Consider the following 60,872-nt stretch of genomic DNA (forward strand, 5'->3'; position numbering starts at 1 on the left):
TCCCTCAGCCACTAGGGGCCCTACCTCTTCTCTAGAGTGCCCCAGCCACCACCACCACCCGCCCCCCCCCCCACCAAAATTCTCTGTACCCAGTACAGGGAATTAGACTGACACAGCTTGGACACGACAGCCATGGAGTTGGGTTCGCAGCAAACCTAAGGAAGCAAAACTTCCCTCTGTGCCTAGGGCAATGTTTCTCCATTTCGGTTCTCCACTAGCTCCTCTGACCTTCCGCAGATCTGCCTCCTCTCCTGGGTTAGGCATCTATGGTCTTCTGTCGCATCCCCTTAGTCCCTCAGCTTCATCTCTATCCACTTGTCCTCACTCTCTTGGGGACTCAATCTTGCCTTGTCTCTGCTCACCAAGGATGTTTATCTCTTTAGGCGGTGGCTTCCCTCCCTCCCAGAGTTCAGGTGCTATCTCCATCCTAAAAGACCAGGAGCTTTCCTCTGAGTACCTGAAGTTTCTACCACTAGGGAGACACCCCCCCCCCCAACGGTTGATGCCACTCTAGCTGGTGGTGACAGGGAGACTGGCCCTTGCTGAGGAATGTCCTGCACCACCTGTCCTTCGGCACTCCTGGGGCACGCGGGGGCGGAGCAGGGACTGCAGCCACAGCCAGTACGCTAGGCTTGATGAATGGAGCTGTCCCTCCTCCCCACGGAGCCTTTGATCCCTCCCCCCCACCTGGGGGGTGGCAGGGGCATCAAAGACATTTTTGTGGCATTAGAGAATCAGATAAACGCCATCTCACCTGCAGCTGGCTCTTCCACCCCTTCTGGCCCGGGCCAAGTTGGGGAAGCCACGAGAGGCAGGCACCCGCGGACACGCGAGGCCCGGCTGCCCTGAGTTCTGCCTCCACTAATCTCTCGCAAGACTGCAACCTCAGCTCTATCGCTCGCTTACACGTGCGAGCGCTTGAGCGCAGGCCATCAAGAGGTTCCTCTTGCTGTCTAATCTCCCCTTCGCAGCCCTCCACCCCCCTCCCCGAACGCGGGCTCGAAGAGGCGGGGTGGCTGGGGGAGCGAGAGCGGAGGCCTGGGGCTTCCTCCTTTCCTGGGGAAAGGCTGAGAAAGGGGCGTACGGCGCGGAGGCGGGGCCGGTAAGGGGTGACCCCTCCAGAGTCCGCCCGGCAGACAGTAGAGTTCGACACCCCTTCCCGGAGCACCCAGCGCCCCAGGCAGACTTCCTCTCCCGGCCCCCTCTCCAGCATCTCCCTCCGAACCACCGCCCCCACCCCCCCAACTCCCTCATTCCTGGGAAGTTTTCTCTCTTTACAGTCAACAAACCTGTCAAACGTCTCCCTTCCAGCCCGTCCCCCATTCCCCAGCTCCTCTTCACCCCCCCCTTACCCCTCTCCACCCTACTCCCCCGCCCCTCGTTGCCCCCGACTCTGGGAGGCGGCGGGGTCTCCCAGTCCGAGAGAGGCAAAGCGAAGGGGCGAGGCAGGCGGGTCCCGCAGCCACCGGCGCGCTCGGGCCCCGCCCCGGGACCTCGCACCCGCCCTCCGCGGAGCTCCGCGCCTCCAGCCCCGGGGCGCACGGCTCCCTCCCGAGAGTCCCGCCGCCTGACTGTCGCAACTGCCACCCCACGGCCCCCCTGGCCCCCGCCCCCGCCCGGGCCCAGCTCCCCTCCCACCCCCGCCCCCGGCTCTGATTTCTTCTCCCGAGCGAGCTCGGCGGGAGACACAGGCGCTGGCTGCCCCGTCCGCTCTCCGCCTCCGCCGCGCCCTCCTCGCCCGCGATGGGCCCCCCCGCCGCCGCCGGAGCCATCGCCTCCCGGCCGCCGCCGCCGCCGTAGCCGCGCTCGCCCCGAAGCCCGCGCCGCCGCGCGCACCGGCTGGCCCCGCAGCCTCGCCCCCTGACCGCACCGGCCCGCGGTAGAGCGCTCACGATGCTGCCGCCCGCGCCCTCCCTCCTCGGGCTGCTGCTGCTGCTGCTCCTGTGTCCCGCGCACGTCGGCGGACTGTGGTGGTGAGTGCTGTGTCGGGCTGGCTGTCCCCGTGTGGCTACTGAAGCTCAAGGGTGGGGACTTCGGGACTGACTGGCGGGGAGGGGTGGCGGGTGGCTCAGAAACGCGGTCCCGCTGCTTCTGGGCAGTACCTGCGAGCGAGCGGGAACCCAGCCCTAGGGCAGCTGGGGAGGTGCCGGGAGGTGCGTGCCGCTGTCCTGCCAGACACCGCCTGGGCCACTTCTAAACTGCCACTCAGATGTTCCTAAACCCACACCCCGCACATTCTATTGTATTTCCTCCTACCTTGTGCTACACACCCTCCCCACTCTCTTTCAACCCCCTCCGGTTATGCGCTCAATCCAGGTCCTCAAGGAACTGGCACGCGGGTAGGAAAGAGCTACCGGGTAGACAGCGGGAGGATCTGCAGTGAGAGATCCAAAGAAAAGAGTGTGTGAGGAGGGCCCTGGATTTAGGGGAGGAGGACTGGATTTGTGGGAAAGAGAAGAACAAGGTGGTAAGCCACAAAGCAGGGAAGGTCCAACAGCTGTCTCTTCCCCGCCTTACTTTGCTTAACAACCCACCAGCTTCTCGCTGAGAAGCTGAGTGCTACTTCAAAGTGGTAGTGGCGGGGAAAAAACGTAAAGGGAAACTGAGTCAGGACCGCGGTTTTCTCTACATCCTTCCCCCAGAGCAAAGAAGAGGAGGAAAGACAGGAAAGGGACCTAGGCTCCGACCCTTCCAGATGTGGGGGGTCAGAAATGAAAAAAATGCAGCTCGGGAGGTACTGAGAATCGTGAAGGGTCGTGGTGGAAGAGAGGGAGGCCTGGCCAGCCAGGAGATGGGGACGTCTTCCCAGACCTGGCCTCCAGACCGGGCCCTAGCTAGAGCAGACACCTACGCAGCTAAGGTCGCGGGAACTTTGAGCCTTGGGGATGGACAGCAACTAGAAAGGTGGGTGCCGGGTCGAGACCTCTCAGAGATCCGGATCCCAGAGACTTTCTTTTCCTTCCTAGTCTCTCTGGAGCTGCAAAGACCCGCCTGGAATAGATCAGAGTTTAAAGAGGAGGGACTTGGACAATACCGCTGATGCGTCAGCCAATCCTAAGAAAGCAGGGTCTAGTCTATTTGCATAGGGCCATGTCATTGGTTGGATTCCCTATCCTCCGCTCCTCTTCCACCCTCCCCCCCCCCCGTTTGGATGGAGGGGTGGGGCAGGCAGATCCTTTCCCCCCCCCCCCCCCCCCCCCCCCCGGGAGATAGAGAGCTGGATGCCCACACAGGGAGCTGCTGGCTGCTATCCCTCTTTCGTGATGCGGGAGAGATGTCCCCTGGGGGTGTCAGTGAGGGAGCAAATCGAGGATGACCCAGGTCCCGGCCAGGGAACATGCGTCCTTCGATCCTGGCTTGCTATAATGCTGTGTCAGTTTTGAAATAGACAGACCTGAGATCTAATCTCGGCCGGCCGACAATAAGTCTGTGACCTTGGGCAACTCACTTCTCCCTGCGCCTCAACGTCTCAACTTTAAAACTGGGAAACAGTCTCCCTACCTGGTAAGCTAGATAGGAGGATTAGATGGGAGGATCTACAAAATGATCTGACACTGGGAGGTGCTCCATCCATAAGTGTAAGTCTCCTCCTCCACGCTGCGGGTTTTCCAGGCTAGAGTTTGTAGGGGTGAAAAGGATTAATTTAAATTTAAAATTCCAAGAGTCCCAAGCAAAACTTTGTAAAAGAATCTCTGTCTTGTTTCCCAGACACACATTTCTAATTTTGCCCTTTCTCAAGGTATGGGGTCAGAGGTCTCTCCCAGATGGTAGCCGCCCTCCCTCCTCTCCTTTTCCATTTATCCAGCTCATTGTCATCTTTCCAGTTAGAACAGCACATCTTCCACGACACTGTCTTTTTGTCTTTCCTCCCTTGCCTTCTGTGTGTTCCTACTGCACCCCATGCATGGGACAACCATGCCAGTTACTGCGTTTTACTGACAACCGTCCCCTCTGTGGTCTCTCTTCCCTGCTCCGGGAAGTCAGAGCCTTTGTCTTTGGGCCCTGGAGGCTAAAGGTGCTGGGGAAGTATTGTGGAATGTTGCTGAATTGGTTGCTTCACCTTCCTGGGGCTTGTATTGTGGGGGTTCTTTTGTTCAAGAGGGGCTGGTGGGTGGGTGACAAGCCAGAGGGAGAGAGGTCTGGTCCCTTGGAGACTGACCCTGAAGCTGGGAAGCAGGGAGTGGGGGAGGAGGTGAGGAGGACAGGTGTAGGAGAACACAGGGGCCTTCATGGCTGCAGCTGCAGAGCAAGCTGGGTGAAGAGTGAGAGGCTGGGGTGATAAGGTGTCCAGCAACTGCCTCGCTCAGATGCTTCCCACAGAGAACCTGCCTCTCCCACCTGCACTGGCCCCCTCACTCTCCTCTGTTTCTGACACTTCATTCCTTTGGTCTGAGCCCAGATTCCTTTCTTGGGATCTTTGACTCTACTTGCTGACACTCTTGTCCCCACCCCATCCTACCATTGCTCTCTGAGATCAGGCTTGGGCTGGTGGGCTGGACCCAGCATCCCTGGTGGCCTAAGGCTCCCGTCACTCTTTGCCCACCCCCCACCCCCACACTGCCCTTTACCCCAGCTTCACTTAGGCTAGTAACTTTATCAGGCTAGGGGCTTCCAGTTCGTTCTTTGACCTGCTTGCTGGCCCTCTTTTCCCTGCTTCTCAGAGAATGCTAGCCGGGCTGGGGCTCTAGCAGTAGGCAGGGAAGCAGCAGCCCTGCACACCATCCTGACATGCTAATAGCCTCCAGGGTGGGAACAGAGAGGACCCCAGGAACGCTGAGTGACTGGATTGTCCTGATTAGGAAAGGAGGCTCCTGTAGGGGAATGATCCAGGGCCTGGAATAGGCTCGGGTACCTGGCTCCAGGTTCCAGAAAAGTCTCCCTTCCGCTTCCTTTCCCCCTCCCCCTCATTCCCCCTCCATGCAATGCATGCTTTCTAAACTCTGCCTCCGGCCTCTCTGTCTGTCTCTCTCCCATCTGTAACCATATCTTTGTAAATCACAGAATCCCAGATTCCAGGACATTGGCCAGGCTCTCTTGAGGTCATCTTGTCCAGCCCACTGCCTGCAGGCCATCCAGCATGTGCCCTGGCCCCGACAGATCCCATTTTGAGACCGAGGCAGAGAGAGAAAGTCTGTGGCTTCCTGGTCACCAGCGCCCACCCCACCAGCCTGGTCTCTGAGCCCCTCCCCCCCTCCCCCAGGAAGTCCTCCTCAATGTCTGACCCATCTTTATTTATGCTCTCAATCAGTGCATGTGGAAAATAGCTCACTCTCACAGAATAGATCAAATCAATCTCCCTTCTCTCTTCCTCTTTCCTCTTTCTGTTTTATATTTTCTATGAAAGAAACCAACCCTCCCCCTTGTTCCACTAGCAAAAATACCACCCAGTCTCACTCCCTTCCCCCATCTCATCTTGCCTTTCTCCGCTCCCCCCCCTCCCCCTCACCCATTATGGAAAGGAAACAGGAACCAGAGGCCTAGGACAACCTCATCTCTGGCCCCACAGGGAGTCAGGGAAAGGACCCAGGCTTCTTCATGACACCCAGGTTTTCCAGCTGGGATCCCCCTCCACCCCAGGCTGGGCTTGGTCATCCTCCTCCATCCTGTCTTTATCTGACCCTTTGTGGACAGTCCTATTCCTGGCCCCCACCAAGCTCCCGGCGGGGTGGGAACTGGGGTGGGGTGGCCACCCAGTACCCCCCTCCAGGCCTCCCGCCTTGGCAGCTTCCCCTGGAGGGAGACAATGGGGCTGTGAGCAGAAAAGGGCAGGGGCAAAAGGAGGCTGGCTCTATCTGGGCCAGAGCATGCCCCAAGCCCACCAGAGCCCTGGCACTGTGACATTTCCTGGGGTGGGGGGGGGCAGCCCGCTCCTGCCCTGTTCTCATCGGAAGCCAGGAGTTGGTGGGGGGAGGTCAGTGGGAAGTTTGATCACCAGGGCCCAGCGAGGGGGATTCCAGAATGTGTACTTTGATGGAGAAATGCAGCTGTGGAGGGGATGAGGCGAGGGTGGGGTGGGGAAGCCGGGCCGGGGTCAGGCTGGCAGCAGCAGGGCGCCTGGCCAGCGGGAGCCGGAGGCGCTAGGGAACACAGAAGCCTGTCCCTAGGGACTGGGCAGAGCGCCCTCTAGCCTATGTCCTCCTTCCTGCCGGAGGCGGGGTCGGGCGAGACCTTGGGTGCTTCCCCTGATCCACCTGAGGAGGAGCTGAGGGAGGGAAAAGGTCGCTGGGAGGGAGCTCCGGTTTTCCACCTGGCTTCCAAAGCTGGTTCCTCCAGCTCCAAGCCCTCCATTTAAGCCAGAAATTAGAAATTAGATCTAGAGAGGACTTGGAGATCATCTAGGCCAATCATTTCACTTATGGTTAGAGGTCCAGCAAAGTCCAGGAACTGGAGGGGACTTGCCTCAGGCCATCCAGAATGCAGGCAGTGAGCACTAGGGCTGGGAGTCTACCTCCTGCCGAGTACCTCATCCCTGCGTGCAGTGAGGGGTGGGGGGGGTGCGGTCAGGAAAGGGGTACAGGGCCTTCCACAGGCCCTTTCTGCTCCCCACCCCCACCTTCACATGGGTGCTCCCCACCTCACTATGGGAGACCAGAAGACACATGACAGATTCTCCTCAGAGAATCCAGTGTGTGTTTGGCGGGGGGGGGGGGGGGGGGTGGGGGGGGTGGTCAATGTGTCCACTCCTTTGCCTCCCACAGCCCTGACCAGTAGGAAGCCCTCTTGACTGGTGACGTTCATCAGGGAAGGGAAAGCCCCTGCCTCTTCCAAGAGCCATGAGAAGGAGAGCAGCGTGAGGAGGTGGGAAGGACAGTGTCCAGGACGGGGCAGAGGGAACCAAATTGGGCCAGCGTGGGAGAGGGGTGGAATGGGGTATCTGGTGGGCGGTGGGGAGGCAGGGGTTAATGGAGCTGGGGCATCACTGGCTTTGATGTGGTGTTTGGGGTGGGGGTAGTGGCTGGGGGATGGGGAGCAGTAATTATCGAGTTAGACAGAGCAGGACAGGACAGGCGGGCGGGCACAGGCCCGGGCCCAGCCGCCTCAGCAGCCGTCAGGCAACATTTTTCTGCCCCTTCTCCACCACCCACCTCCCCACCCCCATACAGCCCCCACCCACAGCCCCAGGGCTCAGGGCTCCCTCTGCTGGCTCCTAGGAGGTGGGGGTCAGACTAAGGACCCTGGGGGTGGGGAGTGTGAGGAAATAGAGGGTGGCTGGCCAGGAGGCCCTTCAGAGGAAGTCGGGCACCAAAAGGGTCTGTGATCTCCTTGGCCTCGATAATCCACTCAGGAGTGCTCTCTGGGGAAGGGGAGGGTCCCGGAGGGTGCTTCTGGTTCACAGGCAGGGCCGGTGAGGGAGGAAGGAACACAGGGATCCCAGCTGAGAAGTCAGGGCAGACAGCTGGAGAAAAGGGTGTCCTCGTGAATCCACAAACAGCTGCCTGCACTCCTACCATTTGCCCTGCTCTGTGCAGGCCCAAGACATGAATGGGGGTGTGAATGGGAGGACAAAAAGCACTTTGCTAGAGCTCACCGTCTGGGCAGGCTCTTCTCATGTGTACCAGGGAAGTTGTCAGGTATCATGACTCCCATTTGACGGTCATGGACACTGAGGTTGCGAAGGTCAGGTCTCATTCATTCAACAAATATTAAGTGCCCGCTTCACATGCAAGGGACTTGCTGACGTCTTAGGAGAAGCAAATGGCGGAGCCCAGATCGAAACCCAAGTCACAGACTCCCCAGACTCTGCACGTGTGCCACGAATGACATCGTGACACATCGTGACATCGTGACAGCGTGAGATCTTTGTCTTTAGTGTGTCTTTCACCTAAGTGGAGAGAGAAGACAGGGCGACACGACAAAATAGTTATGCCACTGGCAGGATAATGAGCACCCCCAGATGAGCGACACCTGAGGTGATGGGGGGGAGGGGTGGTCAGTGAGGGCTGGGCTCAGGGGCGACAGGGATCTGAGGTGAGCTCGGAAAGATGCTGGATGTGATTTTGATGACTGAGGGATTGGGAGGGGGTAGCTCTGAGTCCAGAAAGCTGGAGGTGTTATCTGGGATGGATGCAGTGAGCCAACCCTGCTTGGCAGAAGGGCTGTGTGGAGGATGGTGTGCGAGGGCATCTCAGCTCTTCCGAAACCCCACGTGGTCATTCCCTCCAGTCCCTTTGGTTTTAAAGAGATTCACCCAGAGGCGCCTGGGTGGCTCAGTTGGTTGAGCGTCTGATTCTCGATTTCGGCTCTGGTCATGATCACAAGGTTTGGTTCATGAGTTTGAGCCCTCTGTGGGGCCCTGAGCTGACAGCCCCTCCCCCGCACACACACATGCTCCCTCTCTTTCTCAAACAAATAAACTTAAAAAATAACATTCACCTAAACTCCTTGAAGTACGGATTCCTCCATTGAGTGGCCAAGGTCGGCCACCTCTTTCCTCAGATGTTCGTCTGTATAACGGGGGTGAAGTGGGTAGAGGAGGAGTAGATGGTTTCTGGCATTCCCTTTGGCCCTCTGAATCTGGAGACGGAAAGGTAGGTTAGGCCAGAACCTGGGGCCCCCAGGGCTTAGAGCTACAGATGTTGCCAGTAGGAGCTGGCTGTCCCTAACGCCACCTCACTTGGCTGTCGATTCTACCAACCAAGGTCCTGGGAGGGAGATTTTGGCATCTGCCAAGCCAGTTAGAATGGCCAACCTTAGGCCTGTCCCTTCTTGTCTGCAAGATTTCCTTTAGGACTAGCCTCATTTTTTCTATGCCCAGGAATGGCTATTTGATTAGGATCTCAGATCCTACCTGCTATATATTATATAACTCCTACACCACTGTGCTTAGCTCCCCAAACAAGCAGATGTTCCCAAAAGGGTACATCTTCTCTGGGCTGACCCCAGGCCAATGCTGACTCAGAGGCCAAAAAAGCAGAGTTGATTCCCTAAGGAAGCAGAAGGGAAGAAAGGAGGGTAAAGAAAGAGGGGAGATGGGGGAGTTATTTCTTGATGTTATGTCCAGTGTTAACTTGGAGGGGACAAGGGAGCTTCTCGGGCAACTTCTCCTGTTTCTGAAGCACGGAGAGAGAGCTGACTTGCCCACAGTGGCTCAGCTCACCCAGAGTTGACAGAGACCAGGATGCAGAAGTGACGCTTGATGTTTTGCCCGATGCCCTACCCCCCCACCCCCACTCCTCTTCTGGACTTTCCTTTCCTGTGACTTGGGGATGGGAGCGAGGACGGGAGGGCAGGGAGCAAGCTGGTCCCTTGGGATTCTAGCTGCTACTACTGCCCATCCCTCCTCCTGACCAGCTTGTAAACAAGCCTTGTTCCCAGGCAGCAAGCCAGCCTGGGGAGCCAGACCCGGACCAGCAACTGACTCTGGGGCAGCCCCTCAACCCTGCAAAGGGCTGGCCCCACCTCCGGGAGGGCCCTACCCTTCCTGCTCCTCCCGATTTCTCTCCTATCTCTAGCCCCTGGCAAGCAGACAAGGTCAGGAGGTTTTTGCTTTTCTCCCTGCATACCCCCACCCTCTCTTGCTTCCCTAGGGCAGGAGGAGGGAGAGGAGAGGGATGGGGTCAGAGTAACCTTGAGAGGATAAAACCAGTCAACCTTGGGAAATTAGGGAGTTAGCAGAGGGCAGGGCTGGGAAGAGAGACTGGGGAGCTTAGTGGCATGGGGGGTGGGGTGATTTGGGGAAGAAGAGTTTGCAGAGCCCCAGATTCCCAGGTGGAGGCCTGGACAATCAGGTGGCAGGAAAGGAACTGGACAGTCATGGGGAGGCCTGCTTCCCTGCCTCTGCATCCAGTGGGGGGTGGGCAGAGGAGGGGTGGAGAGAGAGGAAGCTGATTAGCAGCCATGGAATCTCATGTGGACAAGGGCCTGGACTCAAATGAGGACATTCTCCTTAGAAGGCTCATTCATTCATTCATTCATTCATTCAAAAACATGGATTAAATGGTGTTCGTTGCAGTATTAGAACAATCATTTGTAATATTGTAGTATTATAGTAATCATTTGCACATTTTCATAACAAAAGTTGGGGGAAATACGAATTAAGCACCTAAAAATCTGCCACAGGAAACAAAAGAAAATGTCAGTTCTAACTCCCAAAGTGCTCATAGTCTTATCTACTGACCATGCTGGAAGCCTTCTCAAATCCTTTTTGTAATGAGGTGGATAAATGGATGGGGGTAGGGGAGGATCGATGATACACGGAGAGAGAGAAAGAGACTGATAAACTCTTGTGGTCACTGGGCCACTGGGAACCACCTTGTGCTGCCCTATCCATGGCACACACTATCCACTGCTCCATCCACCACTTTTCTAGGGTTGGGAATGGGCTGGGGCTGGACCTTTCCAGGCTGCAGTTGGAATGCAGTGATGGTCAGGTCCTAAGCATGGAGGAAGGAGTCTGGACTATAACTCTTCACTGAGAAAAGAATTTTGGCTCCAGGACTACTTGGGTGGGGAGGCTGACAATGATCTGATGGGGTGGGGGGTGTGTGTTGGGGGGGGGGGAGTAGGAGACCTTAGAAAGAACTGAACTTACACATCTTCTTGCAACGGCCTCTTTAAGCATCTCGCTCCCCAGAGTTGAGAAGTTCTACCTTAAGACCTAAATTCTTCTTGCTGCTGTTCAAGCCCATTACATCTCATTGTTGTGGGGCCAGAACATGCCTGGGCAGCCTGTTCTTGTGGAGCAAATGGGGACAGGGGGGCCGATGGGCATGAAGGCTAAAATGAAAAGTAGGCCACCTTGACCTTTGGCACCGATCTCCTACCATTTTCCTCGACATTTTCTATCTCCTGGTGCTACTTCTCCCCACCCGGAGTCTTTTTCTGTCCTCTGCTGAAGGGTTTTTGTGTGATCTCAAATTACTCTCAGGTCCAAGTGCTCCGCCCACTCATTCCTGCAGCACAGGGACCACAGCTAAGCGTTCATCAAATAAGAGCGATCTGATTCAAGGAGTTCCACTCAGCTGCGAGTAACCTTAACCTTCAGGGGTCTGGCCTATGGAAACCAAATAACAGCTCTCTCCTTAGGTGGAATGAAGGCTGGGAACGGAAGGATTTCTGGAAGTGTGTGGAACTTCCCATTTCGGTCTTTACCCACACCAAGCCAAACAGGCATTCCCCTTCCCCAAACCAGTTAGGTCACAACCAGTGACGTCAGGGCCTGGCCTGCCTTGCCGGCCATCCTGCTCTGAAAAAGTCACAGACCCTGGAACGAAAGGGTAGTGTCACTTACTTCACCATAATGCTTCAGAGACTCAGTCCCCCAGCTACTTCCTCCTGCTCTCCAGCTCAGAGAGATAGAGGATATCCTCCTGCAAGGGCCCACCTTAGGGATCAAAGCCCAACCTTCCCATTTTACAGAAGGAGAAACTGAGCTAGAGAGGGGGTGTGAGCTTCATCACCCTTTGGGGTCAGGCCTGTTCTTTGTCCCCCTTTTGGCTCACCTGGTGCCAGGGGGCCCTCACCTTGAGTCAAATTCCTAGAAGGACTTATTAATGAAGATGTGCACGGAAGGATAAGGCTGAATCCTTGCTCTATAGCAATTTCGGTCTCAACTCTAGTGAAAGGGGACATGGGACAGAAAGAGAACCAGACGGGACAATCTCACACTCAGTTGGGGTGGGGGGAGAGAAGAGGCGCGTCCCAGCGCCTAGCTGTGGGCTGAGCGGGACTGGCCTCCCTCCCCGCCCCCGCCCCAGCCCTTTGAGTCATATCTTGGACGTGCTGTTCTTTGCTTTCCAGGGCGGTGGGCAGCCCCTTGGTCATGGATCCTACCAGCATCTGCAGGAAAGCGCGGCGGCTGGCAGGGCGGCAGGCTGAGTTGTGCCAGGCCGAGCCAGAGGTGGTGGCAGAGCTAGCCCGGGGCGCCCGGCTCGGGGTGCGGGAGTGCCAGTTCCAGTTCCGATTCCGCCGCTGGAACTGCTCCAGCCACAGCAAGGCCTTCGGGCGCATCCTGCAGCAGGGTCAGTGTGGGGAGAGCACCTGGGGGGGGGGGCTGCTTTTTCTTTTCGGGGATCAGAGGAGGGGGGGGTTGGGGGGGGGCGGCTGCGGGAGCCCCACCTCTCCCGCCGGTCTGTGGGTACCCTGTCCCGACCCTGCCTCCCAGCCATGCTGCCTCGCCCACCGCAGCGCCTCCCCCCTCCCCACCACCCCCGGGGACCCAGCCTCGGTCCTGCCGGCTGACTTCCCCCATCCTGCGCCCGGCCCGCAGACATCCGGGAGACGGCCTTCGTGTTCGCTATAACGGCCGCGGGCGCCAGCCACGCCGTCACGCAGGCCTGCTCCATGGGCGAGCTGCTGCAGTGCGGCTGCCAGGCGCCCCGAGGGCGGGCCCCGCCGCGTCCCCCGGGGCTGCCCGGCACCCCTGGGCCCCCCGGCCCCGCCGGCTCCCCCGACGGCAGCGCCGCCTGGGAGTGGGGGGGCTGCGGCGACGACGTGGACTTCGGGGACGAGAAGTCGAGGCTCTTTATGGACGCGCGGCACAAGCGGGGCCGCGGAGACATCCGTGCGTTGGTGCAACTGCACAACAACGAAGCCGGCCGGCTGGTGAGTATGGGCAGGGGTGTGTAAGAGAGTGTGTGGGTATGAATGTGTGGGTATGGGTAGGTGTGAGTGGACGTGGGTGACGGTGGGGTGTGCGCGAGCGTGTTTGTAGACGTGTGAGGAAATGGGGGTGCGAATGAGGGCGTGTATGTGCAGGAGTATGTTAACGTGTGTGGGAGCCAGCGGGGCAGAAAGGGCGCACTTGGGAAGACTGGCTGGGGGCATGTGGATGGGCATGTGGGAGGCAAGGTGGCCAGCCTAGAAGAGGGAGTCCCTTGGGAGGCCGAGGAAGGCCTAGAGCTGGTGATCTAGTGGGCAGGATGGGGAGGGGACACCCAGAGAAGAGGACTCAGGACCTCAGGTAGGGAAGACAAACCTCTGAGACCCGACAGGTGAGGCAAAGGCTGGGATAGGTAGAGATCTGGCTACCAGCACAGGGACAGAGGAGGGTGACAAAAGCTGGGGGATGAAAGAGAAGACAGAAGCTGGGGCAAAGGTCTGGAGGTGGAGGAGTTGGGAGAAGTGAGGGAGGCCAGGGAAAAGGGCCAGAACGTGGCCAAGGAAGGCTTGGAAAGGTGTGAAAGACAAGGCTGGTGAAGGTAGGAGGGAGTCAGCTAAAGGCCAGGAAAGCTGTGACTGAATCTGGGCATTTGCCAACTGGCTGCCCACCAACTCCAGACTGGGCCCTGCCTCTCCCCTTCCCTCTGCAAGGACGAGTCCCCATACCCCCACCCCCAGCTCTCGGTCAGATGTTTCCAGGAGGGAGAGTGAGAAAGGAAAGAAACCTGGGAAGGGGAGGGGGGCGCACAAGTCTGCATTTCAGGTTGGCCTCTGGACTCTGAGCTTCCACAGATGATATTGCTGAGTCATCTGACACCATAAATCTTAGTGGGGTTGTGACTCTTAGACCCCAGCTTCAGGCACAAATTGCAAATAAGGGGCAGGGGTTCTGGATTCTGGTTCTCAGTAATGCATTCACCGTTGGCCATCCTGAAACCTATGCCTTAGTTCTAAGATGCTCTAGGGACCCCACCCCCTCACATCCTGTGTCCTCTAGGGTTCAGCCCTGAGGCATCAGGCAGGGAGTAAGAGGGGGCCCAGAGAGGAATGTCCAGACAGGCCCACATACCTGTCAGACGCCCAGGAGGCTGGCTCTGCTCAGCCCTGTCTGGGGCCGAGAGGGGCAGCAACGAGGGGGCCCTGCTGGCAGACGGAGGTTGGCAGGAGGAATAGAGCAGGACAGCTGCAACCCCTCCCTGCCTCTAGGGAGACTCTCACCCCAGCCGTCAGTTCTGCTTTCTCTCTCTCCCATTCCCTGACTTTGCGTCCTGCGATCTCTGCTGCACACTGCACCCCACTCCCCCCAACTCCTCTCACTCTTCCAACTTTGTAATTTTTCCTTCTCTCCGAGCTGTTGCTCCCTGGGTTTCCTCGTCTCCACCTTGCGCTCTCTTGGTTTTGGTCTGCTCTTTTCTCTCTTCCGTCCACCTCACCCTCCCCATCTAATTTTTTGTCGGTCCTCTGGACCTTTCCCCCACCCCGTACCCCCAATCTGTCCGCATCCGCCGGCTCCTTTGCTCCCTGCAGGCCGTACGGAGCCACACGCGCACCGAGTGCAAGTGCCATGGGCTGTCGGGCTCGTGCGCGCTGCGAACCTGCTGGCAGAAGCTGCCCCCGTTCCGGGAGGTGGGCGCGCGGCTGCTCGAGCGCTTCCACGGCGCCTCGCGTGTCATGGGAACCAACGACGGCAAGGCTCTGCTGCCCGCGGTCCGCACTCTTAAGCCGCCGGGCCGCGCCGACCTGCTCTACGCCGCCGACTCGCCCGACTTCTGCGCTCCCAACCGGCGCACCGGCTCGCCGGGCACGCGCGGCCGCGCCTGCAACAGCAGTGCCCTGGACCTCAGCGGCTGTGACCTGCTGTGCTGCGGCCGCGGGCACCGCCAGGAGAGCGTGCAGCTCGAGGAGAACTGCCTGTGTCGCTTCCACTGGTGCTGTGTGGTGCAGTGCCACCGCTGCCGCGTGCGCAAGGAGCTCAGCCTCTGCCTCTGACGCGCCGTCTGGCTCTCCAAACCGCGCGCCCCTCGGCATCTGCGGGACCTCTGGACTCCGGAGGGGGCGCTGCCCCGCTGCTCGCAGCGAAGGTCCATCTTCCAGGCCTCCGCCAACTGTGAGGCGGCCGGGCGTGAGATACACGCCCGCCCACGAAAGCGAGGGGCGCTGAAGGCCATCCACCCCGGGGGGAGCGCTCTGGAGGGCCCCCGGGGGAGGCTATGTAGTCCCTCTCGCTCTTTGGCCCCCATATGGAAAGCAAAGAGCCAAACTCGAGGCCTCTGGACGCAGGACGCCTTAGAACTGCTGGCTATGGGGTGGGTGGGTGAGTTTAGTATCAATAAAAATATTTAAACCAATAGGACTGGGCCCACAGTTTGGGAGGGAGCTGGCCTCCTGGGGGGCCACCATGGGGCCAGGCTTCCGAAGGAGTGTGTAAAGGAAGATGGTTTTGATAGAACTAGCATCTCAGGGGTTATCACCTTAGGTCCCTATCTCCCCTACTGAATTAGGTTCTCCTGGCAACCGTGGAGAAGAGTGCGGATTCTTCTGGTTCACCCTTGTCAAACATCTCTGGCCTGGATCTGCAAGCTGGGAAAAACCTAACTGTCCTTCTTTAAAGGGACAGACTGAAAAGGTCTAGGAAAAGAAGACCAAAAGCCTCTGGTAGTGTACTCAGCTCTCAGTCCAGCCCTCATCTTCTCTGGGGAGGGTGACACCTTTATCTGCCCTTCTGTTTCTGTGATTCTTGGGGACTTTGAGGGTAGACTTCTAGGGCCACCCAAGCCCATAGGATTAAAGCACTTTATAAACTGTAGAATGTGATGAGATTATGTTATTAGTAACATCAGGCTTTTTAACCACCAAAACTAACTTCGTCGAAAAGACTGCCCCATCAGCATTTCTAATCACACTCAGTGGGGGAGGATGCAAAGTTGTCCCAAGTTTCTCCGGGCACCCAAGCACATTTCCTCCCTTCTGATTCTTTCTCAGAAAGCTGATGTCGAGGCTGCAGGGACAGGGAGGAAAGGTTGGAGGTTCTGGGTTCTCCAGAGCTGGATCTCATGCCTCCATCTTCCTGCAGAGAGAATGGGGCGGGGCCATAGGCAAATGGCTAGGATTCAGAGCCCCAATTTTCCCACAGTCCAAATACTGCAGGAGAGAATGACTGCCTAGGTGTGTAGGCAAAGCATGAGCTTTGGATTCAGGCACTCTGTGTTTGAAGCTGCTGCTGCTGCTAAGAAGTTTACAATATAGGCATGTTAGCCTCAGTTTCTTTGTCTATATAATGGAATACCATCATGTTTCAGTTATCCATTGCTGCATAACAAAGGACCCCCGAATAATTACTTCTCCTGATCCTTTAGGTTAGGATTTTTTTCAGAGTTCAGCTTGGTGGCTCTGCTCCTTATGGCAGGGACCAATGGTTGTGGTCATTCACCTGGCTGCCTTCTGCAGTGGCTGGGCCAGGCTGAACAGTCTAAGAGGCTTGACTCATATGTCTAAGTAGTGCCCCGGAGCTCCTCCAGGGTCTCCTCCTCTCCATGTGGCTAGCTTGGGCTTCCTTACAGCATGGGGGCCTTGGTTTAGTTACACTTCTTACCTAGGCTGGCTTTCAAAATGGACATGCTGAGTGTGAAGGCAGAAGCTCCTTACAGTCCAGCCTTGGAAGTGATGCAGCATTGCTGTCACTCCCTGTTGGTCGACACAAGTCACAGAACCAGTGAAAATTCAAGGGAAGGGGAAAGGGACACCATCTCTCACTGGGAGAGTGGCACCATTACCAGGACCATTCACATCCTCATAGAACCATGGGGAGGATTCTTCTGAGACATGAAAAGCACTTAGCATAGCATGTAGCACGATAGTTTATGTCAGGCTTATATTTAATAAATGGTAGTTTCTGTGAGAGTGGGAATAGAGAACTGATGCCTTGCAGGTATTGGGCAGACCTTGATTGCAAATGAAGATACTCAACTCAAACTAGCTTAGGTCAAGGGAATTAACTATGAAAAACAATTAAAAGGGAATTAATTACCTGGGAAGTGCAGGGGTGAGACTGAATTCAAGCACAACTGAACCCAGAGGGCCAGACGATGTCATAGGTCTTTCTCCCTTGTCTTCTTCCCTCACTACCCGCCCCCCCAACATCTATGGTTTCTAGCTTATCTCTGCCCTTCTTTTCACGCTGCCTTCATTATCTCCTGCTGCAGATAGACCTTCTCTATATGTCAGCCCTATGCCCACATTCTTAGAGCTGGTGATCTAAAAAAGAATGGCTTTCCCAGACAAAGTCCTAAGGAAGACCCTGATTTGGTCAGCTGGGGTCACTTGCCCACCCCCAAACCAATAACTGTCCAGGAAGATGTACTACCGTGACTGGGACTGGCAGCCTGAGCTAAGACCACAGGTATTGGGGGCACAGGGAGGAGAGTAGAGTTTTTCAGTGAAACAGAAGGAAAGGGAACTCACCCTGGATGTAACAGACCTTAACCATGGCTTTCAGTGTATCTGTCCTCCCTCCCCACAATGCCTCTGCATCTGCCTCTTGACCTAGCCTGGTTCAGCCCTCAAGAATCACGTTTGGGATCCCAGAGTGAGGCATATATGGAGAGGGGTATCAGGCTGCAGTGGGAAGGGAAGGGCATCTGAATTTTCCTTCCTGCCTCATCCTGACTCCTTTAAGTCAAACGCCCGAGCTTCAGAGAAGTTGGACTCAGAACCTTCAAATGCCCGAACTTCAGAGAATCTGGACTCAGAACCTCTTCTACTCAAGGGGGTTTGACAACTTACCAAGGGTGGGAGTGGAACTGGCATCATGGGCAGCATGGAGGAGAAATGAAGCTTCCTAAATTAAATTACAGTTATCTTCAGGGCTCTGCCTTCCCCAGGGCTGGGTTCAATACTTAAAAAAAAAAAAAAAAAAAAAAAAAAAAAAAAAAAAAAAAAAAAAATCTCCTGCACTTCTCTCAGGGACCACAAGAGGGTGCACAGAGCCCAGCTTCCCTATTAACAGGGACCAACAGACAGGACCTGCAAGCATCTGGCGAACTCAGAGAGCCGTGGACAGGAGAGGGTAGGATGAAAGGAAGCAAGGAGACCCACGGACCAGCTTGGGCCAAGCTGCTAGGATTCCAGACTGTCTCGGACCTCTGGGCTGACCCAGACCTAGGGGCAGACGCCTGCGTCCCAGTGTCTATTGCCAGGTCTTGGTGCGTGGTGTGGAGTAGGTGATGCTAGACTCCCCCATGAGCCAGAGAAGGAAACTAAGACAGTGGCATGAACTGACACCACCCCAAGCAGGTGAAAAGGAATTCAGAGGAAGTAACATGATAACAGTGAGGAAAGGCCTAGTTTGCCAGCTTGACCTTGATCAAGTCAATTAATTTCTCCGAGCCTCAGTTCTCCCGTCATGGAATGGGGGTGCCTGATAGCTTTTTAGTACACTGGAAGAGAGCACTGCAATCTTCGAACCGATGGTCTCATGTTGGTGGTCCATTTTCCCTGACCAAGCTCAGCAGGAGTCTGGGAACTGCTTTCTGTGAAGGGTGAGAGCCTTGGCCTGAGAGGCACCATTTTGAACATTATTTTGGTCATCTTTAAGCTCAGAGATGGCTCTGTGCTCCTGCACTGCTGCCTGGGAAGAAGGCGGGAAGCAGAGCTCAGAAATACGCCCCCCCCCCAACCCCCTTGCTTACCCAGCTGCTCAGCCCCAGGCACAGTCTGAGCCATGAAGGTTCCCTGCTGGCTGAGTGGTGAGGGACATGTGGTACCAGGGACATGGGGGAAGAGCACAGAGGCGCCCCAGATGTGTGCATGACCACATCAGGGACAGCCAGAATGCAGGCAGATGGGTGGGGAAGCTGCTGGAAGGCCCAGGATCAGCCTAAGGCCAAGGGCTCATTTCCCCTTCCTTCCAATGACCAAATACACTAGGAGTTTGGGGGACTCAAGCAGCTAGTTATTCCCCCTTACCTTGCTGAGGGGCACTGGTCCCTGAGGCCTGAAGGATGGGATAAAAAGCTCTCTTCTCGGTCTGGGGCTGCTTTCCCCTCCTCTTCACCAAGATGTTCTCTTGCAGAACATCAGGACTGAGCTTGGCCTGGTCCGGGTTGGGGCTGTGAGAGTCCCACCTGTTCTCACCCTGGTGCCTCCTCTAGCCCTCCCTTCCCTGTAACCTCCTCCAGGGTTGCCACAGCTGGAACCATTCTCTGAGCTGCCTTTCATCTCTGGTGCCCCCCCCCACCCCCAGTGGCCCCTGTAATTGTGGTCTCAGCTGGCGGCTGCGGGGGCTGGGGCTGGGCTGAGGGCCAGAGCCAAGGGCAGGGCCAGGGTGGGGTCTGGGGGTTGCTGATAGGGGCTTGCCCATGGCAGGGGTCATTTGGGACTGGGGCTCCAGTCACACACTCTTTCTGGGCCTCATCTCCACATATGCCAAGGCCCCTGTGCCTACATATGCCCTCTCCTCTCTGCACTGAGAAGTGCCCCAGGCTTGGGTACTTTTAGACCCTCATGACATCAGGCCAGAACTACGCCCCAGTGCAAACAAGGCTTGAGAATCGTTATTTGCCTCCTGGGATTTTCAAAGAAAGGGACTTCTCCCTCTCTTTTACACCTCTGTATTTCTTGAGCTGTTAGAGGGTGGGGGAGCAAAGAGACCTCCCCTCGGCAGAGGCAGGTCAAAGGAAAAAGAAATCAGTCCCTCAAGCAGGTCAGCAGAATTTCCCAAATGTGGTCCTCATGAAAATCACTTGGGATACTGCTAGAAATGCAGACCCCCAGGCCTTGCCCCCCGACAGGCTGATTCAGCTGCATTGGACCGGGAATCAGTATTCCCCACAATGGCGTACCCCAGGGGATACCTATGATGAGGCATCAAGCCTGGAAAGGCTAGTGTGAGCTGTATCTGGGGAGTAAGGTCTGCAAGCTGGATTATGAAGCCATTCCCTGTCCCAGGTTGGGCCTCTTCCTAATCCTTTCTGGGTCTCAGTTTCCCCAACAGCCTGGCTTGTCCCTGTGGTGTCTTCTCCCACCTCAGGCTCCTGCCTACCTTCCTGTGCTGAGTCTGGTCGTGCCCTATCCTTCCCCATACCCCAAACCCTCCCCAAACTCTAGTCCCAAGCTGTCCCTGTCCTGCAGCATGGTGAAGGAGAGTGGGGAGGGCAGGGGGCGGCTGGGGTCAAACAAGGCTCTGGCTGACGCAGACTGCTTCCTGCCCCCGGCTGTTTTCCTGCTGTCCAGCCAGACTGCTCCCCCCATTGCCCCACCCCCACCCCCAGCAGCCTCAAGCCCTTAATTCCTGACAGCTGCGATGGCTGCCGGCAGAAATGGGGGGAAAGGAGGGGGGAGGATGCCGTCAGCCTGCTGTTGCTCGGGCTGCCCCCACCACCTGACAGTCTGGGGACAGGGAAAGCCCCACCCCTCTCCCCCAATTCCCCAGGGATGGGCAATTCCAGGAACGGGCCCCTTTTGTCTCAGAGCCCAGAGGCTCCGGTAGTTTGTCCTTAAACCAGGAGAGGGCAATGAGGTTGGGAGGGAGGTATGTGTGTGTAGTAGAGTGAGAGGCTTGTGCCCATTGTACAGAGGAGGATGCTAAGGCCACAGTGGGAATAGGATTCACTATCGGGGCCCAGGTTAGAACCAGAAACAGAAGCTGGAGCCTCTGTCCCCAGTCTGCTGTTTCCTCAGGTCCTTGCCTGGCTGTAGTGTTCAGCTGGGGCGAGAGGACATGAAGGAATCCCAGAGAGGAGTGGGCCTGAGTCAGGAGTCCGGTTTTGGGTGGCTCCCAGAGAACCAAGTACAGGTAGCAAGGGCCAGGCAAGATCTGGAGCATCTGCAGGAAGGCCCAGGGAAGCAGCGCTCAGTGTTGGGGCCACTGCTGCTGTGCTCAGAGTCAAGAGGACTGGGTTGGATTCCAGCTCTTCATTTGCTGTGTGACCTTGAGTAAGTCATGGCCCTCTCTGAGCCTCATTTTCTTAAGAACTAAAAGGGGACAAAATACACACTTTTGGGATTAGAAGGCTCTCTAATACCTCTCCCAGGGTGTGTCACCCCAGGGAGTTCTGCTCCCAGACATTTACTGGAGTCCCAGCACTTTGACCTTCATTGGTTCACTGATCAGATGAGGTGAGCCTCAGTAACCTCATTTCATGAAAGGGCAGAGGGTGGCTCAGTGAGCACGAGGCACCTGTTTAAGGTCACACAGGGAAGAAGAGCAAAATCCAGAGGCTGCCAAACCCCTTTACGGGACCCCCCCCCACACACACACCTGCTACACCAGCCAAGCCTGGGAAGTCCCTCCTGAGGTGGGAGAGGTGGGCAGGGGGGCCAGCCCCTCCCCTCCAGTCCCTGCAGGTGTGTATGTTGGGGAGGACCGCTCCCCGACAGCTGTGTCTCAGCCAGACACACACACTTCGCAGTAACACACACCTTCTTACACAAACCAGCGCGCCCGGCACTGGCATCTCCACGTGCACGCGCGCACAGACCCCAACACCTCTCCTTCCCCAGCCCTCTGCACCGCCGCTTCCACCCCGAGTCCGGAGCCGAAGGGCGCTGTGGCCTCAGGACCCATACACGCCTCCACCCCCCGTAGTGACGTCACCTGGGGTAGAGCCCTGAGACACTCTGCGGGGGGGGGGGGGGGGGGGGGAGGGAGGAAAGGGGAGGCGGTAGAGCTCCCTGTGCCGGGACAGTCACTCACTCTCTGGGCGGTGGGGCCGGGCACAAACAGCGCCGTCCCCCCTTCAACACCACCCGCCCCCCCCCCACCCCCCGCCCTCCTCGCACGCCCTCGGAAGCACAGGCTCGTGGCGCTGCTCTGGGGGGCTCCCGGGCACCCAGCCTCTCATCCCCAGCCCGCAGCACCTCCGGGCCCCCCTTACCCTCGAGAGGCACCGGGAGTTGTCGCAGGGGGGCCTCGGGAAATTCCCCGGACCCCTGTGCCAGGAGGTGCCCGGTGCGCCCGCCCGCCCCCCCACCCCGAGGGCGGTGCCCGGGGGCGCTGCCCCATGGAGCGGGGAGGCGGGCGCCGTCTGCTCTCGGAGCCGTGACCCGAGTCGGAGCTCCGTGTCGCAGCCGCCCCGACCCCCGCGGATCATGCGCCGTCGCCCCTGGCTCGCCGGTCCCGCCGGGCTGTGAGCCCCCCACTCCTGGCCCGTCACGGCCCGCGCGCCATGGGCAGCACCCACCCTTGCCCCTGGCTGCGGCTCCGACCTCGGCCCCAGCCGCGGCCCGCGCTCTGCGCGCTCCTGTTCTTACTGCTGCTGGCTGCCGCCGTGCCCAGGTGAGCCCTCACCTTACGCCCCGCCCTCCTGGAGAGCTGGGACCCCCAGCCACGGGGGCCTCCGGCGTTCCCTCTGGGGCAGGGGACCCTGGAAGGAGGGAGGGACAGTGTCTCAGAAAAGAGCTGGTGCCCAATGAAAGACAGTGCCCTCACAGGAGGGGGCTGAACTGGTGACAGAGTATGGGCAGTCCAGGGAGGCAAGGCAGTGCCCAGGAAAGTGATGGCTACTGGAAGAGGAGGTGTGTGCGCGGAGGGGAGCAAGTGCCAACCTGGAGTCCATGCCAGGCCAGGGGAATGCACCCCTACCCCAGGAGTAAGCTCAGACTGCGTTGCTCCTCCTTGGAGATCACTCCCAGACAGGGGCATGGGTTGGGGGCTGGAAGGGAGTAGTTCAGGTGGGGTCACTGTGACACTGCAGCTGGAAGGGTTCTCAGTGTGTGTGTGTGTGTGTGTGTGTGTGTGTGTGTGTGTGATATTGTGAGCCCTGCAAGCTATGTTGTTAAATAGCAGTCTGTGTGTCCACATATATGTGAATGTGCGAGCTTCTGGATCAGTGTATGTTAAGATGAACACATGTGTATGCTTGTGAGTGTCTTTGTGTATGTGTGTATAACGATGCCTGACTGAAGCATGCATGTGTGGAAGTGTTCCTGGGTCTGGGTGGCCATCTCCATGTGTGCAGCAGTGTGTCTGTGTGACTGTGACTGTCTGAAACATGTCTTGGGAGTGGTCTCCTGGGGATCGCTACGTATGTGAGCATCTATGCCTGGGGATGTACTTATGAAATACTGTGTACGCAGGCATTTCGGATGTGTGTCCATTTACACGTTAACCTGTGTGGGTGTGCGGCTGGCTGGGTGGTGTTGGAGGAAATGAGAGGATCAAGGACAGGAGAATGCTTTAGGAATATACATGATGGGCCAAACCTTCAGAAGCAGGCGTTGGAGAAGAGGAACTGTGGCCTTTGGGACTGAGTGTAACTTGTTGAATGGGGCCCTCCTAGCTCCCCAAAACACTCACCCACACCCAACCCCCACACCTGCAGGTCTGCACCCAACGACATTCTGGGCCTCCGCCTCCCCCCGGAGCCTGTGCTCAATGCCAACACGGTGTGCCTAACGTTGCCGGGCCTGAGTAGGCGGCAGATGGAAGTGTGTGTGCGCCACCCCGACGTGGCCGCCTCAGCCATCCAGGGCATCCAGATCGCCATCCACGAGTGCCAGCACCAGTTCCGGGACCAGCGCTGGAACTGCTCTAGTCTCGAGACTCGAAACAAGATCCCCTACGAGAGTCCCATCTTCAGCAGAGGTAGCTGCCCCTCGCCCTTGCCCTTCTGCCCACCCCATTCAGCACCCCACCCCCAAAGCTATCTGCCAACCATCCCCACTGCCTCAAGCTGGCAACCTCCCCAGGTGCCCATCTACCAACCATGCTGCTCCTCTGCTCTTTCTGGTCTTGGACAGTCCATGGGGGCCAGCCAAACGGGGAAGATGTGTCTCCAGCCTGCGCTGGGTGGGCTGACCGTAGCAGGTTCTGTGCCCGAGAGTTGACTCCTGGGTTATCCTGCCTGGTCATTGACACTGTATATCTCAAGCCTGGGAAATATAAGTATCTGTCACCTTCCTCAGTTTACCCTCTACCCTCTAGTAAACAGCACTTGGGATGGAGAGCCCGTGATAAAGTACCCAGAGTCAGTACGGAGGACTTTTGCCAAATGGGGTAGGTGAGGGAAGCTGGGGCAGGTAAAATGTCTGTACTTCTGCAGAAGTTCTTCCCGGCAAGGTACACCACCAGCCTCTGTGTCATTCTCACCGCCCCCGAAAACCTTCTCTGAATCAGAGGCACTGGGTGTGTGCCCGCCTCCTGCCCAGCAGGCCCGACCGCCCTGCCAATCCCTCTTCCCCTCACAGCCCAGAGAAGCCACAGCCCGATCCCTGTCCTCCCTCTGTGACTTCTGAGTGACCCAGGGCCCACCCTGACAACCCTTAGGGTTGGAGATGGCAGGAGGCCTTGTCACTCATTTCTGTTCCCACCCGTCTCCTGCCCTGGTACCTTAGGCCTTGCCTCAGGCCTTTTGGGGGAAGATAGGCGTTATCCACCTCTCCTCTCAGCTGCTTGAGTGGGACAGTGTGGGGACCTGGCTCTGAGACTTGTCCAATTTTCTTGCCCAGTGGAGGAGGAGTTGTACCCCTATATTCTGTGCCCTTGGGGTCCAGAGGCTTCTAGGAGAGTCAGACTCTAAAGCACCCTATTCCGGAAAGAACTCGGCAAGCTGGGGCCTTTCCCTTTTCACCAGGACCCCTACTTGCATCCCCTGGGCCCCCAAGTCAGGGGCCACCGCCGCCTCCTCCAGCCCGGCCCCAGGCCGCCCGCCCCGCCCCCGCGCGCCCTCCCCACCTCCCTCCCCCGCGCGCCCGGGGCGCTGTTTCTATCCTGCCGAGCCCAGCCCGACGCGTGTGGCGGCATGCAGCCGCGAACTAATCCCCGCGGGCCGCGGCAGACGGCTCCCGGCCCGGGCCGCGCGGCTCTCCAAGGGGCACCCCCGCCCGCCCCTGCCCCGCGCTCCCGCCCCGCCCGCCCTGCCGCACCCAAGCCCCGCCAGCCGTCAGTCTGCGGCTGCCCGGGACCCCCGGCGGGGCGCCCCTCCCCGGTCTGCCCCGCGCTCGCCCACGCCAAGTGACAGGCCTGTGCCTCTCTCCTGCCCGGGCCGGGCCCCGCCGGTGCTCGCCGCCGCCGCGCGCCTGCTCCCACTCCGGGTTTCTAGGTCACCCGTGCGCTCCCCGACGCCCGGTTTCCCCTCCAGCACCCGGGCCCGGGAGGTGAGGACACCGGAGGCCTTGCTTTGGGTTTTGCTCGCGGGGGGTTGAATAGGCGCTGAGGTCTCACCCCTGCCGCTCCAGATGAGGCAAGGCAAGACAAGCTCTTCATCCCTCTTCCCCGCCACGGTGTCCCCAGTTCCCCTCTGGGCCTCCTGCCCCCTCTAGATAGAGCGCGCCCACGCGTCCTGATTACTTCGCCCGCTTGAGGCCCGTGTGGCCTGGTGGAGGACGTGGGGTCTTTGAAGCTCAAGGGTGAGTTCAGAGCGGTGGAAGCACGCGGGGTTGGCGCGGTGCCAGGCGCTCCCGGGTTCACCTGCAGTTTAATAAGCGGGAGGTGAGCTGGGGGGACTGGTAGGGGGAGAGGTTAGGGGTGGAGGGGGGGAGACTTGCCGGGGCTAGCCAGGGCGGGGCAGCGCCCAGCGCGTGGGGAGGGGCGGGACAGCTGCGGCCGGGCTCTGGCAGGGGGGCTGGGCTCTTTCCTTTGGCCTTGGAACACTGTCCTACCTATGTGGCTTTTGCTCCTGCATTGAGACATCCCATTTTCTACTTGTCCCTCCTCGGAGGGGACTCTAGGCTTCTGGAAGAAATTGCCACTTTCTCTTTCCAGGGGCCACCATTACAGCCCTCTCTCACTCGGTATCTGTGTTCACCCTCCTCTGGGGTTATGTCGCTGTCCATCTTGGCCCATCACTTCGAGGACTACCTAAATTTGAATTCCACGGGGCCACTCTTGGTGGCAGCCATTCCCCTGGACGGGGTCCTTCCCCCAGTTCCCCTTCTTTTCAAGTTATGAATTGTCCCATGTGGGGTCAGGTGACCTGTTTCCCCCAACTGGAGTACTGGTTGCTGACCGCTCTTCCAACCCAGACTGCCAGTGGGATTCTCTTCAAGGTGCACTCTGCCATGTTTAAAATTCAGAGACTGCAGGGAGGAGGTGGTCCCTGGGACCTGCCACCTTAATACTGTTACTGCCATCTAATTGTCCTGACATCTCCCTGAAAATGGGTTGGGCTGAAGGGATGGAATTCCAGTGAAGGAGAGAAGAGTGCTTGAGCACCTGGAGTGGACAAGCTTGGGAAGGCAGGGCCCAGACCCATCTGGAATGGATGGAAAGAGGGGGCATGAGGCTCTATAGCAAGCAGGGTTCTCAGCCCAATGGAAGCCCACAGTTTGAGAGTCTGGCCTCTGTTCTCCAAGGCTCTGGTTCTTTCTTCTCCCACCTCTCTTTTACATTCATCCTTGAGGAGTCTTGGTTTTATGGCTAGGCCTCCAGGCGTGGGGTGCGTGGTGGCACTCAGATGAGGAGAAGAGGCACAGGCAATTATATCCCAGGATCACCTAAAGTTCCATTATTCTAATAGCACCCAATGAATTCGCTAATACTTATTAAGTACTTGCTGTTTGTCTGGCACTGTTCTAAAGCACTTTATCTGTACTTTAACATCCTCGAACAATCCCCATGCGATAGGTCTTATTAGTATCTTCATTTTACAAATGAAGCTAAGAGAGGTTGGGTAGCTTGCCATTAGTCACACAGCTTGTAAGTGAGCTATAGAGCCAGGACTCAAATGCAGGCCAGCTGTCTTTAGAGATTGCACTCAACCCCCTGCCATACTGCCTCCCAAGCTCCCACCATGTGTCCAGAGGTGAGTGGCACAATGGAGTAGTCCAAGAAATGAAACTCACATGCACACACACACACACACACACGCACAGATACCTACCTTTGTTTGTACAAACGTGTAGCCACATTCAGTGTCACCCCTAAGTGTTCCCACATGCACACAACCTCTTCCTCTCTCTCAGGCCAGGCACATGAGCATGCACAGATTATATGCATGGAGGGAATGGAGACCAGATCTCTCCCCTTCCCTCCCTCTTTGACTCAAATAGGCGGGGCTCAAGCTTCTCTGACCCCTCCTGGTTCCCACTGGCTCCTGAATTCTCTCTCCTCCATGCTCCCCTGCCCTCCAAACCTCCTCCCCCAGCCCCTTCCTGGCCGTTGGCTGCAGCCTGAAGGAGCAGCTGACTCCACTTAGATGCTGGCAGTCCCTGTCCCAGATCAAAGGCAGGACGGCTAATTGTGCGTCTTAACAAGCACCCCCCCTCCCTCCATGCTCCAGGCAGCCCAGCTGGCCATGGCCCCACCCCTCTCCCCCTCCAGCTGGCCAGATGGCACAGTGCCTGCGTCTGCCCCAGACAGCCGGGGCCAGGACCGAAACTGGGGCCCTGAGTGGGAGCTGGGGGCAGAGGCCCAGCAGTCTGGACTTCTCTGAATCTTGGATGTTGGAGCAGAGGGTGGTCACACAAGCCCTGCCTGGTCACCACTAAACGTGGCTGTGACAGCTGCCAGAGGCCATGGGATGGTGTCTTTAGCTGCCTTGGGTAGGTAGGGGTGTTCTATGTAGACTGTAGACTACATTTTTCCAGATTCCTCCAGGCCTGCCTCTGAATGTAAAGAGCCTGGAAGATGGTGGTTGGCCTGGAAGATGGTGGTTGGTCTAGGCTGGCACATCCCCCTAGACCAGCCTCTTGCTCTTTCTTGGTGCTGTGCATAGATAGGGCCATGGAAACTGGAAATTGGGCTGGCTGGGTTTCTTACTCAGGAACATGTCTTCCCTAGAGCCAATGTCCTTTAGCAGCCAGTTCCCAGGCCTGGGAGCTGAGAGAGCTGGGCCTGGGTCCTGCTCTGGTTCTGCTCTGTAACCCCTGTGACCTTGGGCATCCCCCTTTTGCACAGTGTGTGTGTGTGTGTGTGTGTGTTGGAGGGGGAGATGATTTCTGAGGCTTGGGCTGCTTCTGGAAGTCTGAGTATTGCCATTTGTCCTAGGAGTGGGCTAATGACTCCCCTAGCAATAAGGGAAGCGCTCAGAGTTCCACAGCTAAAAGGCAAGGGATAAACACAGGCTGTGCTCCCCAGGGACTTAGGTCTGCCATTTCTCTTGGGCCCTACATCCCATGTCAGTGTCTACTCCTCTTTGCCTCCCACCAATTCCCAACATCCCCTTAAAAGGCTCCAGCCCAATCCTCATCCCCTCCTGTCTGTTCATAGCTGGGCTCCTTACGGAAAGGTTCTGGAGATGCCACAAGCTGGAGAGAGAAGATAGACAGGGACAGCCTGCTTCATGGGCTTCTAGTGGCCCACGTGATTTATTCTAAAATGGGTCTTGAGCTTCTGGGCTCTGTCCCTGACTGGGGAAAACAAGAAGCAATGGCCTAAAATTACAGCAGTAGTGAGTGAAGTCAGACAACAGGAAGAACTTCTCAATAATGGCTAATGTTTGTGCAGTACTTACTATGAATAAGGTGCTCTTCTAAGTACTTTAAATTTACTAACTAATTTAATCCTTGGGACAAAAATGAAGCAGGTAAAAACAATCTTGTCTTGCAGATATGAAAACTGAAGCACAGAGGTCAAGTCACTTGGTCAAAGTTGGGTAGCTATTAACAGTTAGTAAGTGGAAGAGCCAGGATTTGAACCCAGACAATCTGGCTGCTTGAGAGTTCATACTTTTAACTACTACACGTTTTGTCAAGTTTTGTTGTTGTTGTTGTTGTTGTCGTCGTCGTCGTTTTGGCTAGACAAGAAAAGGAGGACAGGACCCTATGATGCAGAGGGTGAGTGTGAGGGGTAGGTTTGGGCTAGGGTCTCTGTTCAGTCCTGGTTGGCTCTCTGAGGGCTATGGGAACTCCCAGAGCATGTGCTTCCAGGCTTCAGCACTAGGGTGGAAGGATCTAGAGTTTTTTTCCTCTGACTCTCTGGCCTCCCGCAAGCCATCAATCTCCAGCCAGGTCTGGGCTTCCACGACAGGTGCCTATGGCACAGGTGAGTTCTCCTCTTCATACGGAGGCTCTCATTGCTCTTGGCTTCTTCTCCCACTGCCCACACTCTCTCGGTTCCAGAGGCTGGTCAGAAACCTGTAAAATGCTGCTAGCTGGTCCCCTCTCAGATGCAGAATAAGGAAGAAGCAGCTTGTGGGGCCAGGAGCCAGACCGTCCTCTGTAAGTAGGCCTCCCCCTGCCACAGGCCCAGACCTTCCCAGAGGATGGCTCAGGCTGAGAACACCGAGGAGAAAAGTAGTGTAGACAAGTCCTGGGCCCCTGCAAGTGGTCGTCAGGGGCTTTGTGCTCCAGAGCATCAAAAAGAAGGTGTCTGCCTTAACTCACCCTTCCCTCTCAATTTTCAACACTCCTGCAGGGCAATGGGCTTATTTCCAGCATTCCTCAAACAACCTCTTCAGATGACCTAGACCCACTGCAGGCAGTGTGGCTGGGCAACGCCCGTTTCCTCCGAGCAGATTTTCTGGGATGTCCTGTGGACAGGAAAAGGGGAAACTCTGCTGGCTCTTTCCTCTGCCTCTTGAATCTGGCAGTCAGGGAGTGTTCTGTAGTGGGGCCCAAGGGGTGGCACCAGGCAGGCAATCTTGGGGCCGGGAGCTGTCAGAGGACACTCTCCTCTTAGTTACCTTCTGCCCATGAACATCTTCTGGGGCCTGGAATTCTATCTCTAGTCATTTATTTTTTTAGCTTAAATTTTGCCTTCTTTCCGCAGGCTTATTTTTAAATTGCAAATATCACATGAGAGGTAACAGATGAAGTCCCTGATCTGAAAAAGAAATGTTTCCCAGATACTTTATGCCCAACAGGAGAGAGGTAGACACGAATTCTGAGCTTGCTAAGGGTGATGTTAGTGGAACAGGGAGTGAAGTACAAAAGAGGACTCTGGGGAGACCTCCCACACTCCACCCTGCATGCAGAACTTCTGATGTGATTTCTGCCCCTCTTCGAATCTGTGTCCTTGTCCCAGACCTTCCCCCAACACTGCGCCTCCATTTCCCCTTTGTGTGGTAAGAAGGTTGGGCAGAGAGGGCAGAGGGATGAACGTGGAGGCCCCTGAGAGTCCTTTCCCTGGATCTCCACCCTCAGGTTTCCGAGAGAGTGCCTTCGCCTACGCCATCGCTGCAGCGGGCGTAGTGCACGCGGTGTCCAATGCCTGCGCCCTGGGCAAACTGAGGGCCTGCGGCTGCGACGCCTCTCGGCGCGGGGACGAGGAGGCCTTCCGTCGGAAGCTGCACCGCCTGCAGCTGGACGCGCTGCAGCGCGGTAAGGGCCTGAGCCACGGGGTCCCGGAACACCCAGCCCTGCCCCCTGCCAGCCCGGGCCTGCAGGACTCCTGGGAGTGGGGCGGCTGTAGCCCCGACGTGGGCTTCGGGGAGCGCTTCTCGAAGGACTTTCTGGACTCCCGGGAGCCTCACAGAGACATCCACGCACGCATGAGGCTCCACAACAACCGAGTTGGGAGGCAGGTGAGAGCCCCACACCCGCCTGGGCCTGCTCCAGATCCCTCTGCCTAGGGCTCCTCCCTTCCCCCCAGGCCTTGCTCTGGGACCCAGAGCTCCCCCCTTACTCAGCAACTCTCTCATTGTCCCTGCCTAATCCAGTCATCAAACATGCATTGGATACTTACTGTGTGCCAGGCACTGGACTAGTCTGGGATGCAAGGATGAGAAAAACCCTGTCCTGGATCAGCCTGCTCGCTTTTTTTTTTTTTTTTTTTTTTTTTTTTTGTGGTGAGCACTGGATGGGGGGGTGGTGGTGGGGACAGGGCTGCAGACAGGGCCTCCGGGGCCTTGGCCTTGCTCTGCCTCTCTGTGGCCTCCCCTATAAAGCAAGAAGGTTGAACTGGGTCATCCAGCTCCCTAGTCTCCCCTGCCCTGGCCCAGCTCTAACGTTCCATGATTCTGTGCTATCCTATGCTGTGACCCTCTACCTGTTCTCCCAGCCTTTCTGTGCAGAATGAGGGATTCCTGCAAGGGGAGGTTCCTCGGGGCCACTGAGGTCCTGTGTTATGGTTACCTTCCTCCTTTTTCTCCCTATCCTTGAATGTTCGTACTCCCTCAAAGGTCATAAATTAAAAAAAAAAAGAAAAAGAAGAAGAAAAAGAAGAAGGAGAAGAAGAAGAAGAAGAAAGGAAAGAAAGAAAGAATCAATCGCTTGCATTTATTGAGTGCTTACTATGTGTTAGGTACCGTCTGGAGCACCACACCACATCACATATTAGCCTTTTTAATCTTTACAACTACCTATGAGGGTGCTAGTAGCAGCCTCGTGTTCAAATATGGAAAGTGAGGTACAGAGAGATGAAGAAGCTTGCCCAAGGTGGTGCAGCTGGTAAGGAAGGGATAGAGGCGGATTCATCGCCGGGCAGCTGAGCCTTTCGCTCCACAGGGTCGTCTGCGCTGGGTGCGTGCCTCCACTAAGATGCCTCCTTAGCCTTCGTGGTAGCCCAACACCCTCCTTTTCTGGCTGTTCAGCCCCTATGCCTTCTCTCGGCTCTGCCTGGCCTGCTCAGGCCTCATTTCTGGCTTCCCCTCACCCGGCCTGGCACCTGCGCCTCCTGACTCCCCTTTCTCCTGTCCTCTGGGCCCGGTGCTTCACCGACTCCTTCCACAAAGACTCGGAGCTGATTCAGCTCTTCCCATCCTGACTTAGAGGTGAAGTAAACTGAGGCATATCCACCCTCAGGTCACATCCAGCTTCCACCCAGCCCTGCCCTATTAGTGCAGCTCTTTTCCCAAGCTTCCATGCTATCCCAGCCCATACCAACAGTGCCTCCTACTCCTCGTTAAACTGGTTAATTAATGGCTGCTGTCTGTGGGAAGCGAATGTTCTGGAGCCGTTGGCCAGCCGAGGCCCTGGGCTCGGTCCTCCATGGTGTTGCCACCACAGGCTGCACCTACAAGCTGCGGAGCCCTTTAACACTCAGAGGGCAGGGTCTCGCTCTTCTGGCACTAACCGCCCAGGTGTGAGGGCCCCAGATCACTGGTCTCCCTGTCTGCAGCTGTGTTTTGGAATGGAGTCCCGGGAAAGGAAGATGTCTCCAGTGTCTCTAATGAGGATAATGTCAAGGGGTCCTTTGGGAGGAGATTCTAGGGCAGGTTGAGAGTTGGGCAGGGGGTCGGTATACCACACCCCTGTAACTACCTCCCTTGGATGCTTGGGAACTTCTCGCTTTCATTGGGCTGAGGGTCTGGCTCTCTGGGGGCTGCTCCCATTCTGTATTCAGGTAGAGCTTTTGGCCCCGGTTGGTGCTCACTGTTCCCTAGGAGGAACTGTGACATTCAGCAGTGGGCAGAATAAGCTCCAGCCGGTATAATGGGGTGAAGGGGAGACTCCTCAGCTCCTGTCCCCTCCTTAGGCTCCCTGCAAAGGGCTGCAGGGCCCAGAGAAGGAAAGGGGCTTTCTCAGCCTCCCCGCAGCCCCCACTCACAGCCTGGATTGAGGCCAGAGGCTTTGGGGATAGGATACAGTGGGGCCAGCAACCCCCTGCTTCTGGCCCCCACCTGAGGGATGGAAGGAGAGGGAATTTCCCTGAGGATCTGGGATCCCCCCTCAGGAAGCAAGAGCCTCCAGCCCCAAGAGCCCCCTGCAGCTGGTGGGAAAGGAGAAGAGGGGAGGAAGGAGGGAATTCCCCCAGGACCTGGCCTTGTGGGAGGCGGATGGGAGAACAGCAGAAGAGCAGGCGGAGTTCTTCTCCCGACTGCCTGGCTCAGGAGCTGTGCGCCCGCCTCCCCACTCTGCCCCGCTTTGGGCCTCAGCTTTTGCATCCGTTCAATGGGAGTCGGTTTCAGAAGTCTCCGAGGAGATTCTGGCAGGCCAGTGCCTGCGCTGGGAGGAGGGCCGTGGGGCCGACCGCGGGCGTCACCCCTCGCCGTGCCTCCCTCTGCAGGCGGTGATGGAGAACATGCGGCGGAAGTGCAAGTGCCACGGCACGTCAGGCAGCTGCCAGCTCAAGACGTGCTGGCAGGTGACGCCGGAGTTCCGCGCCGTGGGGGCGCTGCTGCGCAGCCGCTTCCACCGCGCCACGCTCATCCGGCCGCACAACCGCAACGGTGGCCAGCTGGAGCCCGGCCCCGCGGGGGCCCCCTCGCCAGCCCCGGGCGTCCCGGGGCCGCGGCGCCGGGCCAGCCCCGCCGACCTGGTCTACTTCGAGAAGTCGCCCGACTTCTGCGAGCGCGAGCCGCGCCTGGACTCGGCGGGCACCGTGGGCCGCCTGTGCAACAAGAGCAGCGCGGGCCCCGACGGCTGCGGTAGCATGTGCTGCGGCCGCGGCCACAACATCCTGCGCCAGACGCGCAGCGAGCGCTGCCACTGCCGCTTCCACTGGTGCTGCTTCGTGGTCTGCGAGGAGTGCCGCATCACCGAGTGGGTCAGCGTCTGCAAGTGAGCGGAAGGCTTCCTTCCCCTCCCTGAGCCTGGCCCTCTGCGGCTTGCCGTCTTGGCCCGGCAGCAGCGTCGCCCTGGCTCCTGGGAGAGGAGTTTGGACCATCTGATCCGATAGGAACCTCCCGGCTCTGAGGGTCAAGTCTGCAATCAGGGGAGAGTCCAGGCCTGCCTGGACCCCACCACTCACTTCTGGGGGCTCCGGGACTGATGTGCCGCCCTGCTTCTTGCCCTAAGCTTAGACGGCTCAGTTGGGCTGGGGATTGCCCGACACCCACTCCAGAGGGCAAGTGTCAGCCAGGCAGCCTCTGGGCCTGTCTCCTTTCGTGCCTTCACCTCTAACCCTGGAAGCTGAAGGGCAGGGGAAAGATGATTAGAAAAGAAGAAATGGACGCAACTGAGCTGAAGTGATTCTGTAGAGGCCTAGGATGCCCTCCCCCAAGGGCCTCTGTCCCTCATCATTCATTTAACAAATATTTATTTTGCATTCTTTGTGGCCTGGCACTCTGCAGGGGACGATGGGTGCTGGGGAGACAGATGTGAATAAGAGAGACACAGCCCCGGCCTCTTGGAGTTTACATTCTGGTTGGGAGAGAGGGACAATAAACAAGTAAATATACAAACCAGGTCATCTCAGACAATGCTCTGTACCACGAAGCAAATAAAGCACGGTGCTGGATGTAGAGTGATGTGTGGGGAGTGGGGTCCCTTTAGTGTTTATTTTTTATGTTTGCATTTTAAAAGCCTGTTTTCATTTGAGTACAGTTGACACGCAATGTTACGTTCGTTTCAGGTGTACAACGTAGCGATTCAACATCTCTATACATCTGTCACCATATAATGCTATTACAATACCACTGACTCTGTTCCCTATGCCGTGCCTTGTAGTGCTGTGACTAATTCATTCCATAACTGGAAGCCCATTATCTCCCACTCCCCTTCACCCATTTTGTTCATCCCCTCGCCCGCCTCCCCTCAGGCAACCATCAGTTTGTTCTCTGTGTTTATAGGTCTGATCCTGCTTTTTGTTTGTTCATTCATTTGTTTTGTGTTTTAGAGTCCACATAAGAGTGAACTCATGGGGTATTTGTCTTTACTAGTCAGACTTATTACACTTAGCATAATACCCACAAGGTCCATCCATATGGTTGCACATGGCAAGATCTCCTCCTTTGTTATGGCTGCATGTATACACACACTCACACCCCACATCTTTTTCATCGATTCATTTATTGATGAATAAGGTACGAGGTATTGATGAATAAGACACATAGGTAGGAGTGTGGCCTCTTTAGATAAAGTCATTGGTCTGGGAAGGCCTCTCTGAGTTATGTTACTCATGCTGAGACCTGTGTGCCGAAGACAGCCCCGCACAGATTGAGGGAAAGGGCTTTCCAGGCCGAGGCCATGTGAATGCCAAAGGTCGGTGGTGAGAGAGATCTCCTCAGGAGGAACAGCCAAGAGGCCAGTGTGATCGGATGAAGCAATCAAGGGCAGGTTAGCAGGAGAGGAGCTCGGAGGGCAGGCAAGAGTCACATCACATGTCCCTCTGGGCCACCGTAAGGAGTTGGGATTTTCAGAGGAATGAGAAACTTTCAGAGGGTCTTGAACAGGTGAGTGTCATGGTCTGATTCCCACATGGCTCACTGTGCTGGGGAACTGAACGAAGAGGGGAGGAGTTAACAACAAGGGGCCAGTTAGGAAACTACAGCCATCTTCCAAACCAGATGGAACCTGCCTGAATGGAGGCTAAGGGGGATGTTGACAAGAAGCTGGATCCGGAGCTCTCAATTCCGGAGCTCTAGCTGTCCACCTTGTGCCTGAGCCCTCTGCCACAAGCCAGGACGAGTGGCGGTGCCCAGCAGCACCCTTCGGCAGAGACAGACACTCTGCGAGGAGTAATCCTGGGCAAGACCCAGCTCAACCCAGCCAGCCCAGCGCCCCAGGGAGCAGGTGGGGCTAGAAGGTGCGGCAGGGAGGAGGGTGGTGGGGGAGGGCCAGGAGACTCACTGTCTGGATGCTGGTCTCTCTGCGTGCATGCAGGGGAGATGGGGTATGTAAGTAAGGCCAGAGGCGAAGGGACATCCTTCCTCGGCCTCCTTTGTCCCAAACCCTCAAGGAGGAGGGCGGTAGAGAGGGAGGTAGAGTGGTCGGGATCTCAGAGAAAGAACACTTCACCTACTTCATCCAGACCTCCTGCTGCTCCAAGTTGAGGATCCTGCTTCCTGCCTCATTTTACCCAGAATGGCACCCTTCTGGATGAACCAGACAAGGATGAAGTCTTGTTCCTTTTCCCGATTGCCAGCCTACACGAACCCCCATATTTCCTTAGCCCATGTCTCCCTACCTCAGGGTAGGGGTGAGAAGGAAAGGCCGCTCTCCTGGTGGTGTATCCCTGTTGGGAGTTTTGCCCCAACTAGCTTGCCTTCAGCTTCCTCTCCTCCAACTGCCTGCATCCCGGCAGCTCCTGGACATGCCTACGACAGCCAGGCCTTCCACATGCTCAGCTCCGCTGCTTCTGGGGAGGACAGAGTTTCTCTCCCCAACCCCCAAAAGACAGCCCCACAGGCAGGCGGGTTAGAGTCCCCCCGGGGAGGAGGGGTAAGCAGGAGCAGCCCGACACACCTGCCTCATTCCTTTCCTCTTGTTCACCCAGGAGGGAGCTGTGGGGGCTGGGTTCCCCGCCCCCTTGCTCCCTCCCATCCCAGGGAGGAGGAGAAAAGAGGTAGGGGGTGAGGAAGAGAGGCCTGAGTGGGGAGCACTCCCACCCCCAACAGTGTCCACTGCGTATTAGCTTTGACCTCACCCTCCGGTGCCTTCCAGGCTTAAGGAGCACAGAGCCAGGGGGAGGAGAGACTGGAGAGATACAGGATCAGGGCTGGGATAATGAGGTAGGAGCAGGAATACTGCAGAGCCTGCTGCCTCCAGAGAGGAGTGAGCGGTGGGGTGGGGCAGGGGCTGGACACCACGTTGTGGGGGGAAGGACGTGTTCCAGTCAAGTCCTGGTGAGCTGATATATGCCGGCAGGATCTGTAAAGGAAGAGAGTGAAAGTTGGGGAAGGAACAAACAAGGCGTTACCCACTCCATATCCTCCCTCCGGGCCAGAAGCTGGCTAGGGTCTCAGGGCAAAAGCTGGAGCCCACAACTGAAAAGGGGGATGTAGGATCTGGCAATGGTCCTAAAGGGAGATGTGGAGGTGATGAAGGGCAGGAAGATAGGGCCCAAGGGGCACGGGGCTTAGGCATCCTGGCTGAAGGGCGAGACAGAAATCAATGTGCTGACTGGAAATTGGGGGTGATGGAGGTAGATGGGAGGAAGAACTTGCCAAATAGCTTGGGGGAGGACCAGGGTTGCAATTTTGGAATAAGAACAGATGGTGGACCATAGATTAGAGGGGAAGGGAACTGTCCTGGTCCCCAATACCTTTCACCTTGATGGACCCTGGGTCACCTCCTTGCAGGAGGAAAAACTAGTATGGTCTGATAGAGCCTGGATGGCCCCAGCTGGAGGGAGAGGGAGAACTAACAGAGAATGAGGGTGGTGGACAGATCAGCAGGCAGTGGTCAGGTTAAGGGTCAGGGAGCGGCAGCCAGACCGGGGTGGGGATCAGAACCCAGGCATCCTGCTTTCCAGTCACTCAAGGTCCCAGGGCTGAAATAAGAGGAAAGAGGCAGAGGTAGAGGCCCTAACAACTCTAGGAAGACCCAGGATGAGAAGCTACGTCAGCTTCTCCAAGCCCTCCTCCTCCCAGATCAATGCGCCCCCAGCTAGCCCCCGGCAGGGGGCCTTCCACGTTGGAGTTTGGCCAGGCTCTAGTCGCGGCCCCCTTCCTCCCCTCCACCACCCCCCCTTCTCATGTGGTTGCCGGCAGCTGCCTGCGGTCGCCCCAACCCCTGCGCTCAAGGCACGGGGACTTTCCAACAGGGGAAAAAATGACTTAATGAGAGTGGGAGCCGGGGGCGGGAGGGACAGGTCCCTGTAATCACCGCTCCACTGTGGGGCCTGTGCGCCTCCGGGGCCATTCCGGGCTTCCTGCTGCCAGCGCCCCCCTCAGGCTCTGTTGGGGAGGTGGACGGGCTGGGGACAGGGGGATCCCTTTTCAGGTTTCAGACTCTTTGGGCCCTCTGGCCACGTTTGCTCCCTAGGCTTGAGGTGCGTGGAAGCTGGGACGCCCCATGATCCCTCTCCAGACTTTGTCCTTGAAGTTGCGCGGGGGTGGAGGGGGATGAGTGGCAGTCTCTCCTAGGAGCCAGGGTTCTCTGCTGGTGGATTAGAGGGGTGAAGGATCAGGAGTGGAGCCCTGTGCCACTTTGCGCCTGCGCACTTCGAAACTTCCCCGGTTACTGTGGCAACCAGGGCAGTCGAGGTGTGTCCGCGGGGCTGGGAGGCGCCCACTCCCCCTTTTCTCGCCGCCCTGCGGGCCAGGCCCGGCCGCTGCGGTGCGCGGGGGTGGGGGTGTGCCGTTACCATGGCAAGGGTGCGCTAGGAGGGCACATTCTTCCCCAGGGTGGGAGCGCCCTGGGGATACGAGAAGAGGGGGGGGGGGTGACGGGGGCGGCAGAAAGGGAAGCGGCGGGTGGTGGTGGAGGGAGGGTCATAACGAGGGGAGGAGTCTCGGACAGGATGAACCAGGGCTCCTTGGGGTTGGGGTGGGGAGTTTGGAATCTACCCCCCTCTGCCTAGCTCTCCAGAGACGTCCAGCTCCTCCTCCGAAACTCTCGCTAGGGTTCAAGCCCCTCCGTCCCCACTTTCCGGGGAAGGGATCCCCTACTACCGAATGGAAGGTCTTTTAGCTTCCCCCTGAGACCAGGCTCTGCGAGCTTAGTGTTTGTCCCTTTCCTTCCCCCACCCCAAGCGAAGCTGCAGCACAGACTGCGACCTGAAGCCCTGCAATTAAGCCCCTCGCCCGCCCCTGCGCCGCCCGCCGGCCCTCTGCCAGACCGGGCCTGCACCGTCAATTACAGCCGTGCGCAGCAGCTGATTACTCCGGAGTCAGGGAAGCAGCCGGGGTGGGGACAGCTGGCAGGCCAAGGGGGCGGGGTCCCTGGGGTTGTCCCCGGCCCAGGATCCTTAATTGGAACTTCGAACTGCGGCCCTCTAGCCCAACTTCTCCGCTGCAGGCAACATGGGGGGGGGGGGAGGGGGGGACAGGTCTAGTTAGTGCTCTGTCCGGCTGTGCCTCAATTTCTCTCTTCTTGAATGCACACCGCACCCGGGCAGAAAGAGTGCAGGGAGGTTGTGTGTGGTGTGGTGTGGTGTGGTGTGGTGTGGTGTGTGGTGTGTGTGTTGGACGTCTGGACTCGAGGGCTGGGTACTCCAGAAGCTCAAAGCCCTCAAGGCCGGCTCTCTTTCCCGCCGCAGACAGTCGCGTGGGTCTCCCCTGGCCCGGAGCCCCACCCGGTGGACCTGGCTCTGTCTTGCTGAGCCAGCCTCAGGGTGGCTGCCAGCCCATACTTTGCTTTTGTGGGAATCAGAGTCCCTTCTGGGCAGGAGGCTTCTTTCTCCTCACTTCTGCCCTACAAGGGAAGGCAAACTAGGACCCTGCAGAGCAGCGATGGTGGCGTATTCTGCCATCACCCTTGCCCCTGCATCCCGTCTTCGCTCTCTCCCTGCCTGCAGGCCTGGAGGGGCTGGGGTTGAGCTAGCGTCTCCCGCGGTCCAGCTCCCCACATCTGGCCGGCAGCTGGCACCCGCCCACTGCGTACTGCTGTGGCCCCAGCGCCCTCTGTTGGTGAGGAGCGGTGGTGCACTAGCTTTCGAGCCTGGGCCGCCCGCAGCCGCCGCCACCACCACGGGTCTCGCTTCAGTTCTTCGGGTCTCGAGGTCCACCCATTCGGCGCCCCTTGTCCTGGGGTACAAACTGACTCCTTCAGCTCTTCGAATTCTGCCGGCCGTGGCCTCGATGACCTTTCCTCTGTGTACTTGAAGTCTCTGTGTACTTGAAACCTTGTTCCGTGTGACTTAGCTATCCCCCAACCTCTCATCCTCCCTAGTCGTCCCTGCTTCGTGGGCAAGTTCTGAGGCGCGGTCTCTCTGCGCCCAATGCAAAAGTCCTCAAATAGGAACATGATTACATAAATCAACGCCCATCTGCTCAATGGAATTCTTCACAGCGTCCTTAAAAGTAAGGTGGTTGAAGCATATTTAGTGACTGAGACAGTGTTTGCTCTATATGGTGTGTGTGTGTGTGTGTGTACAAGATACAAAATAGAACAGGGCAGGATCCTTCCTTTAGTGCAACAAAAATTTATAGATGTGATTTGAATTTTAAAAGTCTAAAATAAGCAGCAAATTGCTAATGGAAACTATTTCTGGATGATGGGATTATAGGTGGTTTAAAATTTGTTCTCTTTATCCACATTTTTGTTTATAATGAACACGTATTACTTGGGCACAATAATTCCATATTCAGAATATTTTTGGCCCCAAATGTGAGCATTGCATATAATGAGAATATACTAAAGAAAGAAACCTAAAACTAGGAATTAGGGAGATCTGCTCTCCTGACAAGAGCTAATATGATTATGTCATTAGGATTTTCTTCTTAAAATCGTGATGGTTTGTAGTGAAAGCAGGTTTCCAGCCTCTGAATCCCAAGGCCCAGGATGCCAAGAAGTTGTAGAAATCCATAGGCACAGCCAGCATTCTCGTGATGAATAACTGATTTAGCTCCCATTATGCTGCATATGTAAACAGCTGTTGCCCTGATTGATAACATAGAAACAATTTTGTAAGTTTAATACTTTTTTTTCCCTCAGTCTTGCTCCTCTTCCATCTCTTTGCAACATGACACATCATTAACTGCCCTCTCCTTAGAAATATTCTACTATTTTGTGCACTGGATGACCACGCCCCCTCACTCCCCACTGCCTCAGGGATTTCATTCACTCCTTCCTTGTCTTTTTTCTTTTTATTTGATGTAAAAGAAAAATTACAATATACAAAGAACTTTCCCCTTCCTTGAACCACTTGGGAGTAAGTTGCTTACATGATGTCCCATCACTCCATATACTTTGGTGTATATGTCTTACAAAAAAAGGACGTTCTTGGGGCACCTGGGTGGCTCAGTCAGTTGAGTGGTTGAGTGTCTGACTTCAGCTCAGGTCATGATCTCACAGGTTCATGAATTCACACCTCCCGTAGGGCTCTGTGCTGACAGCTCAGAGCCTGGAATCTGCTTCAGATTCTGTGTCTCCCTCTCTCTCTGTCCCTTGCCCACCCACGCTCTCTCTCTCAAAAAATGAATAGATTTTTTTAAAGGACATTCTCCTACATAACAATGCAATGCTCATGATCAGGAAATTAACATTGATACATTCATATTGTCTAATACCCAGACCTTATTGCACTTTCATCAATTGGCCTAATGATGAAAGGATCCAGGTCCAGAATTATTAATTACATTCAGTTATCATGTCTTTCCAGACTCCTTCAGTCTCAGACAGTGTCTAAGGTTTCTTTTGCTTTCGTGATCAGGACAATTCAAAAGACTGCAGACCTATTATATTGCAGAATGTCTCTCAATTTGGGTTGATCTGTTGTTTCCTCATGATTACATTAGGGGTATGCATCTTTGGCCCCATTATTATAGGCGTGAGTGTTTTACTTGTTGAATCGTTATTTATTTTGATGCTCAAAAATTTCCCAGATTTGGCCACCTGCCAAGCTGGCTTCTATCATAATTCTTTGAGCACTTCCTTACTTCCAGGCTCATCTTGTACTTTCTCTGCTCCAGCCCTGCAACCAGCCATTTATCCAAGGCACCTTTGTTCTTTTTTAATGGAGAGTGATATTTAGAAATCAAGATCTGGGTGCTAGGTGTGTTCATTGTTCTTGGAGTGTCACTGCTTTTGGGCCTCTCAGTGGACAGTGCTAGGAAATATATATATATATATATATATATATATACACACACACACACACACATATATATATATACACATATATATACACATATATATACACACACACACACATATATATGTGTATATATATATATACACACACACACATTTCTATTTATTGATAGATCAATCTCTCTATGCAGAAAGCCAAGAGTGCACACCATACCTTCAATTCCAGTCCAACACCACAAGGTTTATTCTAATTTTCTCCCTTTCTGGGGTGCCTGGGGGGCTCGGTTGGTTATCTGACTTCGGCCCAGGTCATGATCTCACATCTCATGGGTTCAAGCCCCACATCAGGCTCTGTGCTGACAGCTCAGAGCCTGGAGCCTGCTTCAAATTCGGTGTCTCCCTCTCTCTGCCCCTCCCTTACTCTCTCTCTCTCTCAAAAATAAACATTTAAATATTTTCATTTTCTCCCTTTCTATTTCTGTGGTGTCCTCCTCCCTTGTTAGAAGGGTTATTTAATCCCTTTGTAAATCGCTGCCATTGCTGCTGCTCCCTCCACTCCCCTTGCAGACTTCAGCTTCTCCCATCTCGGCCTTGATAGCCTATGCTAGGCTAATGCACCCCTGCCCCTTGCCCTCACAGGAGTGTTTTACTTTGGGCCCCCATCATGGCTTGGGAGCCAAATTATTCCTTCCAGGCAGGAAAGCTGGGGACAGTTTTACTCTTTCTTGAAGCTCTGGATATAATTCTCAATTCTTTCTATTCAGTAAATGGCAACTGCTCTCCTAGCTGCTCCTATTAAAAGCTCTGGAGACATTGGACTCCTTTATTTCTCTGACACCTCACATGCAATCTATCAGAAAATCCTGTCGGTTCTCCTTCTGTTTATTTCTAGAGTCTGACCACATGTCATGTCCTCCCTCATCACCATCCTGGTCCAAGCCACCCCGGGTCTCTTGCCTTGAATGACTGCAGTTGTCTGCTAGTTGGTCTCCCTGCTTCTGCCCTTGCACACCCCCAGTCTACTCTATATATAGCAGCCAGAACAATCCTTTTAAAGTGTTAGTCATGTCGTGTGCTTCCTCTGCTCAAAATTCTCCAAAGTCTTTCTATCTCATTCAGAACAAGAGCCAAAGTACTTGCAATGACTTGCAAGGCCCTACAGGATCTGGCTCCCACTCCCATTCCCACCTTTACCTCTTTTCCTACTCTTGCCCTTACCCATTTACTTTAGCCACACTGTTCTCTTGGCTGTTCTTTGCGGAAACCAAATTGTCCTGCCTCAGGGCCTTTGCACTTACTATTCCCTCTGCCTGAAATAGGTTTCCCCTAGTAACCATGTGGATGTTGCCTCTCTTCATTCAGGACTTCACTCAGATATCTCCTTACAAGAGGGGACTTTGCAGAACAACCTATCTTATCTAAAACAGCAAACTTCCTCTTCCTTTTCCTTTGCTTTATTTCTCTTCATAGTACACATCACATATCTGACATATTTGTGTATTTGTTTACTGTCTGTCTCTGTACTCTATAATGGAAACTCCATGAGAGCTGAGCCCCTCTTTTATTTTTTTTTGTTGTATGTCTATGGCAAGAATGGTACTGAGTACATAGTAGGTACTCAATAAATACAAGTGAATGAATAAATGAATGAACATCTATGACAATGACTACCAATTTGTCTTCAGGCCCAGCCTAGGATTTTTCTTGAAGTTCTGGCTGCCAGTTAGATATGTTCTGATGTGGGTCTGTGGCACCACAAACTGAAGCTTTATTAAAGCAGGTTCATTATCTCATGTATGTATTTATTAATTTAGAACTGACTTTGTTTTCCCCACAGCTGTCTTCCCAATGCCTAGAACAGTGCCTGGCATAGAGCAGGCAATTAATAGTTGTTGAATAAATGAATGGAAGATTTCCCCCTCCAAACTGTTTTCCCTGACTTGCTTGTTTCTCTTTGTAACATTATTGTTTTCCTAGTTGCTAAGACTCAAAACTCTGTCAACGTGGACTTTCCCTTCTCTTCTTTTTTCCATATCCAGTCAGTGGCCAAAAGCTGCCGTTTCTCCCACTTCTTTGGCACTGGCAATATTGTGCTTCATCATACACCCCAAACGTCATGAAGACCTCCCAACTGGCCTCTCTCATTCCTGTTTTTCTCTCTTCAATCTATCTTTATCAGATTTTTCTATTTTTTCTCGCCCATAAAGTGCTCTGATCATGTCACTTCCTCTGGCTGAAGATTTCAATGGGTCTTTGTGCCGATTAGGGTTCTTAGTTGCAGACAACAGAAATGGACTCTGGTTCACTTAAGTAGAAGAGAAATTTCCTGGAATGATATCCGGAAACACACAAAATTGACATGAAGCCTCCAGAATCAGGCTCGGGGAATAGTCAGGAACCAAGAGAGGCTAAGGAACCAGAACCTCAGTCAGGTCTTGCCTTAGGATCAATCTGATTAGGGGACTCTGCTGTTTCAGTGTAACATGGTGTGCAAAGGAGAAAAACTGGAGGTGATGGCTTGTGGCATATCATGGAGGGCTTCAGGGAAACAAATCATAAGAGACTCTTTTTTTTTTTTCAACGTTTATTTATTTTTGGGACAGAGAGAGACAGAGCATGAACGGGGGAGGGGCAGAGAGAGAGGGAGACACAGAATCGGAAACAGGCTCCAAGCTCTGAGCCATCAGCCCAGAGCCCGATGCGGGGCTCGAACTCACGGACCGCGAGATCGTGACCTGGCTGAAGTCGGACGCTTAACCGACTGCGCCACCCAGGTGCCCCAAGAGACTCTTAAAAATAGAGAACAAACAGCGGGTTGATGGAGGGAGGTGGGTGGGGGATGGGCTAGATGGGTGATGGGTACTAAGGAGGGCACTTGCTGTGATGAACCCTGGGTATTGTATGTAAGGGATGAATCACTGAATTCTACTCCTGAAACGAATATTGTACTATATGTTAACTAACTAGAATTGCAACAAATTTGAAAAGAAAAAAAAAATAAATAAAAAGCCGTCTTGGACATCCAGCCCAGATGAGCCTTCAGATGACTCCAGCCCCAGCTTCAATCTGATTGCCACTGCATGACAGACTCCAGTGAGAACTGCCCAGCTGAGTGGAGTCAACCCATAGGACTGTGAAAGATAAAAATAAAATTTTATTTTAAGCCACTAAATTGGGGCAGGCTGTTTGTTACACATTAATAGAGAACCAAAACTTGTCCCTTGGTGGTCCGTGTTCTGCTCTCTCTAGAATGCTTCCTCACTGTCCTTTTTTTTTTTTTAATTTTTATTTAAATTCCAGTTAGGTAACATACAGTGTAATATTAGTTTCACCACAGCAAGTGCACTCCTTAATCCCCACCACCTATTTCCCCCACCCTCCCCCCACTTCCCCTTTGGTAACCATCAGTTTGCTTTCTACAGTTAAGAGCCTGTTTCTTGGTTTGCCCCTCTCTTTCTTTTTTTCCCCTTTGCTCATTTTTTCCCTTAAATTCCACATATGAGTGAAATCGTATGGTATTTGTCTTTCTCTGACTGACTTATTTCACTTAGCGTAATAACTCTCCAGCCCCTTCCATGTTGTTCCAAATGGCAAGATTTCATTCCTTTTTATAGCTCAGTAATATTCTGTTGTGTATATACACGCATCTTCTTTATCCATTCATCAGTCAATGAACACGTGGGCTATTTTCATAGTTTGGCTATTGTCGGTAATGCTGTTATAAACATCAGGGTGCATGTATCCCTTTGAATTAGTATTTTTGTATTCTTTGGGTAAATGCCTAGTCCCCACTGTCCTATATTACCCATGTAGCCACTCATATCTGCATTTGTCAGAATCCTTTTGATGAGTGTGGCAGAGCACAGAGGAAAGAGCCAGGCTTTCGGGTCCATGTGTGGGATGGGAGGGGCTGAATCTAGTTTAGCCTTTCTCTATCCCTGTGACCTCAGGCAGAATAATTAATTTCTCTGGACCTCAGTTTCTGTATCTGCCATCTGGAAATTAGAAAACCTTTCTCCTGGATTTGTTTGAGGACAAGATATGAAATCTGCAAAATATCCATGTGTCTCATTTTAGTTTCAGTGAACGGTAGCCTTTAGCAGATACCAAGCCTTCTAGGCCTGCATCACTGGCATTCCTGAGGTCTACCTGTTGTCACTTATGAACTATATAGTTTTGGACAAATCCCTTAAACTTCTCTGAGCCTTACCCTCCTCATATGTAACATGGGTTTGATGATAATATCTGTATAATGGGGCTTCTTGACGGGGCTAAAGCCTGGGCTGCCTTGTGGTGTGAGGAGACACTGCCCCCTCGAGGCAGAACGCCCAAGACCCTTAAGCCACATCCCTCAATCTGCAAGGCATCAGGAATCCTCTGGAAGAAGACAAAAACTATGCCCGCAATTGGGGTTCAGGAATGAACAAACATGTCTAGTGGGCAGAGAGAATGTGGCAGATGCTAGGCTGCACGGAGGAACAGCAGAGGCCCCGAGAGTTCATCACCCAGAGAGAGAAACAGTTTTCGATGGAGCGGGAAGGGGCACACTGAACAAAGCAGGGGGAGAGGTGTTACTTGGAATGGTGTGAAGCTGGGCATGACCACCTTGTGAATCAGCACATCCCCATCCTCTACTCTCCCAGGGCCTTCCTGGTGGAGAAGGAAAGATCTGGGGTATAAGAGCACAGGCAGGGGTCACCAGGGACATACACCTCTATCATGGGAACCCTTATGAAAAGCTGAGAAGCAGCAGCAGAAGATTCTTTCTTACCTCAGAAAGGGAGAGGTGTGCCAGGAGTCCATGGGCACAGGAATCCACGGGCCAGTGAGCATGTAGACAGGCTAGCCATGATGTTGAGGTGGGTGGCATTGGGGAGTAGCCCTGACCACCTGGGAGGCAACCCCACTGGGCTTCTTCTTGGATTCCCACTAGAATCAAGGAGACAGGGAAATCCAGGAAGTTACGGATTAGCACATGCTGTGTGATTCCACGTGCATCCTGTGCAAAAGCAAGCAAAATTAATTTCAGCTATTAGAAGGCAAGATAGTGGTTATCCCATAGTGGGAGTATGATTAGAAAGAAACATGAAGGGCATTCTGGGGGCTGGTAATGTTTTGCTTCTTCATCATGGAGCTGGTTATACCAGTCAGTGTGTTCATTTCATAAGAACTTAAGTGCACTTAAGATTTGTGCACTTTTCTGTACGCTACTTTGGTAACAAGTTAACATACACACAACTGTTTGGGAAAAGGAGGATGAACAGTCATTTTCTACTTCAAGCCCTCTGAGGTGTAGCCATATCAGGGAAGTGGGATAAGAGATTAGGGGATTGGAGGCAGGGACCACCTGGTATCTGGCCAGACTTATTTCATTTCTCTCTCCATTCATTCACTCACTCAGTTATGGTTTATTAAATTAAGTACCTCCTACCCACGGAACACCGCACAACATATAAGGGGTTAAAAAGATTATTAATAGCTATAACTTCCATTTATTGAATGCTTATTTTGGAGTAGGCATTGAATATACACCCAATCCTCATAATCCCGTGAAAGTATTAATATCCTTATCTATCAGTTGAGTCTCAGAAAGGTTAAGCAAGTTGTTCAAGGTCACACAGCATAGAAAGTGTCTGGATTTGCATATGAACGTGAGTCTTGTGAACCCAAAGATGGAATACTTTTCACTGAGCTACAGTGTCCTCTAGGAATCTAGGAGTCTGCTGACAGATTGCTTTACCACGTAATGAGGCCTTACATTCAGACTGGTCACATCCTTTCCCACTTTCAGCAGATTCCTCCATTTTTGAGCCTGTTTCCCCATCTGTACAACCAGGGTAAAAACCACGCCTTTCTCTTGGGGTTATTGTGGGAATTAAAAGACATGACGTGTATAGAGCCCAGTGTCCGGCAGTCACTAATATTTTTCAGTCCTTATCACCCATATACGACAGAACCGGACCAGGGTCAGGTTGAAGGCGGATCCCCACCCCTCCGCTCCTGATCCGAACCTCGGGCCTGATGGACTTAAGTGCGCCTTAACAGCCCGGTCCATGCTGCTAGAAAACGTGCCAGATGAAGAGCTCTCGTCCCAAACACTAGCCAAGAAAGTCACCACCAGGAGTCCCGCGGGGGCTGCTCTCCGGGGTTAGCCGGGACAGGCGAGAAGTCGTGATATCGCGAGACCTGGTGGGATGAAAGGGTTTTCAGGACGGAAGTGAGGGGCGGGTCCGAGGGAGCGCGCTCCTTTTGAAACCGGAGGTGGAGGTATGCCGATCTTAAAGGTGGGCTGGACGCATCTGACACTCCGGACCTCGAGTGGGGGCCACAGGAGGGGGCAAGTGGGTCGGCGGGACCTCTGCGTGGGGTTTGGCTGTCAGTGGCCACAGCTTTTTTCCCTGGGCACGCTTTGGGCCGGCCACGAGCTGTGAGCCATGCTGGCCAGGCCGCTGAACCTCCCTCCAAACGTGAGTAACCTTTCCTCCCTCTTGGCTCGACTCAGCCGTATAAAGAGCCCTTTGTAGCCTTAGGTGATTTGCCCCAGTGCTGACGCAACTTCATTTTCTGGATCCTCACCCTCCCAGGCCCCCTCTATGGCCATGGAAGAGGTCGTGTTTTTATAAAGGTAGTAAAACCTGGCATTATTATTATTATTATTATTATTTCGGGGGAGAGAGAGTGCGAGTGGTGGAGGAGCAGAGAGAGAGGGAGACAGAATCCCAAGCAGGCTCCGCACTGTCAGCACAGAGCCCCACATGGGGCTTGAACCCACTAAACGTGAGATCATGACCTAAGCCGAAATCAAGAGTCAGACGCTTAACCGACGGAGCCACCCAGGTGTCCCCAAACTAAGACATTTTAACCCAACTCTGTTAAGACCACTAGTGGTCTCTTTTCACCTATGACTTTCCTATCGGGGGAGGAGGGCACTGAAGTAGCCATGAGCATTTTTAGGCATTTTGGAGTAGGGAATACACTTAATTTGAGTTAAGTGGGACACATATATTAGGTTCCTGTATATAGTTAAGTTATTGCTCACCTTCCCAGTGTAGTAGAGGCTTCTAGAATACTTCTAGTCCCCAGTGTGCTGAATCAGAAGCATGGTGACCTGAAGGTACCAAAGGTCCTTTGTTCCTAGAGTGTCCAGCACCAGAAGAATGAAGAGATATAAAAGATTAATCACTGCACAAGAAAATGCGGAAGTCCTTGAAATCGTATAGCTCATAAAGAAAAGAAACTTGATGGAGATTTCCCCAAACTTGAGAATGATTTTAAAATAATAAGTGGGGATGACGGAAGAATCTTTTTGAACTAGGAATAATAAAGAGCAAATTTTGATCAACAGTGGGAGAAAAAGACTGAATCATCTTCCTTCTTCATAGAAAACATTACAAACTTGTCTGAGGAAACCATTAAAGAATTTGTAGCCAAAAAACGTAGTGGACAAAAAATGGATAGTGGCATGCCAGGCAATTAATATAACAAATGTGTAATTTTATTTTTTTTTTAATTTTTTTTTCAACGTTTATTTATTTTTTTTTGGGACAGAGAGAGACAGAGCATGAATGGGGGAGGGGCAAAGAGAGAGGGAGACACAGAATCGGAAACAGGCTCCAGGCTCTGAGCCATCAGCCCAGAGCCCGACGCGGGGCTCGAACTCACGGACCGCAAGATCGTGACCTGGCTGAAGTCGGATGCTCAACCGACTGCGCCACCCAGGCGCCCCACAAATGTGTAATTTTAAAAAAATAGAAAAATTTTTTGTATTACCTTTTTAAAATTTGTAGTTTGATGTAATTTCTCATTATAAATATTCACATCTGTACCTAATTTTGTTCTTAAAATTTTATATTCTTTTTTTTAATTTTTTTTTTAACATTTATTTATTTTTGAGACAGAGAGAGACAGAGCATGAATGGGGGAGGGTCAGAGAGAGAGGGAGACACAGAATCGGAAGCAGGCTCCAGGCTCTGAGCCATCAGCCCAGAGCCCGACGCGGGGCTCGAACTCACGGACCGCGAGATCACGACCTGAGCCAAAGTCGGATGCTCAACCGACTGAGCCACCCAGGCGCCCCTATATTCTTTTTCTTAAAGGGGTCCTATGAAATGATAAAAACCTCAGGCCCCACAAAATCTAGATACACCCTTGTGCAGTTGTCATTTCCTCCTAATCACTCTGATCAGGGCAAGGCATGTGTTTATTCTCGTAATTTCTGAGATGGAAGCAGATGGAAGCCTGGAGAGGTTAAGTTGCTACTGTGACTGGCAGAATGAGAATTAGAACCCAGTCTTTTTGGTTCTCAGTTCAGACATCTGGTCACCATGGACAAGTGCCCTATTCCAAAAGCTTTTCCCTTTAGTTTTCTGTGAATAGGGCTTCAGTGCATCTACTTGGCTTGCCCTTGGGTTCTGGGTTGTACGTAGTTCAGGTGAGAGGTGCAGCGAAGCTAAAAGGGGACAAGTTCTGTTTCCGAAGCGCCCCCACATCTCAGGTGATGGCAGCCTGCTCTGTGGCCTTCTATCCACCGCTCCCAGCAACGAAAGGCCAGCATTTGGTGAGAGAGAACCAAGAGCTGTGGCCACAGGTCCTCAGTCTGTGTCAGGGTGAGAAGTGTGGAATCCTTGAACAGAAACAGAATCAGCTGGTGAACCGGCTGTGTGTGAATATTCATGCGAACATGTCTTTTGTTATTTCCCAAGCCAAGTATATTTTTGGTCGGTTTCCTTGGAGACTTGAGAATAAGGAGAGGTCTTACCAAGTGTAGGATAATTTTGCTAGCTCTACTTCCTTTCCAGTTCCCCAAATTAGTCACTCCATCTCACTACCTGGACTGATTTTGTCCAAGGTCACCAACAACTTCTTTGTTGCTAAATCCAACTTTTCAGTCCTTACCTTAATTGACTGTCCCCTGCTATTGGTGGGGTCTTTTGAAATGCAAATCTGATCATCTCCACTTAAAAATCCCTCAGTGGCTCCCCATTGCTTTTAGGATTAAGATACAAATCTCTAACTTGCACGGTCTGCCCGTCCTCTTCCGTCCAGTCACACACACTGAATCTTTTCTCCAGAGGCAAGTGCTCTTTTCTAGATACCAGGATTTTTTTTTTCTAATTTTTTTTTTTTTAAGTAAACTCTACCCCCAACTTGGGGCTCGAACTCATAACCCAAGATCAAGAGCCACATGCTCTACAGACAGCTAGCCACAAGGCTTTTGCACATGTTACTATGTAATACATTATATTATATACTATATGTGTGTGTGTGTGTATACACACACCAGACCTACTATTTACCAGACATTGTTTTGGTGCTGGGACTACAGCAGTGAACAAAACTGGCAAAAATTGCTGCCATTCTGGAGCTCACCTTCTGGTGATTGTTTTTTACTGGAATGTTCCTCCCCCTCCCTCTTTTGCTTGCATGGTAAGGAGTTTATTTATTCCTATTTATTATTTTTATTTTTTAAAAAATTTTAATGTTTTTATTTATTTTTGAGACAGAGAGAGGCAGATCATGAGCAGGGGAGGGGCAGAGAGAGAGGGAGACACAGAATCTGAAGCAGGCTCCAGGCTCTGAGCTGTTAGCACAGAGCCTGACGCGGGGCTTGAACTCACAGACTGTGAGGTCATGACCTGAGCTGAAGTTGGATGCTAACCGACTGAGCCACCCAGGTGCCCCTATTATTAGTTTTAAGTAATAGCTTTGTTAAACTATAATTCACATACTATAAAATTCACCCACTGGAAGTATACAGTTAAACTTGGTATATTCATAGTCACCACATATTCACATAGTCATAGTGAATATTCATATTCACCACAATCAATTTCAGAACCTTTTTATTACCCTAGAAAGAAACCTGTAGCCATTAATAGCCAGCTCCCCCTACCTTCCACAAATTCCCCCGCCCTAGGCAACCAGTCTACTTTCTGCATCTGCAAAATTGCCAAACCTGCATTTCTTATAAATGGAATCGTACATTATGTGACCTCTTGTGACTGGCTTCTTTCACCTAGCATAACGTTTTCAAGGTTCATTTATGCTGTCATGCTGAGTCATGTGTCAGTACTTCATTTATGTTTTTATTGAGATATAATTGATGTATAATACTGTGTAAGTTTAAGTACTTCATTTGTTTTATTGCCAAATAATGTTCTGTGGTGTGATAATCCTACTTTTGTTCATCCATTCATCAGTTGAAGGACATTTGGTTTGTTTCCACTTTTTGCCTTTTATGAGTTATGCTGCTGTGAATATTTGTATATCATTTTTTGTATGGACATATGTTTTCATTTTCTTGGATATATAGCTAGGAGTGGAACTGCTAGATCATATGGTAACTCTATGTTTAACATGTTGAGAAACCGCCAGACTGTTTTTCAGAGTAGCTGCGCCATTTTACATTCCCACCAGCACTGTATGAGAGTCCCAGTTTCTCCACATCCTTGCTGTTACGGGTCGAATTATGTCCCTCCAAAATTCATATGTCCCAGAGTCCCTCAGAATGTGAACTTACTTGGAAATAGGGTCATTGCATATGTAATTAGTTAAGATGAAGTCATATTGGAGCAGGTTGTGCCTCTAATCCAATATGACTGGTGTCTTGTATTAAAAGGAGAAATCTGGACCCAGAGACTCACACACAAGGAGAATGCCCTGTGAAGACTGGAGGTAGGCTGCCACAAACCAAGCGACTACCAGAAGCTGGGACAGAGGCTTGGGACAGATCCTTCTCTAGCCCCTTTGGAGGGAGCTGGCTCTGCTGACACCTTGATCTTGGACTTCTAGCCTCTGTTAAAAGCAAGACAACAGACCCACAGTGGAGTCACTTATACTAAGTCCCACATCGCCAAACTGAGAGTTAACTTAATTATAGTTTCAACTGTCCCAGAAATGGAATCTTAAATCAGTCAATCAGGAATCACCTGATCAGCACTAGATAGACCTCTGCCGTCCCCTAAGGGAAAGTAACTCGCAATAACCAAGCTCCTTTTTTGCTGCTGTAACTTCCTTATTCCACTGTCTTCTGCCTATGAAAGTCTTTCATTTTGTACAGCTCCTTAGAGGTCCTTTCTATCTGCTAGATTGAATACTGCCTGATTCAAATCAGTTTTTGCTCAAATAAACTCTTTTTTTTTTTTTTTTTTTTTTTAATTTGAGACAGAGAATCTTAAGTAGGCTGCACTCAGCACGGAGCGCAAGGTGGGGCTTGATCTCACGACCCTGGGCCAAAATCAAGAGTCTGACACTCAACCAACTGAGCCACCCAGGGACCCCAGCTCTTAGAAATTTTAATGCGCTTTAGTTTATATTTTAACACGTCTAAAACTATGCGATAGTAAATCTATTGTTTAAGGACTCAGTTTATGGTACTTTGTTATGGTAGCTTTAACAAACTAATACATTCTCCAACACTGGTTATTTTCCACTTTAAAAGTTATCATTATGACTATCCCTTTGGGCGTGAAGCGATATCTCGTTATGGTTTTGATTTGCATTTCCTTAATGCAAATGATCTGGAGCATACTTTTACATGCTTATTAGCCATTTGTATGACTTTGGATAATGTCTATTCAAATCCTCTGCTCATTTTTAAATTGGATTATTTGTCTTTTTATTATTGAGTTTTAGGAGTTCTTAATATATTCTAGTTAGAAATCCTTTTTCAGATACGTGTTTTGCAAACATTTTCTCCTGTGCTCAGGGTGTGTTTACACTTTCTTGATGATGTCCTTTGAAGCACAAAAAAATTTAATTTTGATGAAGTCCACTTTACCTATTTTTTCTTTTGTTGCCTGTGCTTTTTATCTAGTGCCTGCCTGTCTTGATCTTGCTCAAATGTTACTTCCTCAGGAAGCTCACATTCCTTTGGTGTATGCTCTCACAACCATCTTTGTTATTACAGATTTGTTGGTGAGATTTATTTGATTGTCTTCCCCACTAGATTGTGAACTCCAGGACAGTAGAGTCGAAGTCTGCTTTTTCTCTCCCCGTTGTGTCCCCGGCACAGTGCCTGCTATGTAGCAGGTGCTCAGAATTATTGAATGAGTAAATACAGGCTTGACTGTATGGGCTGGTACCTGCATGAAACACTCTTCAGTGGTCTTGATTACACCCACTCTCCTGCTTCTACGTCTGGATTGCTCCTCGGGTTGCCCTGCTGGTTCTTCTTCCTTTACTCATCCTCTCTTCTCACCCTCCACACTCTCTTTGCCTCCACGCTCAAGGCTCTGATTATCATCTTAAAGCTAATGACTCTCAAGTCTCTTTCCTGCCTAGAAGGCTCTTCTAAGCTGCAGACCTGCATATCTGACTGTAAAGAATATGTATGCTGCAGTTGTTGAGTGTTCTATCAATGTCAATTAGGTCAAGGTGGTTGATAGTGTTGCTTATACCTTCTGTATCCTTACGAATTTTGTCTACTTGTTTATCCCTTATTGACAGGGGGATGTGGAAACCTCTGAATATAATTCCGGATTACCCCTTGCAGTCCTATTAGTTTTTGCATCATGAATCTTGGAGCTCTGCTTTCAGGTGCATAAACACTTATGATTCTTGTGTTCTCCTGATGAGCTGACCCCTTTGTCATTATATAATGACCTTCTATATTCCTGGTTATATTTTGTCTCTGAATCTACTTTGGTATTAATATAACCATTTTGGCTTTTTTTTTTTTTTTTTTTTTAGTGATAGCATGGATATGTCTTTTTCTACCCTTTTAGTTTTTATCAAAATATCTGTGTCTTTATGTTGAAAGTGTCTTTTTCTTTTTTTTTAGGAGACACATAGTTGAATCTTTTTGTAAAAATCCAAATTGACAATCTGCCATTTAATTAATTCAGTTACATTAAAAAAAATTTTTTTAGGGGCGCCTGGGTGGCACAGTCGGTTAAGCGTCCGACTTCAGCCAGGTCACGATCTCGCGGTCCGTGAGTTCGAGCCCCGCGTCAGGCTCTGGGCTGACGGCTCGGAGCCTGGAGCCTGTTTCCGATTCTGTGTCTCCCTCTCTCTCTGCCCCTCCCCCGTTCATGCTCTGTCTCTCTCTGTCCCAAAAATAAATAAAAAACGTTGAAAAAAATTAAAAAAAAAATTTTTTTAATGTTTATTTATTATTGAAAGGCAGAGAGAGACAGAGCATGAGCAGGGGAGGGGCAGAGAGAGAGGGAGACACAGAATCCGAAGCAGGCATCAGGCTCTGAGCCGTCAGCCCAGAGCCCGACGCGGGGCTCAAACTCACAAACCGTGAGATCATGGCCTGAGCTGAAGTCGGACACTTAACTGACTGAGCTGCCCGGGCGCCCCTAATTAATTCAGTTACATTTAATGTGGTTTTTAAATATGGTTAGGTTGATTATTACCTTGCTATTTGTTTTCTATTTGTCCTCTCTGTTCTTTGCTCCCTTTTCCTCCTTTTCTACCTTTTGGATTGAGTATTTTTGTTACTCCACTCTTTGCTTCATTGGATTATTAGCTATAACTCTGTGTTTCTTAATTTAGTGGCTGCTGTGAGGTTTATAGTACACATCTTAAACTTATCACTTTCTGTGTCTTCAAATTCACTAATCTTTTCTTTGCAATGTCTAATCTGTTCCTAATGTCTTTCTATCTCACACATTGTAGTTTCATTTGTAGATGGTTAATTTAGTTCTTTTATTTTTACTTATTTAAAAAAAAATTTTAATGTTTATTTATTCTTGAGGGAGAGAGAGAGACAGAGTGTGAGTGGGGGAGGGGCAGAGAGAGAGGGAGACACAGAATCTGAAGCAGGTTCCAGGCTCTGAGCTATCAGCACAGAGCCCAATGTGGGGCTTGAACTCATGAGCCATGAGATCATGACCCGAGCTGAAGTTGCACGCTTAACCAACTGAGCCACGCAGGCACCCCAATTTAGGTCTTTTAAAACTTTCTTCCATGTATTCACTTAACTGTTGAGCATATATAATATAGTTACTATAACTGTTTTAATGCCCTTGTCTGCTAATCCTAAAATCTGTATCAGTTCTGGGTTGGTTTTAATTAATTTTTTTTCTTCCTTTTAGATAACATTTTTCTGCTTCTTTGTAAGCCAGGTAATCTTTGGGTGCCAAACACTGTGAATTTTACTTTATTGGGTGCTGGGTTATTTTCTGTTAACTTTAATTATGTTTGAACTTTGTTCTGGGATGCAGTTAAGTTACTTGGTAACAGTTTGATCCTTCCAAGTCTTGGTTAAATTGGACCATAAAGGAAATCTTTGCAAATCTTGCAGGATTAAAATTTGACAAATAAGCTGGAAATCAGTAACAATAAAATATTAGACTTCCGGTTTCTGGACTTAGAAGTCACCACTCTGTCCTAACAACAAATAAAAAGCGAAACAAACTGAAAAATTAACAAGTCTTTGATTTGTAAGAGAAGTGAGGTCATAGGGCAAACCATTCCCCCCCCCCCCCCCCCCCCCTTGGCAAGAACCAATGAGCAAATGAAGAGAATCAGAGCTGGGGTCTGGGAACCAGAGCTATAGCTTATGATTTGCTCAGAGCTGAGTATGACCAATTCTGAGAGTTAGAAACTCCAGGGGGAACACAGTCATCCAGAGGCCCCCAAGCTTTTGTGAGTTTTACCTTCTGTAATTCTTTGCTTTTTCAAATTATTTAAAAAAAATATTTATTTTTGGGAGAGGGAGAGAGTGGGGGAGAGGCAGAGAGAGAGGGGAACAGAGGATCTGAAGTGAGCTCTGTGCTGACAGCAGAGAGCTCCATGTGGGCCTCAAACTCAGGAGCCGTGAGATCATGACCTGAGCTAAAGTTGCGTGCCTAACTGGCTGAGCCACCCAGGCGCCCCTTACCTTCTGTAATTCAACCCAGATCTCACAGTGAATAAATAGAAAAATTTCTGCATGCTTCTGGCAGGGGGAGGAGGAAAAGGAACCATTTTGAAATACACTAGAGCATTCTGTTTGTCTTAGCAAGGTTGGCTTCTGGAGAAACTATTTAACTGGAGTCTAACTTGCTAGGGTTTATCAGAGCTTAACTGACCTGGAGGAAGGGAAATACCTAACCGCAGCTCCCTCTGGCCATCCTGTCCCACCTAATATGGAGTAGGAGGGACTGAGAAGCACATGTGAAGTTCACAGTCCAGAGGTGTAAGCTCACTAAAAGACTGAGACCTAACCATAGGACTGTGGAATGATTTCTCTCCCCCTATAATTTACCACATTCCTAAAAACTGTTTATAATGGTTCCTTTAGCCCAGTACATCATGCCTGGCCATTAAAAAAAAAAAAAAATCATAAGACATATATGTATTTAATAATGTGACTCTTTAAAAATTTTTTATTTAATTTATTGTTTTAATTTACATCCAAGTTAGCATATAGTGCAACAATGATTTCAGGAGTAGATTCCTTAATGCCCCTTACCCATTTAGCCCATCCTCCCTCCCACAGCCCCTCCAGTAACCCTCTGTTTGTTCTCCATTTTTAAGTCTTTTATGTTTTTGTCCCCCTCCCTGCTTTTATATTATTTTTGCTTCCCTTCCCTTATGTTCATCTGTTTTGTATCTTAAAGTCCTCATATGAATGAAGTCATATGATATTTGTCTTTCTCTGACAGACTAGTTTCCCTTAGCATAATACCCTCAAGTTCCATCCATGTAGTTGCGAATGGCAAGATTTCATTCATTCTGATTGTCGAGTAATACTCCATTGTATGTATATGCTACATCTCTATCCATTCATCCATCAATGGACGTTTGCCGGCTCTTTCCATACTTTGGCTATTGTTGATAGTGTTGCTGTAAACATTGGATGTGCATGTGCCCCTTTGAAACGGCATACCTATGTACCCCTTGGATAAATACCTAGTAGTGCAATTGTTGGGTTGTAGGGTAGTTCTATTTTTAATTTTTTGAGGAACCTCCATACTGTTTTCCAGAGTGGCTGCACCAATTTGCATTTCCACCAGCAGTGCAAAAGAGATCTTTCTCTGCATCCTCGCCAACATCTGTTGTTGCCTGAGTTGTTAATGTTAGCCATTCTGACGGGTGTAAGGTGGTATCTCATTGTGGTTTTGATTTGAATTTCCCTGATGATGAGTGATGTTGAGCATTTTTTCATGCATTGGTTGGCCATCTGGAGGTCTTCTTTGGAGAAGTGTCTCTTCATGTCTTTTGCCCATTTCTTCACTAGATTATTTGTTTTTTTGGGTGTTGATTGATAAGTTCTTTATAGATTTTGGATACTAACCCTTTATCTGATATGTTTGCAAATATCTTCTCCCATTCCATCGGTTGCCTTTTAGTTGTGCTGATTGTTTCCTTCGCTGTGCAGAAGCTTTTTATTTTGATGAGGTCCCAATAGTTCATTTTTGCTTCTGTTTCCCTGGCCTCCAGAGATGTGTTGAGTAAGAAGTTGCTGTGGCTGAGGGTCAAAGAGGTTTTTGCCTGCTTTCTCCTCGAGGATTTTGATGACTTCCTGTCTTATGTTTAGGTCTTTCATCTATTTTGAGTTTATTTTTGTGTATGGTGTGAAAAAGTGGTCCAGTTTTCCCAGTACCACTTGCTGAAGAGACCCTTTATTCCACTGGATATTCTTTCCTGCTTTGTCAAAGATTAGTTGGCCATATGTTCATGGGTCCATTTCTGGGTTTTCTATTCTGTTCCATTGATCTGAGTGTCTGTTTTTGTGCCAGTACCATACTGTCTTGATGATCATAGCTTTGTAAGACAGCTTGAAGTCCAGTAACGTGACTCCTTTTTAATGTTTATTTATTTATTTTGAGAGAGAGGGAGAGAGAGAGCACATGTGCAGGTGAGTGGGGGAGAGAGAGGGAGACAGAGGGAGAGAGAAAGAGAGAATCCCAGTCAGGCTCCATGCTCAGCATAGAGCCCAACGCAGGGCTTGATCCCACAATAGTGAGATCATGACTTGACCTGAAACCAAGAGTTGAACACTTAACTGACTGAGCCACCCAGGCACCCAAGACATAGTAGAAAGAAGAAAACACAGTTGGAAAACACAGAGCAAGTATCAGAACCAGACTCAGATATGGAATGTTGGAATTATCAGATTGGGAATTAAAAACAACTATGATTAATATGGTAAGACATCTAATGGATAAAACAGACAGCATGAAAGAACAGAGGGACAATGTAAACAGATGGAAATTCAAAGAAAGAACCAAAAGAAATGCTAGAGAGTTAAAAACAAAAACAAAAACATCATTGTAATAGGAATGAAGAATGCCATGTTAGTTATACTTCAATTAAAAAAATAATTCAAAAAAAAGAAAGAAATGAATGCCTTTGATGGGCTTATAGGTAGACTGGACATTAATGGCTGAAGAAGGAATCTCTGAGTTTAAGGATATTTCATTGCAAACCTCCAAAACTAAAAAGGAAACAGAAAAAGACTGACAAAAGCCAGAACAGACTTTCCAAAACTGTAGGGCAACTACAAGAGGTGTAATATACACATAAGGGGAAAACAGAAGAAGAAAGAGAAAGGAACAGAAGAGATTTGAAGAAATGACTGAGAATTTTCCCCAAATTAAATAAGGTCAGACACCAAACCATAGATCCAGGAAACTCAGAGAACACCTAGCAGGATGAATAACAAAGAAAACCACATTTAAGTATATTTTATTCCAACTACAGAAATTCAAAGATAAAGAAAAAATCCTGAAAGAAACCAGAACAGACAAACCCCTTACTTATAGAGAAGCAAAGATAAGAATTACATCCAACTTTTCCATGAAAGCATGGACACCGTGCAAATGCAAGCAAGAAGAGAATAGAGTGATATATGTACACACACACACACACACACACATACATATATGTATATTTATTTTTAAAGTTTATTTTTGAGAGAGAGAGAGAGGGAGCACGGCAGAGAGAGAAGGGGAGAGAGAATCCCAAGCAGGTTCTGAGCTGTCAGCACAGAGCCCAACGTGGGTCTCCATCTCATGAACCGTAAGATAATGACAACCAAAATCGAGTCTGACGCTTAACCAACTGAGCCACCTAGGAGCCCCAATGACATTTTATTCTAAAATTACATATGGCAGGAATATCAATGAACATATATTTCATAAGAAACCAAGAACAGCTCATCCTTTTAAAAATTTTTTTCAAATGTTTTATTTTTGAGAGAAACAGAACAAGCAAGGGAAGGGCCAAGAGAGGGAGACACAGAATCCACAGCAGACTCCAGGCTGTGAGCTGTCAGCACAGAGTCCAATGAGGGGCTCAAACTCATGGATTGCAAGATCATGACCTGAGCCGAAGTCGGTCGCTTAACCAACTGAGCCACCCAGGTGCCCCAAGAACAGCTCATCCTTGTATAGCCTAGGACATAATTTGAGAACTACAAGATGACTTAGGACCCTAAGTAAAACTTGTGACTGGGTTATAATTGTAATGCCTTCAACATCAGAAGGGCTTCAGTTTCTTGCCATTATGGAAACTCAGCTTGGTTTGGTTTAGTGTGGTTTGGTTTTTTGATTCTCCTACTCCTCCTGCTGGCAGCCAAACTCTTCAAACTCTTCTCTGAATATTGTTTGTTCGTTCTTGGTTTTGCTTACTCATGTCTTCTGCTTCCTCGTGGCTTCAAAACCTCTGTGACCTGTCATCTCTTTGTGTGTTCAGTTTCTCAACCTGTCATCAGCTTCAACTGCTGCATCTCAATTTCAGCTCCACAGGAGAGTGAATCTGATTGATTCAGTTCAGACGTGGTTGATTCTCTTGGGCAAAGCTCTTGTGCCAGACTAGATCATAGTCATCCATTCATTTGTTTGTTTAACAACTATGCATAGGCCACTAGCCAGCTTCTAGATTGTCTGTCTATAAGGTAGGTGCCCAATCGTGATCCAATAGCTATGCTTGTGTGGAGTGGAGGACAAGGTCATAGAGTGGTGAGAGGATGGGAATCTATTTTTTTTATGTTTATTCATTTTGAGAGAGAGAAAGAATGAGCAGGGGAGAGGGAAAGAGACAGAATCCCAGGCAGGCTTCAAGCTGCCAGGGCAGAGCCAAATGCGGGGCTTGAACCCACTAACCATGAGATCATGACCTGAGCCTAAATGAAGAGTTGGATGCTTAACCGACTGAGCCACCCAGGCACCCCAGGATGGAGATGCATATTTCAGAAACTGGGGGCTATGGACATACCATGCATTCTACCCCATGGCCAGTTCAGGGGGGATAATAATTGGTTTCAGCAAGGCGTTTGACAGATATAGTTGAAAACAATTCAAAATTAACAACCCTGGTATTGAGAGAGTGATATTTTGTATTACTTGTCAGCAAGAGTATCTTTTGTTTGAGATGGGAGTATTGAAGGTGATAGTTAACTTGGGGGGGGGGGGCAGGGGGAGGGGGAGAAGAGTTCTTTTTAACATGAGAACTAAAGAGTGATTCTATTCTGCTGTGATGTGTGGTTGTAGGAGCAACTACAAGAAGGTGAAGATTCCGGAGGAAATTCTATCCCCTAAAACAATGATATTGATAATTTTGGTCTGGAAGATATTCTGAGGAAAGAAGCTTAGAAATGTTTGATTTTTGAGCATGAATTAATGTATAGTTCATAAATTAAATAAACAGATTCACTAAGTAATTGTTGAGAGTATCCTCTTAGATGCTGAATGATGTTAGCCAAAAATGGGAATTTGACATTGACATGTTCTTTCCTATTAACAGATCCAGTTTCCTCCCTCCCTCCCTCCATCCTTCCTTCTTTCCTTCCTTTTTTCTTTCTTTCTTCCTTTCTCCTTTACAATGTTTTTCTTTATCAAAAAAAAATTAAGAAATGCATCATGCACACTTAAGTGTATTACATGAATATGTATAGTTTAAAGATTAATAGCCCAATGAACTTCCATGTACCCACTAACTCAAGTTAAGAAACAGAATGTTATGAGGGTCTCATATGCTCCCTGTGGGCTCTTCTGCAATTATCTCCCCCTCCCCCTTCCATAGAGACAACCTTTACCAGTCTTCTATGTTAGTTATCTTCTAGTATCTACAATTATCCTTATAATTTGTAACACCTCTGTATTCCTCTCCCATATATTGTTTTGTTTCATAAAACTGAGTTACATGCACAAAGTTGGATCAGT

The 60,872-nt window shown here is 51.9% G+C and overlaps 2 protein-coding genes and 1 long non-coding RNA gene across 3 annotated transcripts; 2 read left to right on the forward strand and 1 right to left on the reverse strand.

The window, feature by feature from the left end:
- Window positions 1-1,800: 1,800 nt before the first annotated feature.
- WNT6 (Wnt family member 6) lies at window positions 1,801-15,406 on the forward strand. Its single transcript, XM_043577846.1, has 4 exons — window positions 1,801-1,973; window positions 11,740-11,960; window positions 12,209-12,543; window positions 14,128-15,406. Exons 1-4 carry the CDS (start codon window positions 1,894-1,896, stop codon window positions 14,587-14,589), a joined length of 1,098 nt encoding a protein of 365 aa, XP_043433781.1. The 5' UTR covers window positions 1,801-1,893; the 3' UTR covers window positions 14,590-15,406.
- Window positions 15,407-21,375: 5,969 nt separating this feature from the next.
- WNT10A (Wnt family member 10A) lies at window positions 21,376-33,615 on the forward strand. Its single transcript, XM_043577847.1, has 4 exons — window positions 21,376-21,874; window positions 22,920-23,182; window positions 29,620-29,999; window positions 32,423-33,615. The coding sequence occupies exons 1-4, from the start codon at window positions 21,765-21,767 to the stop codon at window positions 32,918-32,920; spliced, it is 1,251 nt and encodes a 416-aa protein (XP_043433782.1). The 5' UTR covers window positions 21,376-21,764; the 3' UTR covers window positions 32,921-33,615.
- Window positions 33,616-34,127: 512 nt separating this feature from the next.
- LOC122481784 lies at window positions 34,128-46,939 on the reverse strand. Its single transcript, XR_006296936.1, has 3 exons — window positions 46,785-46,939; window positions 45,545-45,702; window positions 34,128-35,946 (listed from the first exon to the last, which is right to left on the reverse strand). It is a non-coding gene; the product is annotated as an uncharacterized LOC122481784 (long non-coding RNA).
- Between the last annotated feature and the right edge of the window lie 13,933 nt (window positions 46,940-60,872).

This window comes from Prionailurus bengalensis, chromosome C1, assembly GCF_016509475.1.
Source record: "Prionailurus bengalensis isolate Pbe53 chromosome C1, Fcat_Pben_1.1_paternal_pri, whole genome shotgun sequence".
Classification (NCBI taxonomy): Eukaryota; Metazoa; Chordata; class Mammalia; order Carnivora; family Felidae; genus Prionailurus; species Prionailurus bengalensis.

Excerpts from the sequence above, each read along its gene's own strand:
- WNT6 (XM_043577846.1), top strand. The coding sequence starts at position 1,894 with ATGCTGCCGCCCGCGCCCTCCCTCCTCGGGCTGCTGCTGCTGCTGCTC. Across the intron at positions 1,974-11,739 it reads CACGTCGGCGGACTGTGGTG|GGCGGTGGGCAGCCCCTTGG; the intron begins GTGAGTGCTGTG and ends TTTGCTTTCCAG. Across the intron at positions 12,544-14,127 it reads ACAACGAAGCCGGCCGGCTG|GCCGTACGGAGCCACACGCG; the intron begins GTGAGTATGGGC and ends TGCTCCCTGCAG.
- WNT10A (XM_043577847.1), top strand. The coding sequence starts at position 21,765 with ATGGGCAGCACCCACCCTTGCCCCTGGCTGCGGCTCCGACCTCGGCCC. Across the intron at positions 21,875-22,919 it reads CTGGCTGCCGCCGTGCCCAG|GTCTGCACCCAACGACATTC; the intron begins GTGAGCCCTCAC and ends CCACACCTGCAG. Across the intron at positions 30,000-32,422 it reads ACAACCGAGTTGGGAGGCAG|GCGGTGATGGAGAACATGCG; the intron begins GTGAGAGCCCCA and ends CTCCCTCTGCAG.